Source organism: Podarcis gaigeae (assembly GCF_964106915.1).
Source record: "Podarcis gaigeae genome assembly, chromosome: 2".
Lineage (NCBI taxonomy): Eukaryota > Metazoa > Chordata > Lepidosauria > Squamata > Lacertidae > Podarcis > Podarcis gaigeae.
In genome coordinates, this window is record NC_139679.1 from 60304005 (window position 1) to 60376093 (window position 72089).

At 42.2% G+C, this 72089-nt stretch overlaps 1 protein-coding gene across 1 annotated transcript; it reads left to right on the forward strand.

The window, feature by feature from the left end:
• The first annotated feature begins 3739 nt into the window (after positions 1–3739).
• TGFBI (transforming growth factor beta induced) lies at positions 3740–47266 on the forward strand. The gene is made up of 17 exons (XM_083728484.1): positions 3740–4503; positions 8475–8573; positions 22107–22171; positions 24443–24600; positions 26314–26478; positions 26988–27134; positions 27284–27425; positions 29659–29871; positions 30875–31012; positions 32592–32728; positions 33615–33751; positions 35945–36075; positions 39385–39509; positions 40750–40852; positions 42062–42141; positions 43214–43238; positions 45520–47266. Exons 1-17 carry the CDS (start codon positions 4382–4384, stop codon positions 45558–45560), a joined length of 2028 nt encoding a protein of 675 aa, XP_083584610.1. The 5' UTR covers positions 3740–4381; the 3' UTR covers positions 45561–47266.
• The last annotated feature ends 24823 nt before the right edge of the window (positions 47267–72089 follow it).

A 72089-nucleotide genomic window follows, 5' to 3' on the forward strand; every position in this document is an offset into this window, starting at 1 on the left:
CTGCTCTTTCTTTCTTTTCACAATAAAAAGTTCAGCTTGAAAAGTATAGCTGCATCTTTCCAGCTCATATGAACCTGGCAGAACAGTCTTACCAAACTGTGTTCTCTGTGGCATTGTAAGCGGTAAAGAAGAACTACCTGACTACGTCTAGCAGCACAACACACATCTCATCAGTGATGCAGGCTAAGGAGAAGTGAACATGCAGATGGAGCTACTTTAAACATTTTTAATGCAGGCGCTCCCTCAACTGAAGTTTTCAAGGGAAACAGTTTCAATGGAAAAGCCAATTATTCAGTGGGATAGAGAGAGCTGTTTTCTCCTTGAATTCAGCTGGGTGATCAGCTGTCACAACCCCCCACCCAACAACACATAGACTTCCAGAAGTGCACTCTTCTTCCCCATCAGAATTATGACATTTTTGAATTGCAGCTGAAGAGATTGTGTTTACACTCCTTTGTGCGCTTGCTAGGAAGCAAGCCCTGTTGATCTGTGCCCAATTGCCATCAGCAGCCGGCAGGCATGAAAGAGCCTTTTCTGGTGGCTAAACTTCCAAGGGCTTGATGTTGAACACACTTAAAAGCCTACCTGCTATGAGGAACCTGTGTTATTAGGGTTCCTGATTAAATAAATGTGTTTTGAAGGTCCCTTGAGATCTTTGATGTCAGACAGGAAGCTACCAAGGTAGCACATCAGCATCTGCCTTTGGAACTCCCTGACTGGAGAAGGTAGACCATCTCCCTTCTTGTCCTTTTGCCGGCAGGTGAAGACCTGCTTGGGGAGGATTGACTGCTTTTAATGAAAGGGCTGGTGCCATGGTGTTTTTACTGTAATCATCTGTATCTTTTTAATAGATCTTGGAGGGAAAGAGAAAGAGAGATTTTAAAATCTAATAATAATAATAAATAATAATAATAAATTTATTATTTATACCCTGCCCATCTGGCTGGGCTTCTCCAGCCATTCTGGGCAGCTTCCCAAAAAATATTAAAATACTGTAATACATCAAACATTAAAAGCTTCCCTAAACAGGGCTGCCTTCAGATGTCTTCTATTAATGTTTAAGTGTTTTTAATAACTCCTCCTCCCTATGTTTTTAGCTGTTCTTATTTTTTCTGTAAACCATCCTAAGTCCCTCTCATGGGAAAAGGTGGGATATAAATAAATGAAAAGTTTTAGTATGGTCACTAATTTATGTTGGGTGGGATTTAGCTAAGTTGTTGCATGCGTGGCATGAGGTCCACTCACTCACCTTCCCTCCCTCTCCCCCCCCATGCCCCTGCATTGCTGCCTAAATCTGCTCCGGAAGGTTGAGGGGAAACCCCAGAACACGTTTAGGAGCTGTAAGGTGCTATTTACATGGAATTTTTACTTGATGGGATAATCGCTTGTTGCTTTCTTACACTTGCTGGTGGTGGATTGTTGTTACACCAAAGGCATCGCACATGAAATCTGATTCTGAAGATTAGAATCCAAGTTCTCTATGTAGCTCATGGTTAAGAGATCACATCAGAATTATCTGGTGCCCATGATGGAGAACACTCGGATGCGGTAACCCAGAGGCCAAAAATGTCTAAGACAGCTCCATGATCCTGAAATGGGCAAGGTGTTACAAAACCTGGGTAAGCCCTAAGGACCATGCAGGTGTACCTCATCTGATGGCCAGAAATCACAGGGAGAAAACTTTCTTACCAGAAGTGAAAACTGAAACAAAAATAAGCATACTTTGTGGAGGATAAAAATAGAAAATAAAAATACTTTGTGGAAATCACTGTGATTGGACATACTTCATTATTCCTGGACACTCTTTATATCCATTCATGTTTTCTACTTTATTTTAGTGTTGTTTATTTCAAATTCAGTGGTGACTACTGCTCTGCTCTCCCCACTTGCAGAAACCCATGAAAAAGGTCCTAGTTATTCTCCCTAAATGGCTACCAACTGTGAGGCTGTCCTACGCAGTTCACATAACAAGAACAGCGGCATGCCTGAGCAAAATGTTCAGTCATTTGCTCTTCATATTTTGCTTACGAAAGGAAAAAAAAAGGGAGTGCTTTCCAAATAATAAAGCTTTGTCATCACTAAAGGCTTCTTCTGTTTGGCCCCGTGATACCTTTGGGAGAAATTAGCTTCCTGACTTGTACTGGAACAGCTGCTATTTCTTGGCTGCTTCTTGGTTTGAAAATGTGTATAAAAGCATTTTTGTGTCTGCGTGTGAATAGTCATTATTTCCAGCATATTCAAGAACTTGGGACAACGAAAAAGGTATTCCCAAATGGTCTTGCAGAAAACAATCGTTTGGTGTTCATACTCCTAGAGACCAATTGCCAATTGCAACAGAAATTATTTTAATGTTCGTCAATATTGCTCACCCACATTTCATTTACCTTCCCTTTGTCTTGAGGCAGGAATGGCCACTCCTCTTGGGATCTAGTATATCTACTGCCGCCTATGTTGAATTCCTCACTACCAAATATAAGTGGAGGCAGTAGAGGTGAATGTTCAGGAGCATAGCTCAGTCGGTAGAGCATGAGACTCTTAATCTCATGGTTGTGTGTTCGAGGCCCATGTTGGGCAAAGGGGTCTAGAGTAGATGACCCTCTACAATTCTAAATCAAGCTGCTTCGACAAGTAGGAAGCTGAAAACTGCTTGACTAAAGTCTACTACTGAGGCTTTGGTGAAGTCAAAAACTGTAAGTTGTGTGTGTGTGTGTGTAGTCTACCAGATCACCCTTGTTGACATGCAGATGTACTGTTAGGCACAAAGCAAGCACTACAGAAATTATGAATGGTGCATGTGACTGTATCTTTTGCAAACTGTTTTCCAGTCTTTTCTTGGGCTGATGGTCCCACAAGAACTTCATCATGAGACAGGTCTCACTCTCACTCTCACCTCCCGTAGATGGAGAACTTAAGACTGAATTGCCCAAAAGAATGCCTGGTTCACAGGACAAGCCTAGCCTTGGTTTAGTGAGACTGCACAATTGTATAGACTCAGGACAAGGAAGCCAAAGCCTTGATTACACCTTGTGATTAGTGAAGAGAGAGCTGAACCATGAGTTCCTGTTTGCAAGAGTTGCAAGAGTTCAGCAGGACATTATGGGGCATGCGCAGACTGGAAATGAAGCAGATGTCTACCTAAAAACTTTTGCAAGAACACAGCATTGAAGGTGGTATTGCATGGAGCCACTCAGATATCATCCTGAGCAGAAGTCATCATTAATAAATAGGACGTGGGGAGGGAGGAGGGGCTCCCTGTCCTACTCTGGCTTCAAAAGCACTGTGGATTAGTAAACGGACCCCAACATTTTTTTAAAAAAACAACATTTATTTGCTTTCTCAGATTAAAATTTTAGTCATAGATGGAATATAACATAAAAACAAGATTCCAAAGAATCTCTTGGACTTCCCTCCTCCCCTCCTAACGTTAATCATTTCCTCCTGCATCTTTTATGATAATCCAATTTTTTTACATCTCCATTGTGTCCACAGTTCACCATTCAGCTACAAGTGATATTCCAAACCTACTAACGATGTTAACTGTTTACAATGGTTTTTAAGATAGGTTATAAATTTTCCCCATTCCCTTATTAAAATTTTGGTCTTCCTGATTTCTGACTCTTCCGGTCATTTTAGCCATTTTGGCATAATCCATCAACTTGATCTGCCATTCTTCTCTGGTAGGGACTTTATCTTCTTTCCATCTCTGGGCCAATAACATCCGCGGTCCCATACATAGTCTTTTCTGCTCCCTTAGGATTTCGGCACCTAGAATTCCTATAAGGAAGACTTCGGTTTTGTTTGGGGGGGGGGCACCTTTTAAAGCACACACACACTCTTCAGACTGCCCCTACTGTTCCCGCACAAGCCCTTGGCTGAATGGGAGGGGTCTCCTCCGTCTTTCATCCCAGGGGGACAAACGACAGCGCGGTTCCGACGCCTCCTCCCTGTGGAGGGCTTCCCGTGGGGCAGTCATTCAAAGGCTCAAAAGCAAAGCAAAAGTGTTCAGGGTCCGCTTCTTATCCGCAAACGGGTGCCGTTAACCCGAAGTGGAACAAATGGTGGCGGCAGGTAGCGGGTGTGCAAGGGAGGTAGCAAGGGACGGGAGATTTCTACCAGACCCCGGCAGGCCGAGCGGAAAACTTGCTCTGGAGTTTGAAGGAAGGCTGGAGGGGCCGGCGGAGAGAGCCGCGAGAGCAGCTTCAGGTGACCCCACCCGCCTTTCCGCCCCCTGGCCTGCCGCCGCCCCACCCCCGAGCGCCGTCCCGCCGGAGGGGCCTGTCTCCGCCCCCTCGCTCCTCACGCCCTTATTTAACTCCGCCGCGCAACAGGGGGAGCGGCTCACTCCGCCGTCCCGCCGCTCGTCTCTTCCCCCTCCGTCACGATGCACTCGGGACTGCTGCTGCCTTTGGCCCTGGCTCTGTGGGCCAGCGTCTCTTGGGCTGCCACTCGGACCCCTTACCAGCAGATCTTGCATCACAGCCGGCTCCGGGGCAGGCATCAAGGGTAAGTCTCTGAGCTTAAATTGGGGGGGGGGGAGGGGAGGGAGCGATCTGGTGATCCACCCAACCCGCGGGACCCGGTGCCTCTTGCACACTGGCGGCGACGCGCGTGTGCCTGGCTCGTGCAAAAGGCGGGAGACGGTTTCCACACGTTCGCCTCAGAACGGATGTGCGATGGTTTGGGGAACGCGAAGCAGCGGCCACATGATGGGCCGAAGGTGTTTCGCTGCCGCCCTGCTGCCTCTCGAGTTTAGATTAATTTTTTAGATTTCAGTTTATATTTTGGGTTCCACAGAAATGTCTCTTGGTCCAAAAACGCGTCTCCTGTTCCGGTGTAATTCGTTTAAGGGATGGTCGGAGGGGCAAGCATTTGGAAAACGAAGAGAAAATCCCAATCCATGGATTAAAAAGCAAGTTTTAAACAGCTGGGGGATCCACTTGGATTATGGTCAATGGGGATCAAATGAGCTGTGTTTCCCAAAAGAGTGAGGCTCTTTCTCCTGCCAGTTATTTATTCTCTATTAGGTAGGTCTGAAAGAATAGGAGGCAAGATTGTATCTTTTTGTTTTTCCATTTACTGCACGGGATGGTTCAGGTAGTCTGTTTTCAAGTTACATAGAACTCTTCCTGCTTAGAGAAGAGTGCTGTATGAATTGAAGGTTGGCTACCCTTGAGGCACAGCATACTGGCACTAACCCTACACCCACCTTTTATGGACTGGCTGCACATCTCTCTCTCACTTTAAGGAATGCATCCAATATTGTGTTCAGATGACTGGAAGTCAATCCAGTTCTTGCCAACATTTGCCTTATATTTAAATGGACAAAGGTTCAGTTAGCCAAGTGTTTGTCAGACTGTTCATTCGTGCTCACCTTTCCAAACTTACCCCTGCCAAGCCAATTCTACAGACAAAGTGAAATAAGGCAGAACCATAAATGTGGTTGCTTCTCCCGTCCCCATCAAAAAAAATTAAAATTAAGGTGCTCAGTATCCAGGCCAGCTATGTTAGTTTGGCACCTGAGGCAGAAAACCCCACTAATGACTCTTTCCCCTTCTTAGCAGTAAAAATGCAAGCAATAATAAATTAAATGACACTCAAAATCAACTACCTGAGGTAGTCATCTCATTCTACTAACAGTAGAGCTGGTTAGCATTTCTGTCCTAAATGGCATGAACATGTGTAAGCTCTTTAAGCACAGCTGTTGAGATAGCACATTTTAGGCTCATGCCACTAGTGAATTTAATAAGGCTCATGGCATTAAGGGGAACTTCAGGTGTACTGAAACCAAAGAAATGTGAATCAAGCCAAGCTGATACATGCAGGAATGGAAAACCTCCTGGAAGGCTTTGAGTATAAAGGAAACAAATCACTTTAGTCATTTGGGGGCAAATTCTAAAAGGCCTATTTGGGGACGTGGGTGGCGCTGTGGTCTAAACCACAGAGCCTAGGGCTTGCTGATCAGAAAGTTGGCGGTTTGAATCCCCGTGACGGGGTGAGCTCCCATTGTTCGGTCCCTGCTCCTGTTAACCTAGCAGTTCGAAAGCACGTCAAAGTGCAAGTAGATAAATAGGTACCACTCCAGCGGGAAGGTAAATGGCATTTCCATGCTTTGGTTAGCCAGAAGCGGCTTAGTCATGACCCGGAAGCTGTACGCCGGCTCCCTTGACCAGTAAAGCGAGATGAGCGTCACAACCCCAGAGTCGTCCACGACTGGACCTAACAGTCAGGGGTCCCTTTTAAAGTATTTATATAGCTTTTGCTGCACTACAGATCCCATCCTCCATGATGGTTGGCTATGCTAGCTGTGGTTGATGGAGGCTGAAGTTCAAGATGTTTGGAGGGACAGATTGAGAAAGGCAGTACTACAATAGGAGCTGATAAGTCAGAGGGATCCGAGTGTTGATAGAATGCAGTTCTCTAGATGCTCTTTTCATTGGTGTGTAAACAGTCACAAGTGTGGTCCTTTTAGGGGCATTCAATTCGGAGAATTCTGGTGCAAGTTGGGAAGCAACAGGCAAGCACAGGCTTAGCTCTGGGGTTCCTTCTCTCAGGGACCTTTATATAGATCGTAATACTTATCCTGACCCTCACACAAGACACTTCACTTACTACAGTAAGACTGAGTCATCTTGACGACTTCTATCTAAGCAGTGTGATTCATTATTAACCCATCAAGGATAATGCCCACTAGCATTTTTTAAAACAACAACAACACCCACCCACAAATTAACTTAAAAACAAGGAAACAACTGGATGAAATTAAATACACAACTATCAAGGGCAAGTAGTTCTGATAGCCAGAAATGCTCCTTCATAGATCAGGTATTTGGAATTGACATTGCTCGTTTCCTGCCTTTCTTCCAAGGAGTTTAGGGGAGCATTTTATCCTCCTAACAGCTTGGTGGTGCAGGCTAGGCTGAGAGATAATGATTGCCCAAAGCCAACAAGTAAGCTTTGTAGCTAAGGGAAGATTTCAAGATGGGCTTCCCACATCCTATCCCAGCACTGTATCATTGTTAACACAGGGACTAGATTCTGTATCTTGGTTAGATCCTGCGTTAACCACTGTTTTATCATCACCTTTCCTCACTCATAGTCACCCACACACTTACTCGGTAGTATAAGTCAAAACAAAAAAATTCCTTCCAGTAGCACCTTAAAGACCAACTAAGTCAGTTCTTGGTATGAGCTTTCGTGTGCATGCACACTTATTCAGATACAAGTGTGCATGCACACGAAAGCTCATACCAAGAACTGACTTAGTTGGTCTTTAAGGTGCTACTGGAAGGAATTTTTTTGTTTTGACTATGGCAGACCAACACGGCTACCTATCTGTAACTCGGTAGTATAAGATTCATTTCACTTTGTTGTTGTTGTCCCATCATCATGTTGTGGTGTTGTGTGTGAATATCCCAAACAGATGGGTGGAACTGGTCGCTTGAATGCCGACTTTTTAATATGAAATACCAATGCAGTCAGCTCAATCCACATCATTGCTTCATTTTTGCTCTTTCCTTCTTTCTCACCCACGTCACTATGAGATTCCTATCACAGGGTGAAGGGGAAAGAAAAGCACTCCTCATGCAAGTAGCTCATACTTCTATTGTTTTGCCCCCTGTGGTTACTTGAAGGAAAGGTCCTTTTTGCATTACTTGGTGTTTTTCATCGTTATCATCAGTCAGCTTATTCACAAGCAATGCTAAGCCAAAACCATAGCTTGGTGCAAATGCGTGAGTGTGCAGGATCCCACAGAGAGCTGCTTTGCTCCTCTGGTCCTGCTGTTGTGATGTAAAGCCATGGTGTGTTATCTGAGCCAAGGTTTATGGTTTGTCGCATTCCCCACAAACCAGGGGCTGTTGCCAGGATTTGCCTTTGAGTTTACAATGGCCAAGATCTCCTCTCTGGGAACCTTCACACTTGTGCATTTGTGTCAAGCCACACAGAAGCCTTCTCCACCCCCAGTCTGTCTCTGTCTCTGTGCGTAAACTGTTCCCCATGAGCGTCCTTCTATCCATGAGTGATGAACTTTGATGCAGGAAGGTAGCAGGCAGGCTCTCTTCCAAGCCCCTGTCAATCAGCTGTCCTCCATATCCTTTTCCTCATCAAAACTGAAGTAGAGTTAATTTAAATTGGATGAAAATTTCTTCCTAAGTTATAACTCACATTCGCTCACACACTCACTCAGGGGATCACTTGCCCTAGTGGAAATATACAAAGTTCGAATGCATTCAAAGGAAGGGTGCAATAGAGGTGGAGGAAATCTAACCTGGCTTAGTGAAGAGAAAGGTCTTTCACATTTCAGCTTCATTTATGATTTATATTCTGATCTCATGGAAATTTAAACTGTGGGGGTAATGATTCCTTCTTTATAAATACAGTGCTTCTTTTAGGACTTATTATTTACAAGACGTCTTTGAATGCCAGCGTATGTATAGGGAACTGAATATATATATTTTTCTCTCCTTTACCTGTAGTCCCAATGTGTGTGCTGTGCTGAAGCTCATGGGAACAAACCAGAAATACTTGCCAAACTGCAAAATGTGGTACCATAGGAAAATCTGCGGCAAATCAACGTAAGTACTTGAGTGGTTTGAAGAAAATACAGTGCTGTGAAGCAGATGGATCTCTGTTGGTTTTGGGGTGCTGTGCGGCAGGTGTCCGGTGTTTCTTGTTACCACCAGGCCAAACATAGTTTGCCAGCTTCACGGCTGCCCTGTTTTCATAGTACCAGGCGTGCTGTAAAAGCCAGAGGTCTATCAAGCCGCTGAGAAGCACAAGTCACTTTGGGGTTTCCTTTCTCAGAAATCTGCAGCAAACCATAGTGTGCCATTTCCAACTCAGGTCTACCAACCAGATTTTGACTTTGGTTTGCTATCCTGCTTGCAGGATAAACCAAGATCAGAGGAAGTCAATCGCACGAATGGCAGCACATTACCCTAAATTCTCCCTTTCCCCTTGGGAAGGGTCATTGCTCAGTAGTAAAATACATGCTTTGCATACAGGAGGTCCCAGGTTCAAATTCCAACTATCTGCCCCTAAGACTGAGAAAGCCCCCTGTCTAGGGAATTGAAGCCTGTCAATGTATACCGTATTGGATTAGAGTGGCCATGCTTCAAGTAAGTCAGTTTCCTAACACTGGTTTACTTCCAGTGTCATTTCTGATCCACCCTTATATAAGAACATAATCTGATCAGGCCAGTGTCCCATCTAGTCCAGCATCTTGTTCTCACAGGAGACAACTAGATGCCTCTGAGAAATCCAAAAGCAGGACTTGAGCACAACAGCACTCTGATCTTCCTATGGTTTCCAGCAACTGGTACTGCCTCTGTTGCCCCTAAATCATTGCTTTGCAAGTTTTAGGGACCTTCTTAAAACCTGCTTTGTGTCTTTAAATTGCTGCTCTGACCTGCATCTCCCTGAAAGATGGTGATTATGTGACTCCTTTTGGCAGAATAACAGAATTCCAAATTTGCAAATCAATTTGTATGCCTGGTCATTCATCTCCTAAAATAAACAGTCCTTAGATAATGTTGTCTCAATAATGTTCTGTTGACATAAAAATATTTTCTGGGGAAAACATGCAGCCACATATGAGAAGCCTTTCTCAGAGTGTGGGCATCTACACTACTGGATGTGCAAGGTATCCATTTTTATGTAGTATTTTGAATTCCTGGAGCCTCTTGAGTCTGGAAAGAGCTAGTGAGAATGGGGAATGGATGTGGTTGTTGTCAGAGGCAAGTTAGTGGACTGGATAGATTACTGGGTGACCCAGTCTATTTGCTCTTAACTAAACTTGAGTTTCCTAGTAATTCATAGCACCTCCATGTAAATCAGACACAAGATTTATCATGATAATCCCTTTTCCTGGGATTATCCCTTTTACTGCATAGCACAGTGGTCTTTTCTCTTCTTTTGAATTTATTGATGGTAAACTGAGGGGTGCTTTCTGGGGAGATCATTTCCTTGTAGGGAAAATGATTCACACTGTCATGTATGAAAGACATTGCAAGCCTGTTTTGTCATAATTACATGGGTTTGTGTAGATCAAGCGTATGCAAAACTATCCGGCCTTTGTTTGCAGCCCCTTCAGTCGCACGAGGAAGACTTTCAAATCAGTCCGATGCCTGTCCCTGCAGATGTTAGCATTCAATAGACCTTGCATAAAGCACCCTAGGAAAGTGGCCTCAACACGTCCTCTTGGAAGGGGCAGTCTGCACCTAATTATGAATGTGTGCAGTGCTGGCTGGCTGCCAGGTATGAGTTGAAGCCTGCTAGTCTTCCAGGAAAGGTGTAACCTCCACGGGGTCACACAAGCTCCAGGAAAAAATGAAATTTGGGGAGGGTGGGCGGAGGGAGGAATGAAACAGTCTTTTTAAAGTTCAAGGAAGACTCCAGACAGCTAAATTCACTTGAATGACTGTTACGTTTGTCAGCAGTAACAGTAAGTGTAATTTTCTAGATATGCTTAGACAAATGCAGGAATGACAGCAACAATTTTCCAGGGAGACAGAAGTGGGTCAGTGAAAGTTATGTGACCAAGTATCTCCTTAGAGGTGGAAAACGACATTGTCTCACAGCATTTTAAAAACTCAGTATCATATGGTGAAAATTAAAGGCACAGAGTATTTCTCAGGGAAAGGGTGAAAACTCTATCCCTCACCCCACCCCACCCACTTTTTTTTAACTAGGATTTTTACCCCAATGCAGACTTAGGACCAATTTGAACGTTACCATAACAGTGTGCTTGCTATTTCTGCATAGTTGGAAACAGGGCCAGCCTAAAATGGAGCAGAAAATATGGCTGCTCCCTCCACCAGTCAAGGTGCACAGTACCCAAGTCTGGTAAAATTATTTTGAAATCAAATTATGTTGATACAGGAAACCTCACAAGCACCTCTCTCCTTCCCTGGCAGTAAAAATACAAGAGCAATAAATTAAATAAACTATCTATTTGCTGTCCTTCCATGCTGTCCTTCAAATCTTCTACTTGAGGTGCTTACCTCACTTTGTCATGTGGTTGGGCCAGTCCCAAAGTTCATTGCTGGTGTGGATATTTAGCTTGCAATCCAGCCAAACTTTGTGGATATTAAATATGCAATTCAGCCAACCACTGTGGAGAGCAGAATCCAGTAACTAGAGTAAGCAAGAAGGAAACATTCTCTGTGAATGGAAGTGGGAAGGCTATACTTTCAACCAATGGCATTAAAATTAAAAACGTAGAGCAATTTCAAGCAGGCCAGCCACCAACCTAGAGCTGGACTGAGGAATAGAAGAACAGTCAAACAGTATGTGAATAGATACAGTGCTCAATCTAGCATAGCATTATAAGCTCTTCTGTTTCAATGGGTTTAAGCAGACCTAACTTCTTGTTGGGTTTAGGCTGTAGGAAATGATTTCTTGATGGGATTGTCAAGCAGCACAAGGAACCAGATCTTTATGGTGCTCAAATAGAACTATACTGCTTACAAAAGGAAAGTTGGAATATGTTTACACTTTTTAAAATTTTGGGGTGATACATAACAGCTCCCCCTCTTGTTCTCCCTACCGTCCTATTATCCATGTCTTGCAGTAATCATGACTCTAGGTTGGTGCAACAGCAGATGGCAAAGGAGGTTGGGCAACATGCTGGATGGAGCAACCTGCAATGGTTCCATCTCCCACTGGATTGAGACAAATGCAAGAACTCAGGGACATGACCTGGCAATGCTTTTCATAGGCCACTATTTCTTATGCAGCTGGGAGCTCCCATCAACCCAAGATAGCAGCCATATTACTGTTTACATGACCACTGATCCCATAATGATGAACATGTGAGTCAGCCATCCCTTATCTTGCCAGGGACTGTTTTGCTTCTCACATGTATAAACAAATCAGAAATTGGAGTGAGTTTGGGAACTTGATTAAGAAGTCCCTCTCTGAACTTTCCTTTGTTGACTGTTGAGTTGGAAATCCAAAAGGCATAATGTTATGCTTGATAGGATTTCAGTGCTGTTTCTTGCAGATGGCCTTCAAAACATGAACTTTTTTACTAAGTGAGCCTTAGGAAGTAGCCCTGAAACTATTAATAAAAAAAGGTTATGGAATGCAACAGGTAGAAACACGACAAAAGAAATCTGTTTTTGTGCAGAGTGTATGTTTTCCTTTCTCCCTCAAGCTTTGCCCTTCCCCAAGTTCCCTGCACAGTCAGTCTATCTTGTATTTTTGGTGTATCCCTGGTCCTTTAGTCAGCACAGTTTGTGGTTTCTCACTTCCTCTATTAAGCCAGATCGCAGATGGGATCATATGTCCATTTACAGCAAGAGCGAGGTGGGAGGGGGGCTCTAATCTAATGGGTATATATGATATACCCATTATATATATGATATACCCATTGGCATGCAAATAGTCATGTAAACAGAACTTTAATATCAGCTGCCGTTGTGTGTGTGTGTGTGTGTCTGAGAGAGAGAGAGAGAGAGAGAGAGAGAGAGAGAGAGAACTTAATTGTTCTTCAGCAGAATAAACTGGAGATTCTATACTGCGCTTCTTTGTTGATGGGAGAAGAGGAGAAAAAAGGATGGCTCTGACATGAGTCCTTTGCTCCCATTCAAATCCATAATGCAATTACTCTTTGATCCGAGAAGAATGTGGCTGTCCATACTGTGCAGCTGGAGGGTGTGTCTCCCATCATGTACATATTTTCCTTCAGCACGGATTAGCCAAACGTATTTGTGATGAGCCATTGGCCTAAAAGGGAATTTTATGATCATTCAGCAAAAATGTTGATACTAGAATCATAGCAGTAATTGTCTGTCTAGCAGGGACTTGTCCAAGCTTTGATGAATTAGTATATTTAGAGGAGAGTGCCCCGATACGAGCAAACCATTTTAGGGGACATTGAGCTGGCTGTAATTTGGGGGATCAGTTGAGCATTTCCATTCTCCACAATACTGATATGCGGGTGTGTGTGTGTGTGCTACAAAGCATGCTAGTCCTGCACTCATCAGGGCCAAATTAGGTTGCATACCCCACATAAAGAGGCTTCCTGCGTTTATCCATATCCATATAGACCCACAGGATTCAGACCGCATTAGAGCATGCCTGAACAGGAATGTCTTAAAGCACCTTCAATGTGCCAGCAGGCTTGGATAAATTTCTCAGGGCAGCCTTTCATGCTTTAACTGTGTTCTTTGGTACAGATACATGATCACAAAATGCATGTGCTGTGAAGCATTACACATATATAAAGGCAACTGCTTTCTTTTTACAAGATATGGAAGGAGCAACTGAGAAATGACTAGGCTTCTGTTTCTGTGTATTTTTAAGGTTTGTGATGATTTGTACATTCTTGTACTCACTCATCTGTACTGACATGCTGTTTACATATTTTACACTTGGATAGAAAGAATAACCCACCCAACAAAACAAATAATAATACAACCCCAACAACAAAATTACATGGCAGAAAAGACCTTCTTCCTAGGTCCCTGCCAAGCTGATCTCCCTAGCGTAGGGGCCCCCTCCTATATCAGGGCTCATATGGGAAGAGATGCTCTTGAGACATTGCCAGTAGCATGTTGAGAGGTATATAGTGCACCTGCAGCTTGCTGATGTTCTCAGATGTACTTTAAAAGCAAACAAACCCCTGTATCTCAGTCTCAGTTATTTGGGCCATCAAGTCAAGAATATCTGGAATAAGACGTAGTTCAACATTATATAGGAAGTTGCCCTATGCCATGTCAGACAAATAGTCCATCTAGGTCAGTATTGCTGACACTGACTGGCAGAGGCTTGCCAGGGTTTTAGACCTATCAGGGCTTGACAAAAACTGAACCTGGGGCCTTCTGCATGTAAAGCAGATGCCCCACTGCTTAGTTACGGCCCTTCCTGAATATTTGGTTCAACTCTATAAAGAGTTCTGTCTATTGTTGTTGTTTTTTTTTTTTAAAAAAAATCTGTATTCCACCCTCCCCTTCTATTTTCAAACAAGAAGCTCATTTCAACGCTTGTCTACTGTGGAGTCTCAATAGAGTCTAGCGGTTATGAATCACTGGCACAGACACAGCTAATGTAATTAGAAACATTTGCCTCAACAGGGTTGCCCTCTCTGTATTTCCCTCTGGATGTCCTATTGCAGAATATTAATTTGGAAGACATTTAAAATGTCTGCAAAGAAGAGTTGCTAATGATAGGTGTTCTCTCCTTCATACATGAGGGTGGAAACATCTGCCAGCCCAGAGAATATTAAGTCAGAGGTATAGAATGTGGGTTCAGATCCCTGCTCAGCCACAAAGCCACTTTGGTTAAGCCTATCTGGAAGAGCTGCCAAGATAAAAAAACAAGTGGCACATTATGACATGCTATGTGTGAGGTAGCACACAGCCAATTCTCACTCCTGTCACCAGGTGCTGTGGGGCTCCACCCCACACCAAGCAATGGCACCATGTGGCACTAGGGCTGTTGGTTGGAACTGTGGACGGTTGCAGCTGAGACATTCACACAACAGAAACTTGGTGGCCCAAAGAGCCAGTCTCATGCCCTTGCCTGATTGGTACCATTTTCCATCCCTTCTGCATTTATTCAGTGTGGGGAACTTATCATTGAGGGAGATACCATTTTATCTTTCTGTCCTGCTGACATTAGCCTCCATTCACTTGCTTGCCGGCCTCAAAGTATTTACCCTCTAGCTTTCATATCTGGTACATATAAAGCTCCCTGAATCATGCCTTGTCCATCAAGGTGAGCAACCAAATATGTTTAATTACTGTTCCTACAGGTTTCCTGCAAAGCTGTTTGATGCTCAACCATAATCTTTCTTTCTCTGGTCAATACCACTGGTCTTATTCTTGTGCACATCTAAAAGCCCACCCCACATCTCACTTGCATGAATTCTCCTACCCTGCCAGCCCATTTGATGATATTCACGATGGTCCGCAAAGCATTATAACCATCTCCATTCCTACCAGCCTTCTTGGATGTTACGTTCTGCAGAGGCGGCTTTCTTAGTAGTTCCACTACCCTTAGAATCATATTCTAAAATGTATGCATAGTTGTATGTGTTGGGTGGCAAGGTCCCAAACCCTCCCGGGAAATTTAATAAAGACACATGAAACAGTATTTTAGGTTAATGGGTGAAAAAGGCCACAACTTTATTGGTTACAGAATGTGAGTGGTACTTTTTTTCATAAGAAGAAGAGTTTGGATTTGATATCCCGCCTTTCACTCCCTTTAAGGAGTCTCAAAGCGGCTAACATCCTCCTTTCCCTTCCTCCCCCACAACAAACACTCTGTGAGGTGAGTGGGGCTGAGAGACTTCAAAGAAGTGTGACTGGCCCAAGGTCACCCAGCAGCTGCAGGTGGAGGAGCGGAGACACGAACCCGGTTCCCCAGATTATGTGACTACCGCTCTTAACCACTACACCACACTGGCTCTCAACAGTGAAGAACATTTGAAGAACTACAAAGCTAAAGTATTAACTGTGTTTTGATCCATATATTAAACTGGGAAGTGCAAATCAGAAGGGCTTGCTTAAAAATGTGGGCCATAAAATAAAAAAATCCTTGGGCATCCCCAAAATCAGCTACTTTGAAATATGTAGTTGAAGTGAAGACTTCACCCTGCTGCCTTCATAAGGCGCAGGACATTCTTTTGGATATTCGGCATTTTGAATGTGCTCTTATGTTGGAAGTAGATCTGATACAGAAGTTGGTTTGTATAATTGTCAGCCTATGTTTGGATAAGTTGTGGATAAATTGGCCTTAGAGCAGAGGCAGCTTATGTGACATCATGGTGTTTTATTAACTGTACAGTGAAAGCAGAGCTCTGTTTGGTTAATTATGTAACTTTCCAGAGTTGGATACTGCAGGGAAAAGGAAGATATCCCCCCCCCCCCGCCCCCACTGATAGATTTATATGTGCCTTATGTTTTGTTTTGCCCGTTCCATAGCCAACCTGGAATTATTTGACAGCCTGTCCCACAAAAATGTAAACAAAAATAGCTTTGCCACTTGATAATTAGAAATGAGATTTCATAAAACTAGAAGTGGGTGGTTTGTCCCTTCTGTCATTAGGGCTACTTCAGACAAGCACCACTGATTACCTCCCCTTCTACAGGAATGCACTTTGGTTCTCGAACATGTACAAAAAATAATCTGCATAATTTTATTTCTGCTTTAGGCATCTTTATACTGCTGCTGTTTCCTGTAGCTCATGGGGCCACCACTGTGCTCACAGACAAGGCAGGTTCTTATGTGGACTGCCATGCCTCCACTGGAGTAGTGCAAGAGTGGCTGCCATTATTTACATCCTTGCGGATGTGGCTCCATTGTTCACATCCCAGCCCAGCGGGAGCCCCGTGAGCTTGCAAGGCAACTAATGAACCAGCCCTGCAGCTGCTGCAGCCACAGACATTGTAGCTGCTGTCTCTATGCAAAGCACTTATCGTCATCAGCAAAACTTCTTTATGTGATCATGTATTCAGGTATGTGGTTGCATGAAGAACACAATGGTTGCTTGTTTGTGTGGGAACCAGCCCTTGGAGTTTCACGATATTAGATCCTTTTTTAAACAAACAAACAAACAAACAAACAAACAAACAAACAAACAAACAATGTTGTTCATTGCTGTTCTCCTGTTACTTTTGAATTTATATTCTTTTTTAGCCACATGAAAGGATTTTTCCAGCCTTGGGGTGGGTGGCGATGATACTGTTTTTGAAATCAAAATATGTGGATTTTGTTACAACAAACTATTACTCATGGATCTTGACCAGGCAGATACGTTTAAGCTTATTTTTATTATTTCAAAATTTCACTTTAAATTAACTCTGAGATACTAAGAATAACTGGGGGGGGGGGGGGAGCAATGGCCAATACAAGCAAGAATTTTCCACACATTTTGAAGTCAGCGTCTGATTTACTAATGGAAAAAGATTTCCCTTAAAACCACCCACCAAATAAGGCAGGAAATGTGTGGTTAGAAGCCATTTGAGTATATAGCACAGACACTCATGGTGTAAGCAGGTACTGATAGGGGAGTTGTTGACTTAGTTATATCTCAGTGGAGCCAAACATTCAAATTATCACTCACTGCTAACCAGACATCATAAGCACAGTATATAAATGTATCGCTGTTCACAGAATATACTAGTGATTTGTGCAGCTTGTTGATTCTGAACACTGGGTCCAGTGGTCCTCTAGGAACTGAATTTGGTGCTTTCATTTCATTTAATTGCTGGGAAAAAATGATGTTTCTATAACCTTAAGAAAGAAAAACCTAACTTTTCTAGCCTCTGTTAGTTTGTATGGAAGCAGAAGAGAGCAAAATCTGTTTAGAATATCCCAGAACAATTGGGTAAATAAAACATAACAATGTTTTTATAGAATGTGAAGAAAAGAGGCAAATAGTGTGCAGTAATTATGGGTAATTATCACCCTTACGTGCATTTTGCTTTGTGTACACACAGAACAATTGTGTGTCCAATCATGGGAGACAATTTCTATTCTTGTATTATTTGAAGTGTTCATTTGAGATGATTTACTTACTTCTGATGTGTATGGGCTTTGGAAGAGTGATGAGTGGCCAAATATGATTGATCTCATGATTGGTTATGTTGAGCGTTCTCCAACTATAGTTATACACTGCAAAACCCGCAAAAGGTGTTTGATTTTATGATAAATTGGGGGGAGTGTTACTGTTGCTTAGCCTATGACTGAGAGAGGCAGGCTGACCAATTCAAAATAAATAGGGAGTAGAGAAGATCAAAAATATTGCTTTGTTTTTGTTAATGTTTTATTTAATGGTACATATTTCTGGGAGCCAGGAGTAACCCAGAAACCAGAAGGTCAGTGCTCAGTAACCAGCATATCAGGCTGAGAAAGGAGGCAGGAGCTAAACCCAAGGAAGGAGGGAAGGGAGTCAGAGGAGATAAGATTCTGACCCTAGTGGTCTGGAAACCATCAAGCTATTACTCAAAAGCAACCTTGCTATGACCCAGGGAACTCAATGCAGCACAGTTAGGCTGAGCTGAGAGCACAATATAATCTACAAGAAAGGCTGACTGGAGCCCAAACTCACCACAACTTGAACTGGGAATGTCTGAACAACTGATCTAAGTGCTTGCCTTGGCTGTGATGATGTGCTGCAGCAGACATAACCAACATCTGTATGGTCACAGGCTGCTCTGTTTGCAGATAAGTGTTTGGAGGCTGGAAGTACCGTATATTTTGCTGCACACACTGGCTTGACCATTGGGTCAGGGAGAAGCTCCTTTAAGAGATGGGCTGGAAGCAGCAAGAAGTGAAGGGGTGTGAGCAGCTGCAGAGAGAGGGAATGAGGTGGGACAGGCTACAGGATCAACCCAAATGGAAGTCTCCTGCATTAAATCAACAAGGAAACGCTTGTCAACCAGGAGCAACTGGGGCGAGTGGCATCCCCAGAACTCTTGGCAACAGTGATCAAGATTGGCTGATGAAGCATTGAATGAAACAGATTGGTTATCTGGAAACTCTGTTCCGGCGATATTTGGTGACAGATTATGTATATATCAAACTTTGCAATTTCTGTTCATTTGTATTAGTCTATAAATAGTGTTTAGTGCCATTGTTATTGGCCATTGTTCAGCTTGTCTATATTGCAACACAGGGGTCTGTTTATGGCATATTGCCATGGGGCAGGGTGTCAGCAAGGTTGGGGTGCTGCAGGCACTCCCACCAGTGTACCCAGACCACCCCAAACTCACTACCAACTGCCCTCATACCATGATGATAAGCTGCTTGCCAGCACAGAGGTGGATCGGGATATGGAGCACACATTCACAGACACAGCATTACTCAAACAAATATGTACACCTTAACTTTACATACCAGATTCAAAAGAGATGTAGCGGCTTATACATTATTGCTCTTAGTTCTTTCAGGCCTCTTGCCAGTTGCTTTGAAGCTGAGGTCACTTCCACCGCTTCCCCTTCCCTCTGCAGGGTCTTCCCAAGCAGATCCGTCCGCGTTTAGACTGCCCTCCTGAGTTTTGTGTACATTAGGTTCCTGGCCTATTAGCCGCACTTCATTAACCTCCCATCTCTCTATAAATAAGCCTTTGGGAAACGACGTCAGATCTCGAGAATTCTTTAGGTTAAACTTTGGGTGGACTTGCCTTTAATCATTTCTTTGTGTTTATTCCAGTTTTGAACCAAAGTGCTGTCTAGACTTTGAGAGAATATACAATTGGCCCTTTTGTGTCCAAAAAGAACAATTAAGGAATACAAAGTATGTGTGTGTGTTTTTTTTTCTGAAGAGAAAGTAGGGTAGATGAGATTGAAAAGTTGTACCAGTGGGGTGTTGAGATCTCTAGAAGTCAAAGAAAGCAATTTAGCTGTTTCCCACATGGAATATATAATGTCTAGACAATCAGTCTGGATTTTTTGGTGCAATTTTGCTTGGAAACTATGACACATAATTTATTTCCTTCTATAACTCATGTACAGGTATTTGCTACATGCTAAATCTTAATTACCTTGAAGAACTTTGTTTCATTCAATAGTTTCCCCTGTTCATTTTTATAACATATGAAATAGTTTAACCCTTGACCTCCCTCCCCAGAATATATATAGAGAGAGGGGTGTGTGTGTGTTTTCTTGGGTATACTTCCTTTCAACCAATTTTACAAGTCAGGTCAGCAGTCAACACACTATTATTCTTTGCATTTTTGTCACTGGAATTAAATTGTCCAGTCTCTTCTAAATGTTGTAAAGCTAGAAATAATACAACCCTGGGGGAATTATGAACCTGCTTTCCTTATGAATATTAAAGCATGGTCTGTTGCTGCCTTTTTTAAAAAAATGCATTAATGTAGGAAGCATTTTTTGTAAAGTGAAAAAAAAAGTTGGTACATAAATTGTAGCTTAATTAAAGTGTGGTCTACTATGGTGACTTCATTTAATAGCATTCAAGAGCAGAGAAAGAGCAAGCCAAGAGCTATTAAATCTATCAGACAGTTCATTAGCGTGTGCAATTGACCAGCTTCTGTTTTTTCTCTAAAGCCTCTAAACACAACTAATTAGCTTAGCTGCTTGGTTTATATCGCAGAAGAGCATTTGCTGCTTTACTTATCTTTCTGCTCACAACATAATTAATGTGTCCCCTGTGCCCATCCAAATAAGTACGGAGGATAAATGAGGCCATCTACATCAAGGGAATAATTAATTCCTAATGTTTAAGGCTGAGAGCTCTAATTTGATCCAAGAAAGCAAAAAGTGTGTCTCAAGGAGAGAAGTAGTATTCCAGAACTGGTGGGCCCATGAGAGAAAACACTAGGTTGCTTCGTTAAGATAATAAACATAATGGAATTACAATGTTATCCAAACAATGATTAAATGTGGTGTACAAGGCCAGTGGTTCCCAAAATATCTTAATCTGCTAACAAAACACAGCACTTGCAACTTCATTCCTTTTAAAGTGGACACAAAAGACTGTTACCAAACACTCTGCTTGTTCTTCAAGAGGCTCTGTACACCACAGAGTAATTGAAGTAACTGAAAGCCACAACCCCATACATTGATTCTTAGAAGTAAGCAACACTGAGTTCAGTAGAACGTAGTCACAGGTAAGCAAGTATAGAACTGCAGCTTAACACTTTTAAGATTTAAGAAGTAGTAGTGGATTGCTGGAAGCTCCAAGGCATAGGTGAGGCGCCTGTGGCCCTCCATATGTTGTTAAACTACAATCCCCATCAGCACCAGTCAGCATGACCAATAGTCAGGGATGATGGGAATTGTAGTCCAGAGATATCCCTGCCATAAGGTTATCTCCCTCTTGGACTACTGAAATGCACATATCTATGAGGATAAGACTGATACTATTACACTGGCTGTAGCAAATTTTCTCTTGGAGGGCTAAAGTTCCTCTGTTGGCCAGTAAGGTTACCCCTACAGCTTAATAACTGCTGATATATACCATCGCTGTACTGTTTATTTTGGGTCTATGGACCGCAATGAAGCCTATCTGTATGTGAATATAGATTATCTCAGTTTCTGTGTTTATACACCCATGAGGGTGATGGGTGGTTGGTGAAGGACCCTGTGTGAGAGGTAGGAAAGTGAAGATCTTCCAGGGTGGGAAACTGGGGGGAAGAATGGGAAGCTCCCAGATGAGAGCTGGGAGGGTCCACCTCTTTCTGTGTGAGACAAGAATTACGATCTACCTTAAAGTGATGACTCTGTACTTTCTTTTCTCTTTCTCTTTTTGTTTTTATTTAGATTTTTAAAATTGTATTGTATTATGAAAAGCCTTAATAAAATTTTATGGGGGGAAAGGATTGTGTTTACCTGTTTTTATGGTGAGGAAGTGGTGTATGAATGGAAAATAGATGCAGACCTCATAGGTTGTTGCTGTGATTGCGATGTCCCATTTTGGGTGTTGTCATGATGAGAATTGCAAGTAGAAAGGTAATTCCAGTTCAGGTAGGTGTGAACATGATTACATCTCCAGCTGGGAAACTTGACTTGTATGAGCCATCCCTAGAATTGCAGGCAAGCATTTGGACCACAATATAAAGTCTATATATGAACGGTAGTCAAATGCATAGAATGGGGGTACCAGTGCTACAATTGAAAAAGTCACAAAAGTCACAGTACTGCCTAATTAAACTCTGCTACTTAAGGTTGTGTGTCTGATTGCTGCCCCATGCTCCAAATAGCCTTCATGTGAACAACTAGCATGTCAGGGAGGATTACAACCCAGCCTTCTACTTCTAATTTTCTACACACACACACACACACACACACACACACACACACACACTGCATCATTTAAGCATCATTTGTTATGATTTACTTTAAATTACAAACAACCACACCCATAAATCAGTAAAGAAACTATCAAAACAGAGCGAATGAAACACAGCATAAAAGACTGAAAAACAGTCAACTTAAATGCTTCAGCAAATATTCATTGGCAGATTCATCACCTGATATGCTTGTGACAAACAGCTCACCATTCATGCAGATAATGTGATCTTCCATCTATAGTATGCTGTGGTATGGTCTTTTGGAGCTCTGTGCCATGCAACCAATTGAAATTGGCATGACAGCTAGCCATTGCTTTGACTATGCTCCATTTCTTTCTCGCTGCAGAATGATTACCTACGAATGTTGTCCAGGATATGAAGAAGTTCCAGGGGAGAAAGGCTGTCCAGCTGGTAAATCAATTGAAGTACAAACTAATACCTTGTGCAAATTTGGGGTGGTGTGGGAGCGTCAGTGCATACATTGATTCTGCCAGTGGGCCTCACAGGTAGCTTTCAGTGAGGAGGAGATGTCTTGCCCAGTATAGTTTCCAGACATTATGATGGGAGTAGCAGCAGGTCATTTAATCCCCAGGCTGCTTTACTCGTTACATTTTGGGAGTACAGAACGTAACCAGTAACCAACAAGGCAAATCCAGTGTTAGTCATATGCAGACGAGACCCATTGAATCAATGCACTTAAGTTACTTAGGACTGTTGATATAAATGAGTCAACTAATATTGGATATCACTCTAGATGTAGTTCACTGATTAATGAATATGTGGTGAGCTACTACTCTTCCGGGCCCAAATTATATCTGGCCAACATCTTAAAATGAGCATGGTGCAGGCGAGTTCCTGATATTCAACCCAAACCTTCCTTTTCCCCATCATTCCTGTCACCATTGGGGTTGCTGTTGATGTCTGCATGCAACCTATTCCCTCCATAGGCAAGCAGTCTTGGCAATTCTGCTCATATTTCTCCCCCCCCCCCCAGAGTTCCCAGATCCATTATTCCCCATTTATTAGTGACTATTACTCATGATGGCTATCTGGAATGTAGGGTGGCATGATAACTTCCTGAAATCAAGGGCAGCGTGCCTCTGAACATGAGTTACTTGGGGAAAGCAAGAGGGGTGGGGGGTTGCATTCTGCCCCTGCTTGGGGGCTTGAAAGAAGCAGCTGGTTGGCCACTATTAATTTTTTTTTTTTTGAAAATTATATACCTCCCTTCATTTACAACATAAAACATAATGCACAATATATGTCAGTATATAATATCCATACAATACAAAACAGCCAAATAAATACATTTCATAATAAGAAGCAATATCACGGTACCTAATATAGAACAGGCATCATGGATACATATTAAGCAGCAATATCAAATTAGACACAGTATCTTTCTTACTTACTTCACTGAACTTTTATACAAGTATAGGCCATCATAAAACATCCATATATAAAAAATTAAAATACATACAAATAAACAGCCATTTGAAATATGTAGTAGCTAGGATTTTCATGCTCTGCATCTTCCTTCCCATCCCAAAACACCCTCAGGGTGGGTAGAGTCCAGTTTGTCTGCCTCTGCAGCAGTAGCTGCTAATAAACAATGTCCCATGCACCAAATTAGCATTAAAAGTTAAGCAATCTTAGAGGGTAGCCTCAGTTATAAGGAGCAGGGAGTATGAGGTTTGAACTTCACCTCCCTTTTCTTTTTTCTCGATAACCTGGCTGCGAGTAAGTCTGTCATTCCTGCTAATATGTTTCCTTGACACTGCCCACAGAGAGCCCAGTTTATCCTTTATTAGGAATAAAATGCTGGACCAGGTGGAGACGTGGTTTGATGCAGCAAGGCAGTTGCTAAGTTCACTGTATTCTGCACAAACATATCTATTGCTATCTCAGTTGCCTCCTCCAGCTCCCATGCCTTCTGTCATGTCTGGAACATGCCGCACATTACTTTCTAGTACAGTGGTACCTCTGGATGTGAACGGGATCCGTTCCGGAGCCCCGTTTGCATCCTGAAGCAAACGCAACCCATGTCTGCAGGTCACGATTTGCTGCTTCCGCGCATGCGCGTGACATCATTTTGAGCGTTTGCTCATGTGTGAGCCGTGAAACCCGGAAGTAATGCGTTCTGTTACTTCCGGGTCGCCGCAGAGCGTAACCTGAAAACGCTCAACCTGAAGCATATTTAACCTGAGGTATGACTACATGTAACGGTAACAGGACAGCCCTTTTTTTCTTTTTTGGCAAGGAGGGTGTGACTTGCAGCAGAGAAACAGTAGGAGAGGATAAGGGTGCTTAACCTTTTATCCACACACAGACTGCCGGCTGCAAATTGTCCCTCCTAGTGACTTCCCTGCCACCAAATTGTTTCAAACATGCATTTTCTAGGGCAGATGCGAACATGCCCTTGAAAACGCATTGGTTACAAAGGGTGCTTAGGAGAGCAATTTCACATAGGAAGATAGTGGGTGGAGAAAGGGTGAAGTTTGCTTTCCCCCTGCTATTTCTCCACTCGCAAAGCAGCTTTTTCAGTTTTAAAAAATGGGTCATTGGGCATTTCTTACAAGCATTTCCATGTAATATGCATTTTTATGGTGAAGTAGTAAATGTTATTATTATGCTATTGCCTTGTCAAAGTGAAATGTCATCTGTATTATTATTTTTAAACAGCTTTGCCTCTTTCCAACCTGTACGAAACACTTGGAACTGTTGGAGCCTCAACCACACAGCTCTACTCTGCCAGCTCTAACTTGAGTGCTGAAATCACAGGCCCTGGAAGCTACACAATCTTTGCCCCAACCAATGAAGCCTGGGCATCCTTGCCTGCCGTAAGAATAAGTGCCACTTCAGTTTCTAAAACTTGAATGTGTTGAGGAAATCTCACAAAGTGGGTAGGACACAGTAAGAAGATAGGAATCATTATTTTAAATGAAGGAATAAGAATATTCAGACACCAGGATTAAATATCATTATACGTATATTCACATTTAATCATTGTTATATATTATTTCATTGATACCCTTTCTAATATGTTGTTTTGTTGTTCCGTAAACCACCGTGATATTTCTTTGAAATGAAAGGCAATATACAAATTATTTAAATAAAGGAACTATTGGAATCACACTTCCAGAGCTCAGGTCCTGCTTGATGGCTTCTCATAGGCATCCGGTTGGACACTGTGAAAGCAGGATGCTGCTCCACATGGGCCTTTGGCCAAATCCAGTGGGGCTCCTAGTTGCATGTCAAGACCCCGAGGCCTCCCCCTTATGTTGAATAAGAACACTTGGACACAGTATTTTGGGTTAATGGGCAGATAAAGGCCACAACTTTATTGCTTACAGAATGTGAGTGGTATTGGCTTAGACACTGGAATTGAACCGACTATATCTGACTCCTGCCCACCATGCAGGTAATCCAGTAAGGGTCAACCACCAATAAGGGGAGTCCTGTTGATGTACATCAACTAAGAACTCCCCCAGGGTCCCCAATGGGGTCATGGCATGGCCCTAGCCCCTACCCGGGCTTCAGACAAGATCCACACCCCTGGATCCCTTTAACGAAACACCCTTAAAAATGGAGGGGCAGGTGATGGCCACACCTCCCCTCCCCCAAACCAGGTTTTACCAATGCCTAACCGCCAAACCTTACAAAAGTTGTGATGATTGCTATGAGGTAGGTGAAAACAGGAAGATCCCTGGCCGTACGGCTGCTTAAATTAGCCAAGTCACGCCCACCCACCCACCCTGCCAGCCGGATTGGCTGGCTAGGGCTGGGATGCGGCTAGAGAATCCCCAATGACCCGGGAGCTTGGCTCTGCCCCCGCTGTGTGCAGGAGGGCCTGCCCGCAACACTGCCCCACCAGTGGAGCAGCTTTCTAATCTTAGTTGCTCAAGCTCCCATTCTGTGTTCTTGCAACTTCCAAGAGCACTCCTGCTTATCTTTTATCCTGTTTCTTTTCCTGTGCCTCCCATAGCTATTCATAAGAGGGATGATTAGATTAAATTACTTCTCTTAAAGCAGAAAATACAAAAGGCTGCCAGTAGCTGAAAACAGGATCTAGAACAACCTTTCTCAACCTTGGGTCCCCAGATCTTGCTGGAATACAGCTCCTATCATCCCTAGCTAGCAGGACCCGAGTGGTCAAGGATGTTGAGAGTTGTAGTTAACAGCATTTGGGGAACCAAGGTTGAGAAAAGACCTTGTATCATTTTATTCACAGTGGGCTCAGTTCATTGGATGGGAGCTGGGTAGTGCTAGCTTGAGGATGCATTCTTCTTTCAGCTGGGGAGCTGTACACAAGAAATTGCAGTCCAGGAATCTTCCCAGCAATTGTATATTGTTCCACTGACAGAGGAACAGGGCTACAGTTGTTAGCCCTCACTATAGGGGGGGCAGTTGCAGTCCAAGCATATTTCCTTCCTGCTTGCGAGGTAGAAGCAGGTAGAAATAGTCAGGTACTATTAGTCAAGCATTGACACCTATGGCTTTGTGAGAATAAGCTCAGCGGAACTGAGTATTTGGCCTCATTTGCTTTTTCTCAGGAAATGTTGGATTCTTTGGTGAGCAATGTTAACATTGAGCTGTTAAATGCTCTTCGCTACCATATGGTGAATAAAAAAGTTCTTACGGATGATCTGAAACATGGAACAACTCTCCCTTCAATGTACCAGAATATTGATGTACAGATCCATCATTATCCAAATGGAGTGAGTATTTGGAAAAACTGAAACTACAAGGGCAATTGATATGTACCAAATATTCTTTAAAGAGCTCAGGATATTATTTTGCTTCTATTTTAGATGGCCAACTTAATTGTTCTGCCAGATGTATTAATATGAACTGGCTTTTCCCAATATAAGGGGTGGGTGATGTAACCAAAGGCTTGAGGCCAGCCACCATTATGGCCTCATGTCCGGGAAAACAGTTGACACTTTTAAAAATACAAATAAATGAGTAACTTATTTATTGACTTATTAAAAGGATGAAACTGACTTTCAAACCACTAGGATCCTTCAAGGTGGCTCTCACAGATGCATACAGACAACCTTTAGAATTCTCCCTGTCCCTCTTAAGTACACATAGACTTAATGATAGAGAAAATGATACGTGGAATTCTTTAAACCAGCTATTGACATATTATTCCACTGGCATAATATAATATGTTAATCATATACTAGCTTTAGTTTTTTATTTGTCTGGTCCCTGTGTTCCCCAGATCGTGACAGTGAACTGTGCTAGGTTGTTGGAGGCTGACCATCACGCCACCAATGGAGTGGTCCACCTGATAGACAAAGTCATTTCCACAACAACAAACAGCATCCTTCAAATTGTTGAGCTTGAAGAGAATCTTGAAACCCTAAGAGTAAGTCCATTTCAAATATATATCCCAATATATCCTTTGATGCCCATTTAGGGCGAAATCACTTCTTTGAAAACCTATTAACTTGTATCCCTGCTGGATTCCTTCCTTTCTAACATGCCTAATTCCGTTTCTTTTGTATTTATTCAAAGACTGCTGTGGCAGCTGCTGGTCTCGACAGTCTTTTGGAAAGTGAAGGCCAGTTTACATTGCTGGCTCCAACCAATGAAGCTTTTAAGAAGATCCCACCAGAAACCCTAACCAGGATCCTAGGAGACCCAGAAGCTCTGAAAGGTAAACAGCTGTGAAAATGTCTATTGTACATAGATATAATTTGTAAACCACTTAATTTGTTATGGGGATCCGTAAGGTAAAGGTAAAGGTACCCCTGCCCGTACGGGCCAGTCTTGACAGACTCTGGGGTTGTGCGCCCATCTCACTCAAGAGGCCAGGGGCCAGCGTTGTCCGAAGACACTTCCGGGTCACGTGGCCAGCGTGACATCGCTGCTCTGGCGAGCCAGAGCTGCACACGGAAACACCGTTTACCTTCCCGCCAGTAAGCGGTCCCTATTTATCTACTTGCACTCGGGGGTGCTTTCGAACTGCTAGGTTGGCTGGCGCTGGGACCGAGCAACGGGAGCGCACCCCGCAGCGGAGATTCGAACCACCGACCTTTTGATCGGCAAGCCCTAGGCGCTGAGGCTTTAACCCACAGCGCCACCCGCGTCCCATGGGGATCCGTACATACCCCAAAAAGTCCACATCTAGAGGTGCTGCTTCTGTGCACGTGAGCGGTGCTATAGAGCATTTCTGCACATGTGTGCGCGGCGAAACCCGGAAGTATACTGGATAAAACCCGGAAGGGTCCACTGGATAAATTTTATAAAATAATTTTTTAGAAAAATCCTGAGTAGAAGGGCACTGGAGGTAGGGGAACGTCTTAGACTATGTGTTTTGCCAGAAGTCTCCAGCTAGTATATGTGGTCTAATGTTAGTAATGAATCTGGGTCAGATGTATTTCTGGAACTTTGCTATACTTTTTCTTGGTGTGTAATTCACTGATGATTTTATAACCTTGCCATATATTGAAAGGCAAGGTTAAATGTTAATTTTTCAGGGGTAAGGGGTGGGGAGAAACTTATATTTCTGTAATGGTTCAAAGTGACATACTGCTGACCTCAAATCTTTTCTCTCTCTGATTTCTCTCCTTGGACATTGTGGTGACCTCGACAGCTGCATTGCTGCTGCTTACTGGGAAGGAGAAGGGGAGGGACAAGGTGGTGAAGTCCAACTGGTGCATGTGTACCAGCAGGAGCACCAGATAGGCTCTGCTGGTGCGCTTGCACTGTGCCAACCTCCCCACCATCTCCCCCTCTCCTCCCCAGTAAGCACCAGCGACTCAGCTGTCAGGAGCTCAAGTGAGCACCACCACTCGGCTTTTTAGGACAGGTGACAGAAAGGTCCTCTAAAGAGAAGGTGGGTTTCAATCCCCATAGCCCAGTGCTCTGTTTTCATGTCCCGCTGCTATGGTGGTGGCCTTTCTCTGCTCATTCTCCACCCTCTGGTTTTAAGGCAGGAATGTAGAGAGAAGGCCTTGGGGGGGGGGGAGAAGCTGTATTTGTACTGAGTCAGAAGCCAGAAGGCAGACAGGGAGCTCAGATGAATGGAGAACTAAATAAGGAATAACAAGCTCATCAGCACTTTCCATGGGGAACTAGATGAGCAATAACAAGTTGGTCAGCACTTTGAGCGATGTGCTAGATGAGCATTAGCCTGGTTCTACGTAGCAATAGCAAGCTGGTTTTAAAAACACCAAACCAAACTCAAGGCTACCCACTCGCCTCCTAAGCAGGAAACTAAAGCACAAATAAACCAGCTCTTTGTTCCTTGAAATGGGGAACAATGCTCAACACTGGCAGGTCTTGATCAAATGTGGTGGAGGAAAGAAAATTTTGGAAATTTATTTATTAAATCACACTAGCCGCCCCATAACAATGCTCTGGGCATCTCACACAATGAAATCAAACAGTTTTAAGTTCAGCATAAAGCAGCAAAAGTCACAATGAACTAATTTTGAAAAACCATTAAAAAATCAAAACCATACCTCCATTAAAAAGTGTACATCTGCTTTTGCAGATGAGTGTCCCAAACTCATTTCTTGGCAAAGTGGAAATGTTTTTGGAAACCATCAGGGAAACTTTGTACATATCTCAAGAGTACAGATTCTCTGGCTAATTTAGGACATTACAATGATGCTAATTGGCTTCAAATTAGGAAGTACTATTTACTTCCCTTGTCTCCAGCTTCTTGCAATTAGTGTGCATATGTACATACAACATGCATTTTGTTCTTTTGTGGGGGGCATGATCAGATTAAACGTGATACCTTGTTGTTTGGTTTAATTTTCATTCCATAGCCTATGACACACTGGTAGCAATTTTCAAGCCACTATATCTTTCCTTTTTAAAATTTTTAAAGAGATTTCCCCTCTTTTCAAATCTGCTTGGTATATTTTGTTTCCACATAGACCTGCTGAGCAACCACATCTTGAAAACAGCTATGTGTGCAGAAGCCATTATTGCTGGTTTATCAATGGAAACCCTGCAGGGGAACATGCTGGACGTAGGCTGCAATGGCGACGAACTGACTCTTAATGGAAGGCCCATCATTGCTAACAAGGATGTCATCGCGACCAATGGCGTGATACACTTTGTCAACGAATTACTCATCCCAGACTCTGGTAAACCTTTTTCTCATTATGATTTTGTCTCAGACAAGATGTGCTTGGTGAGCTTGCCAGTGTGAACAGTGCAGCTTAACCGCCAGGGCTGTTGTTTGGGGATGACCCACAGGGCCTCAGTTCCAGGTCCTTTGTGTTCGGTGTTGGACATCCTGCCCATTTTTGTAGGTTTTTTCTTTCCTTATAGCATGGCTGAGCACACTGCAGAGCAAAGTGCAGATGAGACACCAGCCAACTCGCCCAGAAGCATCTCTTCATATAAATTATACCCATTTTAAGTACCTTTTAATTATACCTTTTAAGCAACACCCCTGCTCATTGCCATCAATTGTATTCTTTTATTCGAATATATGGAGAATGCACTGCAACAACCTGACCCAGTTGTGACTGGCCTAATTCCATGTCAGTTCAGCTGATGTTCCATCTGAGTCACTTGTCTTCCACAGTGTAGCTTTCCCACTTCTAAAATGAGGTTGCATTTCACAGAAAGAAAAATATTAAAAATAAGCTTAATGTCAACAAAATTAAGAATCGAAATGCCAAATATTTCTTGGTTTGTTTTTTTGATAGAGGAAGCACAGCATGAGCATTGAAATGGAGATGTAAAATGAATCATAAAGTCTCATTTTAAAACACACATAATGAATCTGGCATAGAATACACATATTTTTGTTGCATATTTTAATTTAATTTAAAGCTCTGGTCCATGGGTAGGCAAACTAAGGCCCAGGGGCTGGATCTGGCTCAATCAGCGTGTTTTTACATGAGTAGAATGTGTACTTTTATTTAAAATGCATCTCTGGGTTATTTGTGGGGCATAGGAATTCGTTCATTTTTTTTCTTCAAAATATAGTCTGGTCCCCCACAAGGTCTGAGGGACAGTGGACCGGCCCCCTGCTGAAAAAGTTTGCTGACCCCTGCTCTGGTCCTTCATCAGTTACCCCTTCTGTAATAATTAATAATGTTGAGACTCATGTTAACATCTTTTCTTTTTAAATTGCAGCTAAAACTTTATTGGAGCTCGGTCAGGATTCCGACGTTTCAAAGGCTATGGACCTTTTTAGACGAGCTGGCCTCAGTTCACATCTCACGGGAAATGAGCGGCTGACAGTTCTTGCCCCCATCAATTCTTTCTTCACAGGTAAGCTCTGGCACTCATCTGCACTCTAATCTGCTTAGTGGCAGAACCAGAAGCGTCAGTCAACTCAGGACAGAATCCATACTCTGGTGGGCACTGCTGGTTGTGTGTGACAGCCATGACTGAAAACGAGGAGAGATTATAATCCCCTCTGCATACATGAGCTGTCCCTAAAGCTTCATTTTATTGTTGAAAGTCAATTTGAGCTTGTAAGGTTGCAAGTTAAGGTCACATCTCTTTCCTTTTGGGGGGGTGTTATTCTGGTTCTAATGCATGACTGTAAAAGGTAATGTAAAATGCATTCGCTTTAATGCATGCAGGATATGCCCATCAAACACGGGACCAGCCAGCCCAGGTTACAGTGTGATATTGGCACTGTAAAGGCATGCTGCTTCCCCAAAGATCATCTTCATTTGCGGTGACTAGTTTCTGGGGAACTCACAATTCTGCCTGATCGAAAGAATCCACATTCATCTGAATGTATTCATATCAGTGGAATGATTCACATTGTTTCTACAGGGTCACCTATTAATTCATGTACAGTATAGGGGTACCTGGTGTTGATTGAATGAACTTTACAGTGTGTGTGAAGCCACTCTGAAATGATAGATATGGGGGGATGGGAATCCTGCCTTTTGTCTTGTCAACATAACACCCAGTTCTTGTCACAGGAGCTCATTGTGTGTTTTGACTTTGGGGAATGAATGGGCGGTGTTCAGCAGAGGTGGGGAAACCAAGGCTCTCCCAATTTCATTGGACTACATTTCCTGTCATCTCTGACCATTTGTTATGCTTGCTGGGGCTGATGGGAGTCCAGCAATGTATGGAAGGACACAGGTTCCTCACTACAGATTTACACAGTGGTACCAGTTGCTCTGACAGTAACTCTCTACTTAGATGTTACCTTTAGATCCTGCTTTTCCTCTCAAGAACTCTGAGGCTGTCACGTGGACCTCAGGCTATCTCTCGCCCAAGGCGATTAAAAAAAATGAGCTTGATCAACATTTGCTAGAACTTTATGACAAGGTGGTGCAAAAGTTTATGCTTCAATAACATTAAGTCTTTGAAGTGCCACAGAATTTTGTGTTGCTTTTGTTACAAAAGCTAAATGGCTATTTCTTTGGAATTGAAATACATTGGCACTAACATGGAGGGAGAAAGAGGCAATGGAGTATGCTTGGTCCTCACACTGTGGAACCATGAGCTACTGTGCATGCTGCACTGAAATATCGAAAGTGTTGACTCGAGCGGCATTTTCTCTTTTATAATAATAAGCACTTTTATTATTTTTAGTTTCAGGAACTATCAGAGTGATGCACAAGGATGACACTGGTGTGAATCACAATTGTTCCCTCAGCAAGTTTTCTGTGTAGCCACATGGGTTGCAGATGCAAATTTTGTTTTTGCAGACACTGACTACATTTTAAAAGAAAGCAATTGCCAGCCCTTTTTTTGCAGTGGGGGAGGGGTCGCACAGGGGACTGACTTTGAAACTTGCATTTTGCAACAAAATTCTACACAACAGCATGCTTTAGATGCCTTGTTATAAAACTATGACTCTTGGCTTTCTTTTGTTCTGCAGATCAGACTCCTACGCCAGGCAGGAACGTGCTCCGAGATCACATTATTAAAGAGCAGCTTTCCTCTAAATACCTTTTCCATGGACAGAAACTAGAAACTCTGAGTGGCAAGCAGCTGAGAGTATTTGTGTACCGAAATGTATGTTTGGCATTTAATTACTCCTCCCAGTTTTTACTTTTAAAACGGGGTTTGTTGCTCTGGGTTCCTTTGGGAGGAAGGGTAGGGAAATAGTAGTAGTAGTAGTAGTAGTAGTAGTAGTAGTAACAATCAGTTCAAATAAAATCCTTTCTCCAGGTACTCATACATAGCAGTTTAAATAGGGTTATTTCATTTCTGTCCTTGCAGCAAGAGCCAGTGTGGTGTAGTGGTTAAGAGCGGCAGTCACATAATCTGGGGAACCAGGTTCGTGTCTCCGCTCCTCCACATGCAGCTGCTGGGTGACCTTGGGCCAGTCACACTTCTCTGAAGTCTCTCAGCCCCACTCACCTCACAGAGTGTTTGTTGTGGGGGAGGAAGGGAAAGGAGGTTGTTAGCCGCTTTGAGACTCCTGAAGGGGAGTGAAAGGCGGGATATCAAATCCAAACTCTTCTTCTTCTTCTTCTTCTTCTTCTTCTTCTTCTTCTTCTTCTTCTTCTTCTTCTTCTTCTTCTTCAATCCTGTGTTTGACCTAAGATTATTCAGTGGGTTTCACAGTAGAACAAGGCCTGGTGATTCTGTATAGATGAACAAGCTGGTTCCTTCCTTTTCTGCATTGGAAAGTTCTTTTCACACAACACTGAATTGATTCCACTCTAGTGTTACACTGAGCTGATTTGTGTGAATGCTCTGCCTTTTAAACCACTTGATCAGCATGCAGTCGAGAGACTGTTAGCCTTGTGGGAATGTCTGATTTACTAGTCAGTTGGTGTTCAAGTACTTCTAGGCCTCATGCCATAGACCAAGATGTGCAGGGTCTCTAGTGTGGAAACTTAAATCATTTTAAACTTCTGTGATGCTTTTAATTAAAACCCAATCCATCCTGTAGACTCTCTGCATCGAAAATGCCTGCATTGCTGCCCACGACAAAAGAGGAAGATTTGGAACCTTGTTCAGTATGGAAAAGTTGGTGACTCCCCCTCTTGGCACCGTTATGGATGTGCTCAAAGCGGATGATCGTTTCAGGTGACATTTTTAGTTTGTATTGTTAGCTTGAGAACAGTGACGTGGGAGAAGTGGTTTTGCTTTAGTGAGAACTTGAGGCTGATTATTTCTGCATATTTAATCACATTTTGAATTTTAAAATCAATTATCTGATTTAAACCTTTTTTATATAAAAAAAAGTACGGAAGACAGACATAGGAAACTGTCCTATACAGATTCAGATTCATTAGTCCATCTAGGTCAATGTTGTATGTATATACACTGTGTATTGTATTGTATTGTATTGTATTGTATTGTATTGTATTGTATTGTATTGTATTGTATTGTATTGTATATACACAGACTGGCAGAAGTTCTCTGGTTTTTCAGACAGGAGTGGTTCCTGGACCTGCCTAGAGATGTTGGGGATTGATGCATGCAAAGCAGGTGCTATGCCACTGAGATATAGTGTTTAACAGCATGGCTTTTGACTCACGAATTAATAAATTAACACCATTATTATAATATTAAGGATGTGATTTTTAAATTATTTTTATTTATAAAAATACTTATGTATCACTATTAAAAAAACCCCAGAGCTGTTTACCACTGAAAACCATACAATAAAAACCATGTAAATATTTAAAACTGGAAATCAGCAATTGCAAAAGGATATTTTATTAATGGCCAGCATACATGTGGCAACATAGAAAAGTTTCTGGCTGGTGTTTAAAGGTTAAAACAGAAGGCACCTGTTGTACCTCCTCTGGATTTTATCATGTTTTTTAAAAATAAATGAATCAAAAGTCCTGATGGGCACACATAGTTGTGTACTTCTCTGTCTATTACTGGGAAATTCTAATTGTGTCTCTCCAGTTCAAGCCTAATTCATACATTGGCAAAGCATTTAAAATTAATTTGGGGCTCTTGCTTGAAAGCTTTTCTCAGTGGCATTGTAGACCTAACTTTTATTTGAATATTTAATCAAAATACCACAGTGATTTTTATTCTCCATGATTACAGAGGACGGGCAGAGCATTCCACCCTGGAGAGGGTTTGGATGAGGCGGAAGGCAGCTCTATCTGATTGTTGCCTCCACAGAGGTCTTTCCTTCACCCATCTAAAATGTGGAAAGGCAGGGGGAAATTCCAAAATACATCATTTTGGAGGCAAGGAGGGACAGACCTGATGGGGACCAAGGATCTACTAGATCCTACACAGCTTTAGTGAGCTGCGGATTGTGGCAGGAACTCCAATTCAAGCCCATTTGCTGCATCTACCCTGGTTTCGACTCTCCTTTAAGGCTCAGCGCTACCCAGCCAGGGTTAGGATTGCCCACAAGTAATTCAACACAGACCAATGCTGCAATTTAATTAGATCCTAGCTTCATTATAGGTTATAATTCTTTCCATGTTAAGTGCTTGTACTTTATCTTTTCCTCTTTAATAATAAGTGCAGCAGGCCAGTAGGACAGTATTAATTCCCTTTTGCAGATAAAGAGCTCATGATTAAAGACAGCAGTGGTCAAGGTTTCTAAGCTGATTGAACTGTGTTGCCTGAATGCAAATAGCACCCAGTCAAGCCACTGGGAGGATTTTGCTCTAATACTGCAGTGGGGAACTTTTTGCAAAGTAGCCAGATGCAAAAGTGGGAAGAGCAATGGTGCGATGCTCACCTTGGTACAGTAGGTTATATTCCAGAAATGCAAAAGTCAGAGGTTTCAACAAACCGCACACATCCCTCTGTCCTCCTTCCAGGCAAGCCAGAAGTATTATCAGAGTTCAAGGACATATTCCGGCCAAAGAAAAGAACTCAGGAGGGTGTGGCCTGTGGGAGGGCCAAAGAGAGGCGCCTGGAAAGCCATCTTTGGCTCCTGGGCCTGAGAGCCTCACCCTGCACTGCTGCTCTAATGGGACATGTGACCTGCCAACACAAAGGTCTATAGCATCCTGTTTCCAGCAGTGTCCAGCCAGTTCCCTTTGTGAAGTCTTTGTTTAAGAGCTCCTTGCTCCTCCCCAATAATATATTGCAGGCACATCAGGGTACCCTAAACGCAGCAATCTCTTCCGGTGAAAGGAACAGAGAAGCCCAGTAGCTCGGGAGTTCTGTGTACACGTTGGGACATATATGGAGCTCTATGCTGGACCTCTTTGTTATTTCAGCCGTGACATTTTAAACTGCTCTTTGAAAATGCTTGAGCGTTCAATGCGTATTTTCTCTGTGTGTTTCCGACAGCACTCTAGTGGCTGCCATCCAGTCTGCAGGCCTCACAGAAACGCTGAACAGGCCAAGGTCCTTCACAGTGTTCGCACCAACAAACGAAGCCTTCCGAGCCATGCCACAAGGGGAGCTGAACAAACTTATGGGTAAATGTCCATAGATCTGGTTGGCTGTGGTGTGAGATATTGAGATTACTTACACTGAGTTCCTTGGATAAGTGAGCTTTACAGTATTCTGTGCTATTACAGTCTCATATTCAGCTTCTCTTTTGTTTGCTCATCCATGGGATAGAGACAATAGGTTACAAAAGTGGTGGCTCTGGTTTTCACTGATGTCACAAGGAATGATTTGTCCGTGAGGTGACAGTGATTTACTATCGACACCCATGGTGAGACAGTTCAGGCCCGTCAAACTTTGTGTGTGGGGGGGTGCACTAGATCCCAACAATTTATCAGAATGAAAAGAAATATTTTGCAGAGTTGCCACCTACTCTACTGAACTTCCCTCCCCTGCTCATCAGACTGCTGTTATGTGGGGGGGGGGGATGTCCTGTTTTTCTATATGCTAGCATGTGTGATTGCAAGTTTAGTTGTGTGAGAGAGAAAGACAAAGAGCTAGTCTCTGTTCTCTCTATGTGTGTGATTATGTATGTGTGAAAGAGTGAGTCTGTGAGAGCCAGGCAATGATAGTCTACCTGCCAGTCTCTCTGCCATGTGTGCAATTGTCTCTGTGTGTGGAAAGGACATAGACAGTCCAGACATCCCTTATGCCTCAGTCCTTGAAATTTCCTAGTACATTTATGGAATATTGCAGGGGTAATGAAGGAGTAGAAAAAAGGCAAAATAAAGAAGAGTATCAGTCAAGATTCAGGGTTGATAAGATGGACAAGCAGTAGTAGTAGTAGAAGAAGAGTTTGGATTTGATATCCCGCTTTATCACTACCCTAAGGAGTCTCAAAGCGGCTAACAATCTCCTTTCCCTTCCTCCCCCACAACAAACACTCTATGAGGTGACTGAGGCTGAGAGACATCAAAGAAGTGTGACTAGCCCAAGGTCACCCAGCAGCTGCATGTGGAGGAGCAGGGAAGCGAACCCGGTTCACCAGATTACGAGTCCACTGCTCTTAACCACTACACCACACTGGCTCTGTGGTGTGGGCTGTAGTGCATGGGTATTTATATGCTACACCCTCTGTTAACAAACAACATCTAAAAAACTAATTCTAATATGTTCCTCAAGAGAGCGAGGGAAACCATGCCTGGGCTACTAAAGGACCTAAGTGAGAAAAATGTCATGTGTATGTCTAAAAGAGTTGCCAAGAATCATAGCAGGGAAGATGGAAATCACAGATGGCCATCAATAAATGTTGATGAATGTTAGCTGGGCTGGTAAGGACAGGGGTGATATTTTCATAAGCCCCAGGCCCAGTGGGGGGAAAAAAAGCTTCAGCTTGGAAGCCCTATAAGGAAAGGGTATGTGAACTTGTTCAATTATCTTTCATGTAAATATTGAAAGATTCTCTTGCCTGAACTGAAAAATAGTTGTGGCTTAGAAAAGAATATGAGCTGTTCTAGTGCAATGGCTTTTCTCAGTTCATGCCCATCCCATTTGTGACATCATAATGCAACATCTGCTGATGGGAGCTGGTTATCCTTTTAAGTTCGCAGAGCAGCAGTCTGCACATTTGCTCTATTGCTTAACACACAAATAGTTTGTAACTGATTTGTAGCTACCGTAAGTAGCTGTGGAACTGAAACATCCCAGATGTGAACAGCCAAAATGTTCTGAGGCTTTGTAAGCAAAATATTTAGCTTACTCCTCTGAAAGCAATGAATCACCATTGATGGGAATATATAGCAAAGAGCAACTTGTGTAAGAGGTAAAAGGGAAGAAGAGCTGTAATTTCTTGTTTGATCAGCTTTATCTCTTGGATGTGTTACTCGTAGCTGCAGCTGGATTTGGGACAATGTACAACCTACTTCTATATTTGCTCCAAACAATTCAGTAGCAGGGGGTTCTAGTCCAGCCCCCTGCTACTGAATTCTTTGGAGCAAATATAGAAGTAGGTTGTATATGACTCTTGTGGTCTTTTCTAACTCTATGATTCTATGATGGCAGTATATATTATATGGTATAATGTCTGACTGCATATCATTTCTGCATCTCAGAAATTTCAGTTTCACTCTGGAGCTGAGAAAACCTGGACGATCTGTCCGGAGTTAAGGCTCACACACAAAATCCTGAAATTCATTACCTCCAGTGTTATGCCTTTGCACATGCTTTGCAAAGTACATATAGAAAAGTACGGTACTGAATTCAATACCAAACCAGTCCATAGATGGATGAGACATGAGAGTGAATTTTCAGCAATATAATTGCAATGCTTCCTTTGAAATTCCAGTACTATCTTTTAAATGAGGAACTGCTGAATACTTTCTTAACCAGAGACCATAGGAGTCAAAAGTGTACATATTTATCTCATCCAAGTTGTGATTCCAAATTCACTGAAGACCAACTGAAACACGAAATCCGTTTTTCATAGTGAGGCCTTGAACCTTTCTTGAATGGATTTTTCAATGTTGTGATAGAAAGCAAATTTAGATGGGTGTTTTGGGGATCATGTTATTTTCTGTTTTACAAATGTGCCTTTGTTGGTAAAGGCACAGAGGAAAAGATCAGTAATGCGTAAAGGCTTATCAAAACAGCTTCAAGCATTTTGGTTCAGTTTCACCTGTTTCCAAAAACAGCATCGGGGTTTTCTTTTCCAATACGTCTTCTGCCACTTTTGGAAGCACTTGCCAGATATCAGATTTATAAGCTGCTATGATTCATTGCCAGTATATGTTGGCATCCTCTTCTGCTTATGGAAGAAACAGATAGAGACAAAGGCATCATAAGCAATGAAGGCACCAGCTGCGGCAGCATAGCAGAAAAATATTGCAAGGAAATGATGTGATGTCAAATGAGCAGTTTTACTATTTAAAAAATCCACAGAGCACTACGGGAATCATAGCTGCTGTTAAAGGATAGTGGTTCCAAGTATTTTTTAAGTCCTGTGTCCCCCCCCCCCCCCAAATTGCAGATCACTCAGATCACACATTCATGCATTTGAAGTCAAATAACTTCAATACATTCTATGTAATACAGTATAGCTGTTTATACTGCATCCTTCCTCCTGCTGCAGAAAACACTTCAGCTGCTCAGAACTTAAGAGTTTCTTTGCTGGAAGGAATACTTGCCAGCATATGTGAGAATCTGAATATGGGCACTCTAGAGATATATGGCTGCAGTCTGACTTCATGGAACAGCTGCATACTGTTAGTGGAAGGCGGAATACTTCTGATATTGTCCTTCGTCTGTTTACCTCACTATGTGATACTTTGTTTTCTTTCCTAAATACCACGAAACAAGTAAAGTGAGCTATAACACATATCTTGGGTCTCTTTCACCCCCAGGTAATGCTAAAGAACTTGCCAGCATTCTGAAGTACCACATCGGGGATGAAATATTGGTTAGTGGAGCAGTTGGTGCCGTTGTAAGAATGAAGACCTTGCAGGGTGATAAACTGGAAGTCAGCACTGTAAGTTCATCTCCCCCCCCCCCTTTATCTCTTGTTGTGAAATTACTGAGTTGTTTATCTGTAAATACCTTGAATTTCTGAAAAGCAGACAATTGTTTTATTGTTGCATGTCTCATTCCTGTACTTGTATAATATCCTCTTATTCTTCCTTCCCTGCATTTTCGTAAGAAGTCATGCAGGATAGTTATAAATACAAAGACATACTCCTAATATTAACCAGTTAACAGTGTTCACACAAAACTTTACCTCCCTGGGATTCCTTTGTGGGAGGCTGGGAGGGGAAGAGAAGATTAGAAGTGAGCCTCAATTTTGCATACTCTTTCTCCCTCCTCTCCTCTCCATGGAGGAAATGTAGGCTTTATCTCACAATGACTGAGTGATCTCATGTTCAGATCTTCTATTCCCTATCCATTCATTCACTTCTAGAAGTGAATAGAGTAGTGGAGATAGTTCAAGGTTTGTCCTGACATATAATATGAATAGGTTCAGGGTTGTCACGGAAGGTTTAGAGGAAACTAGACAATGATGTTTATCATGTCTCTTAAACAAGAACATGAACCTTCAGACTTCAAACCTGGACACAACTACGGTAAGTCCAGTGCCATCTGTGACAAAGCTACATAATGACACTATCCACAGAGGAACAGAGGCTGGAAGAGAAAGTCCAGTTGTGTGTGGTTAGCAACTACCAACAAAATACACACACTGTCTAGACACTTGCACTGTTACATAATAACATTATCTCATTTTAATAACCTTCTTTTCACTTGTCAAAAACACATGCAGTGCTGTTAGCAATCATGGCATGAACAGCTTCGCAATGAGCTTCTACTGATACCGTAATTGTGATAGTTTATGCAGCAGATTCCTTGATCCATGGCAGTGTTTTGGGGATTAAGCACACCCTAGTGCCCCTCAAGACTTATGGTGGCCTGGCAGAGCAAGGGACAGCCTGCAGGAAAATAGGAGTCTGCTTGTGGCTGCCTGCAAGGGAGGAACCACAAAAAGCAATCTTACATTTGTTTAACATAGTCTGCATCCACATTCTTACTTTGCTCAAGGTATATTAATTAGTTTGTTAAACCAAACTGCTTGGGTGCAGCAGATTTCAGTGCAATATGCTGCTGGGTCATTTGGAGAAGATTAAAAAAAAAACCTTCTGCATATTTTCTCCTCTAGAATTATTTCTCCTAGCATATGTTTCTGATCACTTATCTCTGCTTCTTTTTTCTCTCTTAAGAAAAACCACATCGTAAACGTCAACAAGGAACCTGTGGCCGAAGCTGATATTATGGCCACTAATGGTGTGATTTATGCTGTGGATTCCGTTTTACAACCACCAGGTAGGTCAAGTTAGGTTCAGGAATAAAAGAGATCTTCACCCCCTCCCTCAGGTTTGCTTCTCTTTCCTAAGGAGTTAAGGTCACATTATTATTACTGTGGAGCAGCAGCGAAATGCACATTTCCTGTGCAGCAGGAAACAAGTGGGTAATTCTCATCTTCCTGAGAAACATTATATTTTCAGTCTCCAAAGCACTCATTCACCTCAACAGGGCGCACATGAAACGTTAGGAAAACTGCATGTGCCATATACGTGATTGGAAACATTGGGAGGGAAGAAGGGAAAGTGATTTTGCAGGGCTGTGAATCATAATTTCCTTTGACAATTTAACAAAAAACATACGGGACACAATATTTTTGGGTGGGTGGGGGTCAGCTTACAAGCAGGCTGCTCCTGGTGAGCCAGCTCAAAGGGCTCCTTTGAGAACAAACAGGATGTTTGCCTGCCTACTCATCCGTGAGAATGATGGAAGTGGTGTTGATTTGAGCTCAGGCCTCTTTACTTAATATGGAAGTGCTGAAGACAGCAGAGTTGGAAGAGAGCCCCCAGGATCATCTAGTCCAACGCCCTGCAATGCAGGAATATGCAGCTGTCTCATATGGGAATCAAACCTGCAACCTTGGCGTTATCAGCACCACACTCTTAACTACAACTTCTATCATCCGTAGCCATTTCCCATGCTTGCTGGGGCTGATGGGAGTTGTAGTTCTGCAAAATCTGGAAGGCTAAAGGTTCCCCACATCCCAACCTATGTTCTTAATTGTGTTCTACCCGAAAGTCTACCAGTTTTGGTGGATGGAGGGCAATGACAGGAGCAGTGGACAACTCCTAAAAATACAATGTACAACCCAGCTGTAGTATTTTCCCTTTCCTGCATATGGCAACAAAGCATTTCTCTTAAGGAAGTATCTTGGATAGTATGTGGAATTTTCTGGGTTTGTTCACAGAGCAGTAATGTTTGGTCACTTGGACAGACTGACAGCAGAGTTCGAAGCACTGGTATAGAGTTGTTGCCATTGCATTTAGTTTGTTCCATAAATTTGTGTCCTGCCTCTTCATTTGATGTGTAAGGTAGCTCAAAAAACAAAGCACCAACCCAAAATAAAAGCATTACAACAGAACATTGTAATTTGGTGTTCTAAATTAATGGAAGCAGAAAACATCCACAAGTGTATTTGAATGTTGTTTGAATGATGTTTGTGTCTTTTAGCTTCCAGGCCTAATGAAAGAAGCGATGAGCCTGCAGATCCGGCACTGGAAATCTTCAAGCAAGCCTCTGCATTATCCAAGGTAAGCATAATGCTCAAGCAGCATATAGAGACATTTCTAATGTCCCTTTATTTGAACATGGACAACATAGATCATATCACTGGAACCTACGTTCAGATTAAATTATTATAATTTATTTACTTGTTCCACTTTTAAACTGCCCTCTTCAATTAAGATCCTGGGGCAGTTTGTAAAATATCTAGTCGAAACTGTAATAAAACCACTGAACCCTTAACCACTAATTTTATAATCATCATCATCACCCTATTCAGGCTCTCAAAATCAACACAGCAGAGGGCAATGTAATCACAACAGACCTTGAATACATCAATCTCCTGCAAAGGCCAGGGTAGACAGATGTGTCTTAAGCTGCTATCTTCCAGATCAGTTATACTCACATGTTGTGAAGAGGGCAGGGAGAGAGCCCATGTGAGTTAAGGACTTGGCCCACTGACTTTATGTCACCACACATAGAGGTTTGCAACAGGAGGTACTCTCTGAACATATCCAAAAATGTGCTTGCTTGGAAAGATCTCCCACTGATTACAGTGAAATTTGCCTGTCTGCAGCCCCCTCCTAAAATCACAACCCTAAGTATGTAGTGAACCATACAGAACCAATGGAACTGGTATCCATGGATGAGATGTGAAATATTTTGTACCAGCTCCCTAAATCATGCTATGCAATCTCTCATTTGGCCATATTTTAATGGCCTCCAAAGTAATGGCTGTGGTGCAAATGGCCTCCCCCAGGCACAGCCTGCTTCTCCCAGTTTTCTTTCCATCTTTACAGAGGCTTACGGTGGTAGCAACCAAGGGCTGAAATTAGACCTACAGCAGCTTTTCAAGTGGTGCAGGGTGAACCGCAGGGCACACAGCTGCTGTTCTGACACAAGCTCCCTTTGGATTAGCCCACTGGTTCCTGCCCCCAGCCCCACAACACTGCTCTGATATGGGCAAGACCCATGCTAAGGGATTATTTTTGTTTGGGGTTTTCAATTGCACATCAATTTGCTATAAAATTATATAAATATTATTGATTTCTTTCATCTGTACAAATGTAAACGTTCTCTCTTTCTTTCTCCCCCTTGCAGATTTCCCACAGGAATGTTCGATTAGGTAAGCAAAATTTTCATGCCACGTAACTTAAATGGTTCCTCTGTGGTGTGGCAGCTACCAGGATTTGTAGTTGCGTCCCATGTCTCACCCATGAGAACCATTTGTGCTCTCTCAGAACATGGGCATGTTTAATCCTTTCACAGGGGACCTCCATATATTCCAGGCATCTTCACTTGATATCTTACCAGTGCTGTGTGGGTGCTTGCCAATGGAAACATTTTTAGCCACACTCTCAGTGGGGGCCATGTATACTCTGGACCCCCTCTGAATTCGCCTGCTGTTGTACCCTTCTGGGAAGCAATGCCATTCCCTCCTTTCTTAGTGAGGCTTTCCTTCTCTTTGTTTCTTGTAGGCTCTTCAAGGGCAATTCGCTAAGGCTGAGTTGAACTATCTTTTTTTTAATAAATTTTTTTATTAAAGTTTCAGAGATTTATATAAAAACAAAACAAAACAAAAATAAGAACAGACAAACACAAACAAAAACAAGTATAATTTCAATCCCTTATTTTCTTATAACTTACTTCCCCGACTTCCTCATACCTCCCCTTTCTGTATTCCAATTTCTAATTATTAATTCAGCAAATCCTCTCCCTTATTTTTCATTTAGTTTTTAACCTTTCTTTTCTTTTTACTTAACCATTACAGCTGGAAACCACATAATTTCTAAACCAACGTCATTCTAACATTCATTAATTTTGCAATGTTTCTTAAAATAGTCCTTAAATTTATTCCAATCTTCTTCCACTGTCTCTCTCCCCTGTTCTTGGATTCTGCCAGTCATTTCTGCCAGTCCCATATAGTCTATCATCTTCATCTGCGGCTGAGTTGAACTATCAGCTATGAAAAAATGTTTGGGATAACAAGGAATGTGAAATGCCCCAGTCAAAATACAAACATGTGTTGGAAGTCGGGAGATATGCTCAGCCATATTTCCCTGTCTCCCACTGCTCCTTTCTTGAGACAGACCACTGGTCCATGTAGGTCAATAGGGATGCAGGTGGCACTGTGGTCTAAACCACTGAGCCCCTTGGACTTGTTGATTGGAAGGTCGGCGGTTCGAATCCGCGTGATGGTGGTGAGCTCCTGTTGTTCTGTCCTAGCTCCTGCCAACCTAGCAGTTCGAAAGCATGCCAGTGCAAGTCGATAAATAGATACCACTGTGGCGGGAAGGTAAATGGTGTTTCCATGCGCTATGGTTTCTGTCATGGTGTCCTGTTGCACCAGAAGCAGTTTAGTCATGCTGGCCACATGACCCAGAAAGCTGTCTATGGACAAACGGTGGCTCCCTCGGCCTGAAGCAAGATGAGCACCGCACCCCAGTCGCCTTTGACTGGGCTTAACTGTCCAGGGGCCCTTTACCTTTTACCATCTAAGTCAGTACTGCCCACACAGAACAGCAGCCGCTCTCTAGGGTTTCAGTCAGGGTTTCTTCCCAGCCCTACCTGGAGATAGGGAACATTGCTTGGCTGCTTAGGCAATGTGAGGGACAGGTTTCCTTTCCCTTGCATAGTGGCCAAACAATCCCTCTCCTCTTGTCCTGCCTGGTCTAGACATGCAACAGAGTGAGGTGATAAAATCCTGAGGCAACAGAGTGGTCTATGCCATTTCAGCCTGCAGATGGTAGATTATATTTTTTGAACACTTCCCCACATTTTAAAATACACCTCCTTTTAAATAAAAGCTAGGTTCTGGCTCAGTCTGTTCCCTGCTCTGCGACAAGGGAGGGCTTGCGGGGTGTTGTTTTAACAGAGGGACATATTTTATAAATGTAATTCCCCCACCTGGAATTTGAAGTAGTACTCTTCATTCTTCCATCTCAGGATGTTGCCACCAAATTCACAACAAATTATGCTGTGTATATAAACGTCTAGGAGACACCTAGACATCTCATACTATACCCCACTGTGAAGGGGATAGCATACTGTAATATCATATCGCCCAATTCTTGCAAATTGCCATGTTCATGCCAGAGCACTGTGGCATAGGCATCCAGCCTAGTTTAATGAAGCTTTGCAAATCCAGTGAAATTAGGTATGTGGGAATGTGTGCCTGATTGCAGTCAATGTTGAAAACAAACACTGTAGGCACATTCTGAAGCATCTTTCAAGCAATTCAGTTTTAATTTAGCTGTGAACAGCTTTAGAGAGGAACAGAATAACATAGTGGTAGTAAATGGTTTACTGATTTTAATTTGAGAAGACCTCTGACTGTCTTTTTGATGCAGCCATAGATGATTAATGCAGTTGTGCTTATGACAGCGTCTGCTTCTCTCCTTTTTCAGCTCCTGTGTATTCCAGATTGTTAGCCAGAATGAAACACTAAAGCAACAGCCATTCTGTATATGTAAAGCACAACCAAGGATTCAACTAGCTTTTGCCATTGGGTTGCTGAAAAGAAGGACTTTGTTTTCTACAAAACAACAACACCATCCACACATACACACATGCCACCATGTATTACATAAAGGTTATGTTTTTTTCAACTGAAATGAAGGAAAGAAAATAAAAGCCATATATATTTAAACCATTGTTTGATAAGCCTAATTTTATTACAATTGGTAGCTGAGAATTCAGGGAGCCTCAGGTATGTGTGTCTACTCCAAAATTATTTAGGCCCAGCCTCCAGTTGTGCAAGAGCTAAAAATGACTTTGATTGCAAGACACGCTAAAATTGATCCCTCTCTGGTTAGTATTTAATAAAAATGTTTAAAGTATGCATGCGCTGTCAAGAACTGCACACACTGGCTTATGCTCAGAATCCTATTGAATATCTGAGGCTTGGGCTTTAGAAAAGGGAGTTATTCAGAAATGCAGCCTGAATTAGACTCAGGTTGGCTTTCAATTGCTACAGTCTGTCTTCATGGTTTTGAGTGCAGGTACGTAGACCGATCCTGCACTTTTGCACACAGTCACTGCTAAAACCAAGATTTGTGAAGCTCATTTGTCCAAACTGGCCCTTCACATTCTTGAGGGTCAGTGAGATGAATGGTCCATTTTCTATAAGGTGCTAATAGTAGTATTTTCCTACTTAACACAGTTTTGTCGTGAAATATTTTAGAAGATAGCCACAGAAGCATTTATTATTCATTTCTACATATATAGGGGTAGGTACAGATGGATCGTGAGTGGTCTCTGTACCCCGGTGCTTTTCTTTTTCTTTGAAAAAACAGTTTTTAAAAGAGTCTTGCTTTAGAGTAATAATCCAACTTTGTGACTTTTCCACACTTTATGGTTTGAGGCTTGCAAGCTTACAGATAGGATATTCTGATTTGGTCTCTCATAGTTAATGGGGTTGGGTGGGGCTTTCAACTACATTTTGAAAATGAAGGAAACAAGCTTCATAGCAATTACATAAAATCTTAATATCGTTTTTCAGAGCGCACAGCCTAGGCATGACTTAGACATAAATTTGTATGTGGATATTTTAAAGGATGTAAAAGTACAGCTTGTGCCTTCAATTAAAACTGGTTATTTAGGTCACAATACAGGTGCTACAGAACTAGCTCCCTACATGCTATGGGAGCTTTCTCATTCATCCACCCCTGATAGAGAACAAAACCTGTCAGAAATTCAGGAGATTTTCTTTAAAAAGGGGGGAGTTTCGATGTAACGTACACTTACAAAAAGCTGCCTGTGTGTGGACAAACTATCACACATTCTAACACGAGCTCTCAGAATTGCAGCCTGAAGTCTTAAGAGGCTTTGCTAGGCACTCTCTGAACAATGCCACTTGTGTACTTCAGCAAGAACATGTGGTTTTTATTTTCTTCCCTCCTGTGCTTTGAAAATGTTCCACACAATTCTGTGTTTTAGCTTTTTTTTTTTTAAGCCTCATTGATGATATTAGGGAATTTGCATGATATAAGCTATGGTTTGATCAGTGCTGTCAATTAGCTTTTGTTTACACATATGGTTCTAACTTTAATATCTTTTTTTCTTCCTGAGCCTGGCAATACATCCTCTCTGTAATGTGGTCATAAAGCAATCCCTCATCAAAACCTTCAAATAAACAATTCATTTGTGATAAAACTTGGGTTTTCTTTTAAAAATATAAATTGACTGTGTCAGTAATATTACAAGTGACATCAGCATACTTTGTTTAGGGGGACAGTTTTACCTCAGATAGCTTTTAAGAAATCCCATGAGTACCACCCCAAAATACTGCAAATTCTTTCTGCAGATTTTACACATTGTGAAGCATTTCTTTCAGCCATTTACCTCAGAGTATTACCTCACACTATCCTGGCAGTGAGGAAATAGGACACTGCCATCTCAGTTTGCACATGGTAACTTATTTGTTTCACAGTATCTCCATCTGAAAATCGCAGCCATTTCTTTTTTTAGAGAGAAGGTTCAAAAAGCAACTTTCCTTGATATGGCAAGTTTTGGTACAAAGCAGTCATTTTCAAATGTGGACACTTTCAAGCATTCAGATTCAGATATGGGATGGCACAGAGGCCTGGCAGAATTGGTGGGGCGGGGGGGGGGAGGAATTGAAAGTGTTGCATAAATATTTTACAATATTCTTTGTTTAATTTTTTGGACATATTCATGAGATAGCTTAAAGACGCCCTTCACCCACTATTTATTTTTTTGTAAGTATTTGGACTAATTATTTATTTGTAACTCAAAACAACTACAAAAATGTGAATAAGAAAGTTTTTCCCCAAAAAATAAATAAAAATAAAGTAGCACATGGTTGGCCAAGCCAGGCTTTCAGCAATTATCAAGAGCTTTGTGAACATGAAACCTAGTTGGAGAACAAATATTTTGTTCCCACTGTTTTGTTATCTGTGCATCAAACTATTCTGTTGAGTGCATAGGTGCCATATTCATGAACATCCTATCGTAATGCTACCAGCTGGCACCATTAAGAGCTCATTTGCCAGGTACCCCAGTAAATGCCTACCTCTCCCAATGACACTTAGCTCAAAGGACTTTTGTGCATTTGTAGTCCTTCCAAGAACTCTGTAAAGTAGGGCATTATTAACATCCCTGCAAAGCCAGGGCACTATCAATTAGAAATCCTTGCAATAACCCTGAGAAGTAGGGCACTATTAATCAATACCAGCTTACCCAAGATTGCCCAGCCAGTCAGTCAATGCTTCAGCAAAAGTTTGATTCTCTTCCTTGCCTAATTCATCAGTCATTATGGTGTGGTACCACCTTTAGATTCCCACATTTAATGATGGCGCTGGATTTCTCAGTGACACATGTCCCTTCCTACGTAGAATTTATTGACAGAACCTGTGGCCTTTGAGATGCTGTTCGACTCCACTGACTATGCTCCTGGAGCAGATGGGAGTCAAAGTCCAGCAACATCTGAAGGGCCACAGGTCCCTCACCCCATTTTAAAGCATTCTGGTGTGCACAAGAATTGGAATCAAAGGAAAATGGTCGGAATCCTATGTAGAACTAAGCACTTCAAACAGGAGTCTGCAAGCCACATCCCAATGCCTCCCTTGCCATTGCTCATGCTAAGCCCTGGAATCTTGCCCTTTTCCATACCCAGTGAAACAATTTGCTACGACACAGTTTGACTTAGTATTACGCATCCCATTCAAGGGACTCCCATGCCCTTTTTCAATACCAGATGCAGGTTTGTCCAATCATACAAGCATAAGAACAGCATGCTGGACCAGGGCAATTGCTAGTCCAGCATCCTATTCTTACAGCGGCCAAACAGATACTTGTGGGAAACCTGTAAGCAGGACCTGAGCACAAACTCACTCCCCTCCTGTGGTTTCCAGCAACTGGTATTCGGGAGCATTGTTACCTCTGGCTGAAGAGGCAGAACATAGTTCTTGATCGCCTTATCCTCCACAAATTTGTCCAATCCTCTTTTAAAGGATCCTCTTTTAAATCAACAACAGTTGAACAGGATCAAGGGTTATGCCTTCCAAGAATTTCCATTTCTGGGGTGGCGAAGGTGACTTTTAAATTGTGGTCTTACTCCATGGGAAGGGAAACCCTTGCCTCCTACCATTAGCTAGGAGAGGAGGGAGTGTCACAGAGTAGGCCAGGCTGTTGTTTTTCTTCCACAGGGGAATATTCAAATATAAATGACCTCATCTGAAGCCTGAGTGGCACCGCTTGGTTCTTCTCACTGTATAAGCAGACCTAATGTTTACACAGGAGAAGTTGAAGCATTTCCTTCAAGAGAATACTTCTGACCTCTTAGAGCTACTTCTTTTCCTCATATCCCCAGGAATGGGGAGAATAGCATGTGCAATACTGTGGTTTGGAACAAAAAGCAACGGTGCACTGAAGCACAGCGCTATTAAGTGCTAGAGGGATTCCGATAAACAATGGGCGTGAAAGAAAATGCTTCAATGGCTTAAAATAAGAACCGAGTGCTTCCGAAGAAAAACAAGGAGGCCAAATTCTCACAGGAGAAATATATATTTAAGAGCAGAAGAACTATGCCAGAACAGCATAGTTTGACAGAGAGGGCTGCTCTCCAAAAGGAGAATTCTCAAGGTCTGCAGTGTTCTTTGTTCTGGATTAGGGGTGAATGGAGACAACTTCCAGCCAGACTTCACAAACAAAAATCAAGCACAGCAAAACCAAGTTCACAGATGTTCTAAAGGCAAACAAGGAAATGAAAGAGGAACTTTTGAAAAAGGAAGGATTATTCACATATTTCAAAACTAGTCTTAAACATCTATTGTACTGCCAGCTCAGGAGAAGGCAACCTTAAATTATTATGGTGAAATTTCAAATCCTATTTGGTTCTAAGCAAATGTGTCACAAATCTGAAAGTCATTTTTACTCACCTGCAATAAACTGAAAAGACAATCCTATGCATGTCTAGGTAAAGGGACCCCTGACCATTAGGTCCAGTCGTGGATGATTCTGGGGTTGCGGCGCTCATCTCACTTTATTGACCGAGGGAGCCGGTGTACAGCTTCTCGGTCATGTGGCCAGCATGACTAAGACACTTCTGGTGAACCAGAGCAGCGCACGGAAACATTGTTTACCTTCCCACCGGAGCGGTACCTATTTATCTACTTGCACTTGACGTGCTTTCGAACTGCTAGGTGGGCAGGAGCTGGGACCAAGCAACAGGAACTCACCCCATCACAGGGATTCGAACTGCAAATTCCACTAAGTTCAATAGGACTTACTCCAAGGTATAGGATTACAGCCTAACCTGTCGGGTCTATTCAGAGTGCCACTATTATGTCTGTGGCTCCTTGCCTACATATATTAACAAAATCCATTATGGGACCTGGCAGTTTTGTATCAGCATCACATTTGTGACTTGTGTCCATCTGGCACACTGGAAGAACTCTGTTTTTTACTTCCATTTTGTTTTTGTTTTTCAAAATGATTTTTATTTAGTTTTCCATCCATAACAAAAGAGACAAGACAATAAAGAAAACATACAACACGTATAGTTTCAGGCTCTTAATTTCATGGTCCTTACTCTCCCGACTTCCTTGTACCTCCCCTTTCTGCATTCTCATGTCGAAATAGTTAATTAGCAAATCCCTCCCTTTTTTTCAAATTGATTATACAAATTGTTCAGATTCTTCCACTTAACCATTATCGCTATTAACCCCTATTTTTCTCATTCAACATCAATCTAGCATTCACTGATTTTAGAATATTTCTTTAAATAGTCTTTAAATTTTTTCCAATCTTCTTCCGCCGTTGCTCTTCCCTGGTCTCGAATTCTGCTCGTCATCTCTGCCAAGCCCATGTAGTCCATCACTTTCATCTGCCACTCTTCCACGGTGGGTAAATCTTGTGTCTTCCAGTACTTTGCTATAAGAATTCTTGCTGCTGTTGTGGCATACATAAAAAAGGTTCTATCCTTCTTTACAACCAATTGGCCGACTATGCCCAGGAGAAAGGCCTCTGGTTTCTTAGGGAAAGTGTACCTAAGTACTTTTTTCAGTTCATTATAGATCAGTTCCCAGAAAGCCTTAATCCTTGGGCACGTCCACCAAAAGTGGAAGAATGTTCCCTCCCTTTCTTTACACTTCCAACATTTGTTCTCGGGCGAATGATAAATTTTTGCAAGCTTGACTGGGGTTATGTACCACCTATAAATCATTTTCATAATATTTTCTCTCAAGGCACTACATGCCGTAAATTTCATCCCGGTGGTCCATAACTTTTCCCAGTCAGCAAACATTATGTCATGACCAATATCCTGCGCCCATTTAATCATTGCAGATTTAACCATTTCATCTTGTGTATTCCATTTCAACAACAAGTTATACATTTTTGACAAGTTCTTAGTACTAGGTTCTAGCAATTCAGTTTCTAGTTTTGATTTTTCCACCTGGAAGCCAACTTTCCTGTCTAGTTTAAAAACTTCCATTATCTGATAATAATGCAGCCAATCTCTCACTTTCCCTTTTAACTTCTCAAAACTTTGCAATTGAAGTCTGTCTCCTTCTTGTTCCAAAATTTCCCAATATCTCGGCCAGTTAACCTCCATGTTTAGTTTTTTAATAGCTTTTGCCTCCATTGGCGACAACCACCTTGGAGTTTTACTTTCCAACAAATCTTTATATCTAATCCAGACATTATATAATGCTTTTCTGACAATATGATTTTTAAAACCTTTATGAACTTTTGCCTTGTCGTACCACAGGTATGCATGCCATCCAAAAAGATTGTCATAACCTTCTAAATCCAAAACATCAGAATTTTCTAGAAGTAGCCATTCTTTCAACCAGCAAAAAGCTGCTGATTCATAATACAATTTAAGGTCTGGCAGGGCAAATCCGCCCCTTTCTTTCGAATCAGTTAATATCTTAAATTTTATTCTAGGCTTCTTGCCCTGCCAGACAAACTTAGAAATATCTTTCTGCCATTTCTTAAAACAATCCATCTTATCCACTATTTGCAATGTTTGGAACAAAAACAACATTCTAGGCAATACATTCATTTTTATAACTGAAATTCGACCCAACAAGGAAAGCTTCATATTTGACCAAATTTCTAAGTCTTTTTTTACTTCCGCCCAGGTTTTCTCATAATTATCTTTAAATAAATTCAGATTTTTAGATGACATATTTATCCCCAAATATTTCACTTTCTTAACCACCGTTAACCCTGTCTCACTCTGAAACTTTACTTTCTCCAATGTTGTTAAATTTTTCTCCAAAACCTTCGTTTTAAACTTATTTAATTTAAATCCTGCTACTTGACCAAACTCTTGAATTAGTTCTAATACTCTTTTGGTACTAGATTCCGGCTCTTGCAATGTAAGTACTAAATCATCTGCAAAGGCTCTCAGTTTATATTGTTTGGCTCCGACCTGTATTCCTTTAACCAGCTGGTCCTTTCTGATCATGTTCAACAGGACCTCCAGGACCGATATAAAAAGTAATGGAGAGATTGGGCATCCCTGACGTGTCCCTTTTTCAATAGGAATTTCTTCTGTAACCACATTATTCACAATTAGTTTTGCTTTTTGTTCAGAGTATATCGCACTTATACCATTTTCAAACTCTTGGCCTACCCCCATCCCCCGAAGGTTTTTTGTCATAAAACTCCATGAAATATTATCAAAGGCTTTCTCAGCGTCCACAAATATCAAAACAGCTTTAGTGTTAGTATTCACTTCCAATTTTTCCAATATATCAACTATATTTCTTACATTATCTGACAAATGTCTTCTCGGAAGAAAGCCTGCTTGGTCCCTATGTATCTCCTCCATCAAAACTACTTTCAGTCTTTTCGCTAAAATATCAGCAAAAATTTTGTAATCCACATTTAATAAGGAGATTGGGCGGTAGTTTTTGAGTTGAGTCTTTTCTGTCTCAGTCTTTGGTATAAGAGTGATAAAAGCCTCTTTCCACGTATCTGGTGCCTTCTTTCCCTCCAAAATTTCGTTACAAACTTCTTTCAAAGGTTGTATTAGCCATTCTTTCAAGATCTTATAATATTTAGAAGTCAATCCGTCCGGTCCTGGAGATTTGCCCAGTGCCATATTTTGGATGGCACCTTCTATTTCTTGCTCTGTTATTTTCTGGTTCAAAATCCTTTTACTTTCCTGAGAGATCTTTTTCAGTCCATTTTTCTCCAAAAACTGTTCTATATCCGTATCGCTTTGAGGACCTTGTTTATACAGTTGTCTAAAATATTTCTGGAAGCAATCCCTGATTTCTGTTGGTTTATAAATAATCTTTCCCTCCACTTCTAACTTTGTAACAATATTTAATTTTTGTCTCTTCTTTATCTGCCAAGCCAGCAATTTACCACATTTATCAGCCGATTCAAACGTCTTCTGTCTCATTTGCTTAATTTTCCATTCTATTTCTTGGTTCATCAGCTCCATATATTGTGTCTGATATAATTTAATTTCTTTCAGAATGTCCTGTGATTTTGGCTTTGATCTTAATTTCTTTTCCCCTTCTTTTATTTTTTCCAAAATTTTCTCTCTTTTTTCGTTCTGGCTTTTCTTTTTAATTGCATTCTGTTGTATCAAGAATCCTCTCATCACCGCTTTGCTTGCGTCCCAGATAATTCTTTTTTCTATATTGGTCCTCATGTTAATTTCAAAATAATCCTTTAAAGTCTTCTGAGCCTTTTTGCAAACTCGTTCATCTCTAAATAAGGTGTCATTCATCCTCCATCTAAAGGTACCAGTTGTTGTTAGCTTCATCACCATCTTTACTGCGTTGTGGTCGGAGCAAGTCTTTGGGCAGATTTCAACTTTTTTTATCCTAGGTGCCATTCCTCTAGTAATCCATATTTGGTCAATTCTAGTCCATGTCATTTTAGCTTCAGAGTAGAAAGTTCCCTCTCTTTCAAGTGGGTGTGTTGTTCTCCAAATGTCCACTAAATCCATATTGTCAGTCATTTCAAAAAAGATTTTTGGCAGTCTTCCATCTTTTGTGATTACCTGTCTTTGAGATTTGTCCATGTTAGTCGATACTACTCCGTTCATATCTCCCATCAATATTAAGTTTGTGTCCATATAGTCCATCAGTGTCTCATGCAACTTCTTAAAAAATTCAACTTTCCCCTCGTTTGGTGCATAAATTCCTACGATCAGAAATTTCTCTCCTTGAACTTGAATTTCGATTGCCAAATATCTTCCTTGGTCATCTTTAAATTTTAATTTCGGTTGTAGTTTTTCCTTTGCATATATTACCACTCCTCTTTTTTTAACTTTATCTGATGAGATAAATTCTTGTCCCAATCTTTTATTGATAAGTAATTTCCTGTGTAACCTTGTCACGTGAGTTTCTTGTAGACAAATCAAGTCCAATTGTTCTTTTTTTAATATGTGAAAAACGTTTTTTCTCTTTCGGGGTATGTTTAGACCGTTACAATTCCAGCTTAGAAGTTGCAGAGCCATGGTCAATCTATTTATCTTCTCCTCCTGTCGCTCCTAGTAGTTCTTCTTCTTCTGTCGGTGGTTTTAGTCTATGTAGTAGGTTGTCTTTGTCCAAAGTTCCCCCTCCAGGATAGTCTTGTCCCGATTCCGCCCCCTTACGGAGATCTTCTTCGTGTTGGTGTAAGAACTTGTCTTTGTCTTCCACTGTCTTTATTTTCCTTTTCTTTCCTTTATATTTAAAAGATAAGCCTTGAGGAAATTCCCATCTGAATGGTATACTGTTCCTTTTCAGCAGGACCACCAGACTCCGGAACTGACTTCTAGCATCCAAGATTTGCTTCGGAATATCCTTGAAAATTTCCACGAAGGAATCCTCAATTTGCAGAGTTCTCTGATAGTGCAAATCCAAAATTTTATCCCTCTCTTCTTTTGATCTTAACGTTATCAAACAATCTCTTGGTTTGTTCCTTCTTTGCCGTATTCCAAGTCTAAATGCACTCTCAATCTTAAATTCTTCCTTCTCTAAATCCTTTTGCCAAAACTCCGAAAACTCTTTTGTCAGATAATCCACCAGGTTGTCTCCTTCACTCTCGGGTATTGCTCTGATCCTTAAATTCCTCTCCTTCCTCTGCATCTCAATCATCGAGAGCGCCAGATCATGGTCCTCCAACTTCTTAACGACCGGTGGCAGTCTTTCGTCAGTTGCGGTTGCAATCTCTTTAGCTTCCTCTGCTATCTTCCGAATGGTGGATGTTTCCTCAAGTAACTTTCCAATATATTCTGTGTTGGAGTTCACTTTATTTCCAAGTTCAATTATACTTTTAGTGTTAATGTCTATTTTTCCTGAGATCTCTGCTACTGTTTTATTTGTTTCAGCAACTTGTTTACTGGATTCAGCAACTTGTTTACTTGTTTCAGCTCCTTGTTTTTTTAATTCTGCGCCTTGCTTTTTTAGCTGGTCTAAAGAGTCATTTATTTTTCCCAGTAGTTTCGAAAGTGCCTCCTCAGACATAACTTTTGTCTTTTCTTGCAGAGTGGCAGCTGCCCCAGGGGCTCCAGATGTAGAAGGTCTCCTTTTCATAAAAGACTCAATTCCGTATTGTTTACCAGACCTTAAAGCTTTTTCCTGAGGCTCTCCTTTGTCTTGATCACTTGCCATAACCGTATCTTACAGTCAAGGTCACTCTCACAGTCATATCTCCCTTTTCCCAGCAGCAGGCTAAATTCCACTCTATAGCTGTAGTTAAGCCGAACTCCTCCAGAGGGCGAATGTAGCAAATCTTCCCTTTAGAATTTTAAATGGAGACACTTTTCATGTAAATATATTCCCAAAGCATTCAAAACAGTTCTCAAAGTCTTCAAAATCTCACAGAAACTCTCAAAAGGCCACAATATTGGTCTTTGCCAGATTGAAACAAAGTCCCAACAGTTCTAGCAAGAGTGTATCTTTTAGAATACAGTTTAACACAACTTTGTAACTTTAGCGCTGTAACAGTTCACAGCCAGCTTCCCTCTCCGGCAGTCCGCTCCAGGGTCTGAGCGCAGCGGTAAAAACTTTCCCCTTCTATACCGGCAGGGAATTTGAAGCAATTCAAAGTACAATCTCTTCCCCCCACTCCTGCCTTCGGGGGGGAAGGGTCCCAGTCTTTGATCGATGGTTTATTTTTCAAAGAAAACTTTAAAGTTAAAGCTTAGTAGCTCTTTGCTTTGATCTTGCTGCAGAGCGGAAAGGTAGACTTCCCTTTAGACCTTTTCCGTTTCGGCATCCAAATTCAAATATTTTAAAGTCCCAATTGGTCCTTAGATTTTATCCTACTCACGGATAGTAGATTCTTTTGTTCCAATTCAGAGGAAGAAGTCAGCGCTCTCCGTCAATGGCGACGCGGCTTCACTCCGCCGGCTGGGTACAAGCGACTCTCAGCTCCGCGCCACACACCCGCTGCCGTTCCAAAGCCTTTAAAAAGGCTTTTTCGCAACTTTGGGGGGGGGCGCAAACGGAGCCCACCGAGTCTCCGGTTCACAGGCTTCGTGCCTGTGACTTTTTTGGGTCCCTGCTTCGCCGTAGCTACGGGACCCGAACCCGCGGAGCCGATTCCCCTCAGGAGCTCCGAGGGAAACCCGCCATTAGACGATGGCGCTAACCGGAAGTCCCTTTTACTTCCATTTTGTATCCATGCTTATGAGCTTCCTTACTCTATGAGGCATCAGCAGCCGATAGCATCTCCACTTTTTGTTCATGTAGAATTTGTTATGATCAAATTCATGGCTCATAAAATTCATGCTCCCTAAAATTGCAAAACCCTCTGGGTCAGCACTGTTGGCTTTTTAACTATACGTCTTACCACTCCTCTTAACCCTGATGTGTGAGTGTATTCATCTCACCACTTGGGAGGATGATACAAGGGGTCACATCCACTCCCATCTGCAGCAGTATGGAAGCAGATCCCCTTGCTAAAGGGTGAACATGACCCATGTGACCCATCCTATCCACTGACATTCACCTGAGTGGTTACATCATTTGTATGGTAGAGTAGCAGTCTTCTTCTTTGGCGATCACTCATAGCTGAGTAAGAGTAGAAGTCCCATCCTTTTAGCACCACCACATAGATAATGCTCTCTATGGTGCTAGTAGTCCACCTAGATACACAGTTTTGAAAATCTCAAATTGTGCAATTTTGCAATTTTTTTTTTAAAACCAAAACAAGTGTAAATAAATTATGCAAATCATTTGGCCATGTGGAGTGCTTCCACGTGACATTGTTTACATAGCAGAGAGGAGCAAAGAAACATGGTAAAAACTGGTGGCACCTAAGAATGAACCACCTCATCATATGTTAATGTACCACAGAGCTGGACTGGACTGCCCTTCTGACCTCCATCTGGTTGAGTCACAGCAGCATACTGGGATCCAGGGCTGCAGTGGTGGTGGGATTGTTGTGGTACAAACACACCAGTGCCCTGCACTGGCTTTACCATTGCTCTGCCCTTCTTCTCCTCCTCTCATCTCTGTTTAGCGTTCTCCTTTCTTTATGTGATGGACTCTCCACCAACATTCATTATAAGCCGTCTGCCGAAAACCAGGAGGAAGCTCCATTTGTTTAAAACATTGACCAACAGGGGGAAAAATGTAATTCACTCAGATCAAAACAGCTTCTGCTATTTTGTTCTCTATGAGAGGATTCCAGAGATTTATTGAGGATCATTCCTTGCCAAGTTCAGCACTACCCCAGGCTCCGTGCCTGTGAAATACTTTGTTCTTGGCACAGGCTCCTCCATCAGGGGGAAAAAATAGCTGGAAACCTTTATGCTCTCAAGAGGAGCACCAAATGTCAACTGTTGCTAAAGTGGACTTCAGTGAAGCAGTCTCCCCACCCACCCCCTTTTTCCTAACAAGAGACTAGATTTGTCCAGAGATATTTGTGAGTCTGGGCTACTGACTCCTAACTGCACCTAGACAGAACCATTCATAACTTGCACCCTGAGCAGTAGCTCCAAGCCTGACTCTCTGAACCAGGTGAAGAGGGGTCAGCAGGCAGTGGCAGAGCAAGCTGATTGGGCGCCTGGGACCAGCTGGGCAGGACGCTCCGTTGGGCCTCCGAGGAGTCTGTCTGCTTCCTCCCACTCAGACGCCCTACAGCTGAAGGAGAGGCGGCGAGCGGACCGTTTGGGGCAGTGCGGATCCTGCGAGTACCCAAGCCACCACGTCACTCCCAGGGGAGATGCAAGGCTTGGGCATGCTGCAGGCCCCGCGGTGAGTGCCCCCTGGCATTTTGTCACCCCCTCTGTGGTGACACATGGTGCAGACCGCCCCCACCACACCCCCCCTTCGTCCGCCCCTGTCAGAGGGACCAGCTGCCCCAGAGGCAGAGATGCTGGATACTCAGACCTCAACATCACGCTTAAGGCATATTCTGGAGCCCATTAGCTGGATGCATCAACACTTGAACCTCCCCTTCTGCAGAACTGGCCTCTTGTACACATTCTAATGCCTGTCTATTAATGCAGATAATAAGCCTGCAGGGAACTAACAAGAGAGATGCCTTGATAATCCCCCAACATCTTGGCTTCACCCATGTTTCTCTCCACACACCCCATGCCACTCTCTTATAACCTCGTTTGCTGTTTTGTAGCTCTTTCGGTTAGCCCCCTGCCAGCATCCCCAGGGGTCCTGCTACCCTGTAAATGGAAATTTAGTAAAATCCACGAATGCTGACCCACTCCTACCTATTTTCTTTCACAATTCCTCTCCATTGCAGCTTTTTATTTTTTCAGATTTTTTGTGTTTTTCTTTGGTACTAATATAATGTCAACAAAACAAAATTCAATAAATTATTATTATCATTCTTGTTTAAAGCAACCCTAGATCAGGAATGGCCCTTCAGATGTTGTTGAACTACAACTCCCATCCGCCCCTGTCAGCTTGGTCATTAAGTTCCTCATCCCTGATTTGGAGGTTCCTGGGAACTGGAATCATTCTGAGTGTCACTCATTGCAGGAGGTTGCTGGGGGTGCTACCTTATCATCTCTGAAACATTATAATTGGCATGGTTTAAATGCCGAATTGAACGTTCATATTTCAAAGTGTTAAAAATTAAAAGAAGTTCAGAGAAGAGCAAATTTTGAAAAAAGAATGGCTGTGTTGTGGTTCACATATTGTTTCGGAAAGGTGTGAATTAGGTATGTTTGCCTTTAAATGCAAACTGAAGTGAATTTCTCCTCCATCCCTATCAGCGACATTATGTGCCCACTGATATATCTAATGTATATGTTTTAATACGCAATTTTCAGCCAGTACATCAGGATCCAATGGTGGATCATCAGTTATCAGAATATTGTTACCAGAGGTAAGGACAAGGGGTGGGGGTGGGGGCAATATGTAGGACCTCTAGGCTACTGAATGGGATAGTTGAAAGGGCTATCAAAAGGGAACATTTCCAACAATGAGCTTTCTTAGTAAAAAAATCAAAAAACGATCTAGAAACAACCATCTTTAAACCAGCATTAAATTAACTCTTTTTACTACAGATGATCTCTTCCCTTAAACTTTTCACTGCTGTTCTGCAAATGAATTTAACTACAGGGAAAGAAACTAGCACAGTGTCCTGTTCCAAGAGAAATTCCATACATAGGGGACTTCGATTGTAAAGTGTGCGTTTTCTCAGCCGTGTGGAAAAAGTGGAACATTGTTTTCCTAGTTTACAAAGAGGGCTTGGAGTTGATTTGACCCATGGGCTGATGTTTGGGTGGTCGGCCGAAGGAAACTGCGCAGCAACCTCTCTAGCAGATGCACTATTGACATGTGCGTGCATCTCATTAGGAGCCTTCTCAACACTTTGTTGTTGAATGTGTAACAGGGGGAGCATTCATTTGTATTTGGAGGCCACCCAGGGTAAAATAGTCAGCAGTAGGAAAAAGAAAAGGAAGGGCCACGACAGAGGCACAACTCCTGAGATCTTTCAAACAGACAATGAGAAAGGCAAAGGTGAAACCACCCACATGCTATTACAGTGGTACCTCTGGTTACGAACTTAATTCATTCCGGAGGTCCATTCTTAACCTGAAACCATTCTTAACCTGAGGTACCACTTTCGCTAACGGGGCCGCCCGCTGCCGCCGCCACACAATTTCTGTTCTCATTCTGAGGTAAAGTTCTTAACCTGAGGTACTATTTCAGGAGTCTGTAACCTGAAGTGTTTATAACCTGAGGTACCACTGTACTGATTTGACCAAACTGCGGGAGGCAGTGGAAGACAGAAGTGCCTGGCGTGCTCTGGTCCATGGGGTCACAAAGAGTCAGACACGACTAAACGACTAAACAACAACAACCACTGTACTGAGAAACATTATATCACATATATCACACACAGAGACAAGCAACAGTCATTATTATGTAGTTGCTATAAATGACCAATCATATCATCGTATAAATGACTGGAGGCGTGTACCTTTTAGGTTGGATAGCAAAGTGGGGATGGCGGTGTGAAAATGGGTGAAGGCTAAGAAGAAGGCTGAACCAACAGTATAGCGTTTCAGTTCATGCAAACAATGAGCACTGTGGTGTTTAGCTGTCACAGAGTCGCTAGCCTCTTTGTCCCATTTTCCACTGGGAACAGGAAAATGGCTTGCAGAATAAATTCCTAGAGAGAAAATAAGTATGAAGTCACTTCCAGTACTGTTGGCTGAAAGGCAGGACATAAAAAGGGAACATAAATAATTGGCATGAGATTGTGTTGGTTTTAAACAATATAAGATGCTATGTGATCAAGGGATGGCGCGATACGGGTGATGTGCTGGTAGATCTCTGGATGATTCGCACTGGATCAGGAAGGATTTTTGTTTTACAATAGCTGCAACAAAATTGCTTCCTGCGGCCTTAAATTATACTGTTGAGATGAAGGGATAACAAGGAGTGGGGTTTTGTGTGGACAGATGGTGAGTTCTGTTCAGTTCCATTAAAGATTCCAGAGTCCAAATTAGACAGGACTAGTTAAACCTCTCGGTACATTTAATGCGCACATTTTCACCCCTGCTGTGTTTCGAATGACAATAGCTGGTCTGAATCTGCTATTTAGATTGAGATGAAATCTCCCTCGGTGTCATTTAGAGGGATTCGAAGTCACATCTAGCTTGGCCCTAAGGGAAGATTGTGAAATAAAGTCTGTGGTTTTCTGTAGTAGTTGATTCATCCCATGCTGGTAACAAGGGATCATTCCCACAGTCACTGTGCTTAGGAGTGCTGATCTCAGTGGCTAGACATATCTGTAAACACCACAGCTACAATCCTTGTTTTATTGCTCATTGAGACTCAGGTTACAAATTCAGCAGAACTGGAAAGCTTTTCCTGGATTGTGCTAGATAGATAGATAGATAGATAGATAGATAGATAGATAGATAGATAGATAGATAAATTTATTGTCATTGTCCGTATATACACAGTATACACAACAACGAAAATCAAACACCCAAGACCGGATTCACATACACATTTGCACGTATCTCCAACACTCTCATCCTATTCAGACATAATCTATTAGAACATAACATAATCCAGAATATAACATAACCTATTAGAAGCATAGCATAACCTAAAACCTATCTCATTCCTTACTACTCACTGCTTGCTATTTCTTACAACTGGCCCTGAGATCATTATTTAGTGCAATCAGAGCTCTTGGATAGAAACTATTCAGAAGGCGTGTGGTTCGTGTTTTCATTGTCCTGTATCTTCTGCCCGAAGGCAACAGTTCAAAGAGGTTGTGAGCAGGATGGGTGGGATCTCTCAGGATATTGTGTGACTTCTTCAAGCTGCAAGACGTGAAGATCTCATCCAGGGTTGGTAGTTGGAGCCCAATAACATTCTGGGCAATTTTAATTAATCTCTGTAAAGCTTTTTTATCCATTTCAGAGCTCCTCCCATACCACGATAATATACTATAGGTTAAGACACTCTCAATGGTACTGTGATAATAGGACAGAAGTAGGTGCTGAGATAGATTCAATCCCCTGAGCATTCTCAGGAAATACAACCTCCCCTGCACCTTCCTCACAACCATATTAATATTTGCAGTCCATGAGAGGTCCTCAGAGATGTAAATGCCCAGGTATTTAAAACTACCAACCCTCTCCACCTCCTCGCCATTTATGTGCAATGGTAAAAATACACTTTTCTTTCTCCTAAAATCAATTATGAGTTCTTTGGTTTTTTTGGTGTTAAGCATAAGATTATTTTCTTTACACCATTGAATTAACTCCTGTACTTCTTTCCTATAAGCAGCCTCATCATTCTCACTAATGAGCCCCACCACTGTTGTATCATCCGCAAATTTGATGATTGTGTTGGACTTATACAGTGGGGTGCAATCAAATGTGTACAGGGAATAGAGAAAGGGGCTTAACACACACCCCTGAGGGGCTCCTGTGCTTAATACTAGAGTAGAAGAATAGTAAGGTCCCATTCTCACTGTCTGCGGCCTATCGGTCAGGAAATTCCTTACCCACAAACAGATCTTCTGATGTATACCCAAATTGGTCATTTTAAGGAATAACCTGTCTGGTAGAATTGTATTAAAGGCAGAACTGTAGTCCACAAACAACAGCCTTGCGTAGGTTCCCTGTCGTTCTAGATGACTCAGTACAGTATGGACAGCGATGGAAATAGCATCATCAGTAGATCTATTTCTTCTGTATGCAAACTGGAACGGGTCTAGAGTGGATGGAAGACCAGCTATAGCCGGCTGCAAGTAAAAGTTGGTGGTAGTGGTGCCTGAACCCATGCAAGAGCTTCTCCATTGGGTGGGGCATATGAAACTCCAGCTTCTTGCACGTCACACGTGTGACATCATGCACACGACACTACCCCCCCCCCTCCAACTGCCTTCACAAGCTGGTGCCTCTGTGGCCAGGAGTATGAGGTTTGTGGGGGGGGGGACTCCTCCATCTCCTCTCCTCCCATTAAAGCTATTGCAAGGGGCAATAGAGTAAGCAGCTCTCTTTTCCAGGCAAATTTCCTCCCCCACTGCAAAACCACCCTAAGTTAAAAAGAAAGAAAGAAATAGGATGCTGAATTATGCACACAATTGACAGCACACTGTGAGCTGAACTTGAAGTAAAGGAAACAAATATGGAAAATCAACATCAGAGTTCCTGGCGTGACTATAGTTCTCTTTATTGTAGCTGGATAGATTGGAATTGTTAGTCATCACGCAGCATTTATATTAGGTGCTATATTCCCTTGGCAGCAGCAGAGTAAACTGATGATGAACTGGTTGTGTTCCCTCAAATTTCCTTACGCTAATGAGAGCCTCTTAGCATTGTCTTGGATTTTCTTTTATCATAATGACATTTTCCATGATTTGTGAGATGTTTCCAATATGAACAATTCAGCAACTTAGAAAGCAGCTGGCAGGAACTCCTGCTCCCACCCACCTGCCTGGGAATAGGATTGGCTTTTCCCTTTCAGGAAATAGATGGATGGCTGGTGCCTCTACACAGCCCTGGAGCATAGCCTGAACCACATGGGATGTCCTAACCAATGACAAGGATCCATTTCTCCTACTTCTGAGCTTCCTGGTACGTGAGCTTTTTGCCACTGCAAAACCATATTTTGGCCCTGGAACATAGCTTGAAGATTGGCTAAATTCAAAATATATTGACAAAGCATTTGAGAAGTACCCTTTGGATTCATCTTGCAAACAACCCCTCCTACACAACTGTCTGGATATCTATTTTCAGAATGGACAGTAGCATTTTATTGTACAGACATGCATTTCTTTAAGACACCGTTGCTGAAAGATATATTGTGCAGAACACTTAGTGCCTGCAAAATATTATGAGTCTCCAGTTGGATCAGGAGATTTTCCAAAACAAAGAACACATTGCTAATAACAAAGAGCTGTGAAAAATAAAACAGAAATTTTTTAGTGCCTTTAAAAAACAGGTTGATGTATTTGTTTGGAACAGAGGCATGTTTAAATAACACCTAAAGGCATAAGGCTAGGTTAAATGGCTTAGATATGGAATTGCACCAGCATATTTGTGGGTTTCACCTTTGGGGAAATGACAGGAAGATGATCCTTAGAAATGACAGAAGCTTAGGTTATTGCTAAAGGTTCCACAAATTATAGAAGTTGCTGCAGCCCTGTCTTGGGCCTGTCTCACTCTGACCAAGCATACCTCTCTTTTGCAGTAGACAACTGTTGATGAAGTACCAGAATGGCTGTTTTGTTAAGCAATTGCCTGATGATGTTGTCTTTTCCCTGAAGGCCATATTGTCCTCCTGGGAGCCTGTCCCTTCATGAGCCTGCCTTTCCCAATCCATAAAGCCCAATGTGAATAGCCTCTAGTGTTTAACTGAAACTGTTTTATTGCCAAATAGTTTAGACCTTTCAGTCACTACCCAAGATTCCCTGAGATCCAAATACATGGAGCTGTGTCTATGTCACAGAGTCAGACCCATTGAAAATAATGAATTTAAATTTCTCATGTCCATGGATTTCAGTGGGTCTACTCAGATAGATCCAACCCACTGCTCTTCCACTGTGCTTTCAGCACTGCTGGGCACAGGAATCACCCCAGTATCTTCAGGTGGGAGACAAAGACAGGAGACAGGATCAGTTGGGAAATCTGAAACATTTCAGACTGGAAAATGCATGGCCTTGTGTAAAGAGCTGCCCCCTTTTGCCATGTTCTTTTAAAGATCCAGTTAGTTTGATATCTTCCCAAGACTAGACATTTGAAAACTACCCTGGAGTTTAAAGCTAGGAACAACAGTATAACGGTGTCGATATGCTTCTAGGATGCAACAATATTTAGAGGGCATTTGAGTCACAGCCTTGTACAAATCGCTATGGTTCAACAAGCGACGATTCCCCAGGTTGGATACAGTGCCAAGGAAGAGATTGTGGTATGTTGCTCCTATTCACACTGAGGGAGGAGCAAAATGGTAAACCATTAAGCATAACATGCAGATTCAACCTATGTGTTTTCATATTGTCATTTACTTAAGCCACAGGAGTAATTCTATTGCCTTCATTCGTAAAGGCCTGGCAAGCGAATTCTGATGTCCCCCTTATGGGTATTGATCTATGTCTCTAAGTTAGCACTTTTTTCTTTTCTTTTTTACAGTGGAAGAGTTATTTTAAATAAATACATTTCTCCTAAACTCAAATGATTGATGCACTTGGGACCTCGCAAAGTTTATTGTTGCAGCAGAAATACAGAGTGGAAAGTTTATTCACAACCCCTGCTACCCTCCTGCATGGAATCTTGATGGTTAGAAGAGTAACAGATCAGATTAGTTGCTGCCTGGTGATTTATTAATGAGGAGTGCATGATGAATGGAAGCCAGGATTTATACCTAGTATAAGAGCAACAAGCAATATTTATAACGGCTTATGGCAGATTCCATCTCTGCATCAGGCTGGATGCTGACGATGTCTTTCACAAATCATGTGTCTGCTGTACAGAATCATGTGAGCTTAACGTTATAAATTTGTAACCATCAAAACAATGTGAACTGGGTTTTTTTAAATTTAAAAATCTAACCTCCCCAACTTATTGATAAATCACTTTATGAGTTCTTTGAACTGAATGCTTTTCTAGCAACCTCAAAGTCATGAGCACCAAAACAGCAATTGTACTTTTAGAACCAGGTGTGGGTAGTGGCAAAACTCTGAATATGGCCTTGAGCAATTTCTTTTGGCAAAGCTTCTCTTTCTGCGTAATATACAGACTTTAGCAGTTGCATCTTAACTTAAATTCTGTCAATTTCAAGCTCTCTCCACCCCCTACTCTGCCGCAATCACATCCTGAAAACTACTTTGAAAGTTGGCAAACACGTAGGCCTTAGATGCTGCATTCAAAATTTGATTAGATGGTAACGTTTGATTGAATGTGGCAGGTGTTCTGAAGTTTTGTTCTGAAGTAACAGTGTGCAGAAAAAGAATTTTTTAAAAATCATTCCAGATTTCTGGATGCCACTGTTTCATGATATGCTCAGTGCTTGTTTTGTTTCCATTCATCTACTTGCTGATTTTATGGGTTGTTGTTGGCATCCGTTTGTCTTGAGAGACAATGGAGTGTGCCTTCAGGGGTGAAGTCAAACCATTGGATAATCACAGTTCCTGCAGAGACCAGTAACTTGCAGCTGCTGCTTCCTGTGTTGTTTTTGCTGCATTAGCAGCACAAAAGTTACCTCCCTGGGGCACAAACCTGGACAGTGTGTATGGAGGTCCTGGGCTGCCCAGACAACAAGACACCCTTCTTGGCCTCTCTGATGTGGCCCAAAGGAAAGCAGAGCAATACATTTGGCACCAGCTTGGCTGCAGGAGCTGCCAGAAGGAGGTGTAGAAGACACCATTCAACAGTCTTAGGGACCCCACTTCCGATTTGTGTAGGGTTTACTCCTTAGCTTTTTCTTCTCCTGAAGGTGTCCCACAAGACAGTGGTTGACTTACTATGTTTCTTTCAACAGCCTTGGAAGGCATACCAATATTGCCATCTCAGTATTATGAAAGTCAGTGTGTTGCAGGAGGGAAAATGTTAGGTGTGACCTTGGTTCAAATCCTCCCTCGGCCATGAAGCTCCTGGTGTGACCCTGGGACAATCACTATCTATAACCTAACTCATTCACAGGTTTGCTGTGAGGATAGAATTAGGGTCACTAATATAAACAGTGGATAGGGCTCAGTGGCTGCAACTTTCAGGACCTATCTTTCTGTTCCCCTCTTAAATTCTTCAGTCAAAAAACCTCTCCAGAGGGTCAGTGGGCATCATGAGCAGCATGGATCTGCAGTATCAAGGGGGAACTGGGCTTCCACAGAGCAGCACTCAGTTGGCACAAGAACCCTTCACTGAATCTCAGGCTACTCCTTTCTCACAATGCAGGTCAACTTGGACAGCTGCTGCATGCGATGCTGCATGGTGCAGTGGGAGAGTTGAAGCCAAGAGATAGGAGCTGTTTGAAGTCTTCCTCATGACAGGCAAGAGCAAGTCTAATGCCAACCAGGGGGTGGGTTTATCTCTCCACACAGTGTGATGGGCAGCAGTGTCTCCCCTACTCCAAATCTTCTGGATCATGCACAAAAGGAATTGGTAATACTCAAGCACATAATGGATTGCTGCAGGAATTCCGAATCCTGCCTGAGGTTCTGGCAGAATGAAACCATTTTGGAGAGGAGTATAATGTTTCTGCTCATACATCCTTTCTCTTCTGCTGCTCACAGTCCACCATTTCTACCAATCTACTGCCTCAGAAAAGAGTCTCAACAGACTGAGTCACACAGCGGGAAGCCCCCCCCCCCCAACTAACTATTGTTGCTGTCAGGGAGTCAGTAGGTGATCTTAGACAAGCCACTGTCTCTTGGCTTCAGCTCTCCCTCTGTGCCATGTAGCATCACATGTATGGTGCCGGAACTGAGTTCTAGCAAGTTCCGACTGAAAAAGAAGCCCTGTGACCTTCAGAGACTGGGGTGTGGATCCCCACTCAGCCACGAAGCTCACCCATCACACCAACACTTTGGACCAGCCACTATCTCTCAGCCTAACCTACGTCACAAAGGTAGCTTTGATGATAAAATGAGGAGGAGAGAACCATTGCAACAACTTGAGTGCTTTGGAGGAAAAGGTGGTATATAAATGTATGAACAAATGTATTTTTTGAGTGGATCGGGGTCATGGTGGGCCTGTTCCAGAAATGCTGCTTATTTTAAAATGATTCATTTGCCATGCTTCTAAGTGAAACTCCTATCAGGTTCCTGAGGGGAAAGCCTTGATCCCCCTGCCGCACTTCCATTATTTTATTTAAATGTATTCTAAATTAGATACCTTGTAAACATAGAGCCTAGGGTTTGCCAATCAGAAGGTCGGCAGTTCGAATCTCTGCGACAGGGTGAGCTCCCGTTGCTCGGTCCCTGCTCCTGCCAACCTAGCAGTTCGAAAGCACAAAGTGGAGGTAGATAAATAGGTACCACTGCAGCAGGAAGGTAAACAGTGTTTCCGTGCGCTGCTCTGGCTCGCCAGAAGTGGCTTAGTCATGCTGGCCACATGACCCGGAAGCTGTACGCCGGCTCCCTCAGCCAATACAGCTAGATGAGCGCTGCAACCCCAGAGTCGTTCACAACTGGACTTCATTGTCAGGGGTCCTTTTACCTTTACCTAAACATAGAAGAAGAGATATGATCTAGCTATAAACTTTAAATTACTCAGTTTAAAGAATATACCTTATTGTATGCAGCCCAAGAACCACCAGTTAATTGGCTGGCTGTAATATTTATTATAAGTGGCTTTTTGCTTCCTCCACCCACCCCATGGCAGATTAGATCTGAGGCTCCTAGCAATTTCATAAATAATTTCCTCTTGTTTAATGCAAATCAAATATTTCATTCTCTTGTGGGTTTTCCTTTTCAGGCAATTCCCAGCTGCAGAGTGTTTTAAATGTGGTTGCTATTCCTTGGATCTGTTATTTCCTCAACAAGGAATGTTTCACATTAAGCCAGAAAAATGAAAAAAAGAGAGAGACTCAGTTGAGCACTAGTTGTAAAACTGACAAAGCCACCATCCAGAAGCTGTCAACTCCATCTCACCCCTTCATTTTGGGAGCCATGTCCATTATTTTTACTCGAGAAACAAATAGAAGCTGTTGTTTCAGTGATGTCGCTTGACATTCAGTCAGTTCCGAGAAACCATTTTTCCACTGTAAGCTAGCTCACAAAATGCCAGTAGCTCCTGTTTTCTTTTCTTTTATCACTGGATGAAAGCCATGTGTGGTGAGAGAACTGGGAATCAAGGTTTTCTGAGTTCTAGACTAGCTCCAGCATGAACTCTGGGTGTCTTTATGCCTTTATTTTTGCAAAATGATCGTTTTGCAAAAATAAAGGCACCATATTTGTGTCCTAGATTTGCATTCTGCCATTCCTTCAAGAATGGTGCACAACAGTGGTGTAGCATGGGTTGCCAGCATCTAGGGTCGCGTGGGGTGGGGGTGAGATAGAGGGAAACGGATACGCACGAGTATTCAACTGCCTAATGGCATCCGCGTCACCCAGGAGATTGCAGCTGCAGCGATAAGCAAAGAAGAGTCGTTCCGTTGTCAGGAGAGGTCACTTCTTGGTTCACATGGAGAAGCTGTTTTCAGTGAGGCCCAGCAATGAAAGCACACAGCTGTATTGAGGCAGCACCAGGTGTTGAAATGTTGAACCCCTAAAATTTTTGCACCCAGGGCAACCGCCCCTGTGCCCCTGCCAGGCTACACCAGTGGTACACATTAGGTTAATGCATTTTATCCTCACAACAACTCTGTGAGGTAGGTCAGGTTACAAGAGAATGATTGGCCCAAAGTCACTCAGTAAGCTCCATGGCTTAGCTGGGAGTTCAGTCCCATTTCTCCTTAGATCAAGTATTTATCCGCATCGCTCTGCATGGCCTTTCAGTACTGAAATGGCAGTGTTTCTGAAGTACTCCTCTGTGTGTGCACAACAGTTTATTGAGTGAAATTGCACAGAAAATGAAAGCAGTAATAAAGGATCCAGGTGCAAAGGCAACTCAGGCAGGGGGTGTTAGTTGTCCTGTCTTCCGTAGGCCTCAGACATCTAATGCTTTTCTTCTTTGTAGTAATGGCTCTTCCCTCCCTAGCTGAGAAATTATAATTGGTTCAGCAGCAGTGCCATATTCCTTCCACAGCTGAATGCCTTGATAGCCCTTGAGCTGAAGGAAGGAACTAGTACAACCACATAAAGCTCTTTGCCTTCTACTTCCCAGCAGGCATTAGTTCAATGAGAGAGCTGAGTTCATATGGGATAGGGGAAATGATGATTAGCCCATGTGGGCTGTCAATATTGTATTAGATAGCTCTATGCATTCTGTGACATCTAAATGAATAATCCTCTAGTAATGTTGGCAGTTGATGACTTCACAGGGCCTGAGCACTTAGGCCAAAAAAATTAATGGAAGCGTGTTAATTTTGCGCATGGAATCACTCTGGCTGTGTTGCCAATATGTCCATACTCTTTGCTCTATGTCTTGTGTTCAGAGGGCTTCAGCATCTAGTATACAACTTGCAATAAGCCACATTTTATTAAAGGCCTCCTATCTGTTCAAATTTCCTCTGGGATGGGAAAATCACACTGACATTAGGAAAATCTGTTTAGTCTCCACCGGAATTATTGCTGCTTCAGCTCTGATGCCATCGTGAAATCTGGCCTTCATTTGGAATGTGGCTTATAGAACAAAAATAACATTGACTCAAAGTGAATGATAAGAAAGCTTTTAGCTTTCTTCAGTTTCAAACAAATGAGAATAGAGGAAAAATTACTCGTGATGGAAAATTATACCTATTTACAAACACCATCAACTATTATCAGAAAAAGGGCATTTATAAATAAATCAGGGATAACCTCAGACCCTACATTTACCGACAAAGAAGTTTCAGGATTTAAATGTTTTGAGTAAGTAAAAAATGTGTTTTAATTAAGTAATCTGCAAATTTCCCTGAACTAGTTAAGCCAGAGCATTTTGATCTTTAGGTCTTTAGCGGTATTTCTTGCCTAAGGTCAAGGGGAACTGAGCCAGATCAGATATGAGTAGCTCAGAGCATTTTCACACAATGAGGTGTTAAAATGAGGCCTTGGAAGTCCTTCCCACTGACTGTGCCATGTGAAAAGGTTGTTAATGTTGGATAGAGTTTGGGAGACACATCGGCCATGCTTTGTGGCAAAGGTAGGGTTCAACATTATGGAGCAATTTAAGCAAACCTCAGTTGAAACCTGCCATGTGAAAACACCCTGGGGTGTCTCCAACTAGGTTCTACTCAGAGTAGACCCACTGAAATTAATGGACCTAAATTTTTCATGTCCATTCATTTTAATGGACTTGCTCTGACTACGACTAAAGTTGGATGCACCCACTTCAGTCAGACTAGCTCTGTTTTTTAGCCTCTCCAGTAGTGACACAAGCCTTATCCCGATGTCCTGAAAAGTAGTAGAATAAATATGAGAAGAGTAATCAGGATCATTCTCATTGCCCAACCACCACTCTAAACATCCATGGGAGGATGCACACAGATTGCATGTGTGTGCAATTTGTAGATGCTGCCATGAAACCATTGAAATGCAGATTTATTGACTGCATGGCAAGCTTATGCATGCACAATTTATATGTGTATATGCTCTCTGCAGAAGGCAAAAGCAGAGGGTGAAATCCAAATCTGGCACACATGGATTCTACCTCTATATAAACTCTTGGTATGGGGAGGAGTTTGATTCAGTTCACATTTAAATGCAAACCTACCTAATTTGCACTTTCTGAAACAACACACCAACTGAAACATAGCCATCCTTGGAAATTTGCACTTCTCTGAACTTTGCAGCGTACTTCTCCATGCACAAAATTGCATATCCTAAGGTAAAGTGTGCATTAAAATAATACATTCATGAAACTGGCATACAAAATTGCCAGTTTCTCATTGCATTATATTAGGGAAAATAGGCTTTGTGAAAATGTGTATCAGGAGAAATTTGTACTAAAAAGCCAGCAGGTCTTCTTTTTTTTTATCATTATTTAGCAAAATGTATATACTGCCTGACTCTAAATAGAACCTCTAAGTGGTTCGTGAGTATTTATTTTTAAATCACAAACAGATGTGGAAATGTGGAAATCTGAAAATGAGAAATGTGGAGAACAGGAGAATGAGAAATGGAGAGAAAATGAAACAGACAGATTTGCACCCATCACACCAACACACAAAAGGAGGGAGAGTAGGGCATTCATTCTGTCTGCCATCTTGTGCCTTCCTCACAGTAGTGTTAGCATTTGTGTGAGTTCCATCTCACACATGCCATGTTGTTGCTTCCCAAGTTAATAACATCTTGAGTTATAGTTTTGCAGTCCATCAAATGTTTCTCAGTATCTCTTGCCTGAGGAAACTGAAAGATGTTGTTTCTCCTCTAACATCTATGTTTACAGGGCTGGTTTTGAGGGTAGGCAGTTTGTTCCCAAGACAATTATCTTAAACTGGTAATTGCTTCCTTCTCCTAAACTAGTAATTTTGTCTTG

Excerpts from the sequence above, each read along its gene's own strand:
- TGFBI (XM_083728484.1), top strand. The coding sequence starts at position 4,382 with ATGCACTCGGGACTGCTGCTGCCTTTGGCCCTGGCTCTGTGGGCCAGC. Across the intron at positions 39,510-40,749 it reads ATAAACTGGAAGTCAGCACT|AAAAACCACATCGTAAACGT; the intron begins GTAAGTTCATCT and ends TTCTCTCTTAAG. Across the intron at positions 43,239-45,519 it reads CCACAGGAATGTTCGATTAG|CTCCTGTGTATTCCAGATTG; the intron begins GTAAGCAAAATT and ends CTCCTTTTTCAG.